General features: G+C 45.9%; 3 protein-coding genes and 1 pseudogene across 3 annotated transcripts; all 4 read right to left on the reverse strand.

Annotated features, from left to right (window-relative positions):
- Window positions 1–20,650: 20,650 nt before the first annotated feature.
- LOC117851254 (peroxidase P7) lies at window positions 20,651–22,207 on the reverse strand. Its single transcript, XM_034733037.2, has 3 exons — window positions 21,867–22,207; window positions 21,552–21,743; window positions 20,651–21,466 (listed from the first exon to the last, which is right to left on the reverse strand). The coding sequence occupies exons 1-3, from the start codon at window positions 22,086–22,088 to the stop codon at window positions 20,906–20,908; spliced, it is 975 nt and encodes a 324-aa protein (XP_034588928.1). The 5' UTR covers window positions 22,089–22,207; the 3' UTR covers window positions 20,651–20,905.
- An 8,281-nt stretch (window positions 22,208–30,488) lies between these two features.
- LOC117851255 (peroxidase P7) lies at window positions 30,489–32,024 on the reverse strand. The gene is made up of 3 exons (XM_034733038.2): window positions 31,748–32,024; window positions 31,423–31,614; window positions 30,489–31,322 (listed from the first exon to the last, which is right to left on the reverse strand). The coding sequence occupies exons 1-3, from the start codon at window positions 31,961–31,963 to the stop codon at window positions 30,771–30,773; spliced, it is 960 nt and encodes a 319-aa protein (XP_034588929.1). The 5' UTR covers window positions 31,964–32,024; the 3' UTR covers window positions 30,489–30,770.
- Window positions 32,025–32,772: 748 nt separating this feature from the next.
- On the reverse strand, window positions 32,773–56,606 carry LOC140222632 (uncharacterized; annotated as a pseudogene).
- Window positions 56,607–62,450: 5,844 nt separating this feature from the next.
- On the reverse strand, window positions 62,451–64,080 carry LOC117851253 (peroxidase P7). Its single transcript, XM_034733035.2, has 3 exons — window positions 63,758–64,080; window positions 63,390–63,581; window positions 62,451–63,244 (listed from the first exon to the last, which is right to left on the reverse strand). The coding sequence occupies exons 1-3, from the start codon at window positions 63,989–63,991 to the stop codon at window positions 62,693–62,695; spliced, it is 978 nt and encodes a 325-aa protein (XP_034588926.1). The 5' UTR covers window positions 63,992–64,080; the 3' UTR covers window positions 62,451–62,692.
- Between the last annotated feature and the right edge of the window lie 7,523 nt (window positions 64,081–71,603).

Raw genomic sequence — 71,603 nt, forward strand, 5'->3', positions numbered from 1 at the left:
ACGCACAAGTGGGGTTTTAAATTAAAATTTTGTTGGGTGACCATGGACATCATGACTTTTGTTTCAAAATACATTTAGAAGTTTCATCATTGTCTATTACTAGATGTCCTAGCCTATCAAAATAATGATAAAAGAGTCATAATGTATATTTTAATCTAAGTTATGATACCGCTACCATCCTGCAAAGTTTAACATAAACTCCACTTGTACTTGGAGAAGAAAAAAGAAAAAAAAGATTAAGGGGTAAGTTGGACCAATTGACTTAGGTGTGTGTTGTACATACATCTATGGGCCCACCAGAAAGTTTGGACAGTCTTAAATACAGGGCTGGACAATGAGACGTATCTGACATGGAGACTATGGTGCAGGACGGCGTAGTCTAGTGGCAAGACAGAAAACTAGTCGAGGATTAGGAAAAGTACTCTTAGCAATAGGAGTAGAACTCATCTAGTCGAATCCGACTAGTATTCTTATAAACAACCGACCTGTAATTGTCCCCGGCAATATAAGGCGAGGTAGGGACCCCCTCCAAAGCAATTCAATCTAACCAACACACAGGACATAGGGTATTACGCTATTGAGTGGCCGAACCTATCTAAATTGTGTGTCTGTATTCATCTTCGAGTTCCTGATCTCGAAAAGCTCCACTAACCAAAACACTACCTTGGGCACCCCTCTCGATAGGTTGCCGGGTCTAAACACCAACAGCTGGCGCGCCAGGTAGGGGCTCTCGTCGAAAATTCACTGCTGAACTCAATGACCCAAATCATCATCAAGCCAATCATCGCGTTTGAAGCAGGCGCGATGTTCATCTTTGGCTCCTGGGTTTGCATCGCAGACGACGCTGGAAATTTCCACCGCCACTTGCGTCAACCCCAGGGAATAATCAGCAATGAGTCGATTCTTGTTCAGACTCCACAACGCGGCTACTATTTATCAGGCTGCCCTATCCATATCACAATCTGATACGGACATGATTAAGGACCTTGACTACTACTCGGACCTGGACGAGGAGACTCTTTTATTAGGTCCGCAACAGGGCTTGGTGATCACATCAACTCCTCAAGGCAGATTCATCTATTGGACCAACATGAAACCACCTGCTCTCGCCAAGGGCAATGATTCACGCCTCATCACCTACCTTGACACCCTCCCGTACTAGGAGGGAACTCCTTTATCGCCCAACTACGAAGAAGGTGGCACCATGGAGGTCATCACCTCAAGTTTTGGAAGTTACTCTCTAGAACGAGAACTCTTCGCTCTCATTACTGGACAAGAGAACGAAGAAGAAGAGCAACAGGATAGAAACCCGTGACACGAATGTCATCCGTATGATGTTTTGCAGGATGAGCTCACCGCCAACGTTGTTGGAGAAGAGACTAAAGCTCAAAGAACTCGATGACGAGCAAAAAATGCCCAAGAGCAAAGTGCCGCCTTGCAGCAGACTTACCAATCCAGAACCTGGATAATGCCTTTGAAGCAGTCCAAACGCGTCATCATCTTACTCTTCTTGCTACCCGCGCGATGCCTTAGAACAAGTACACAAGACAGTTGGCTCAACTGGTGGAACTCGCTTACGAACAACTCGATCAGCAGAATCCGATACAGTCCGTCCAACATTCCCCATCCTAGCGTAGCCAACATGGCAATAGCCATAGAGGCCCTCCGCCCAGACCAAGCCAACTTGGAGGCGCCAGACCAAACCAAGCTGGAGCAGAGGGTAGTCGGGTGGGACCCTCGGGAGGCCGTGGCCACCATGGAGCTAACCCAGAGCCTGAACACCCAGTAGAAGATCTCTGCAACAAGATTAACGCCAGCCGCGACGCCCGTACCATCATCGATGGACGGCGCCACGAGCGCGAGCAAGAAGTCGAATACCCAGGAGATGATTCTGACGGGTTCCCCACCTTCTCAAGACGTGTGAGGAGGACAATTCTAACCAAAAAATTCAAACCTCCGGGTATCACTAAGTATGACAGCAAGTAGGACCCAGTCCAATGGCTACGGTGCTACTCAATATCGGTACAAGCAGCTGGGGAAATGGCGACACCAAAGTCATCTACTTCCCTATCTGCATGGAGGCAGCGCCACTCACATGGCTTGAATCATTGGATAAAAACTCCATCGAATCATGGAAGGACCTCAAGGTAGCATTCACCAATAACTACGCATGGGCAATGCAACGACCTAGCAACCGGATCGACTTGTCTTAAGTTAAACAACAAGAAGGCGAGACCCTGCGGAGCTACTTACGCGCTTCTTCGACAAGAAGGCCACAATCGTGGACATCACGGAGCGCGACATTATAGATTGCTTCCAGAACGGCCTCTACGACCGCCGGATGTTTTAGGACTTCGGCAAAAGATGTCCACTGATGTCAAATCTCTCAAGATCATGGTACAGGCATGGGCAGATGAAGAAGACAGGGAGATCGAGAGGTTCAAATCTAATCGCAACAAGGGTCAGAACAACAACAATCAGAACAATGGCCAATGCAATGACAAGAACTGCAACGATCCCCATAACAATGATAACCGAAATAACTACTCGAGAGGTCACAACCACAAGCAAAAGCCAGACAATACTATCGCGACAATGTCACAGCCGTCCAAGAAAGGTTGTGGCAAGAACCAAGATAGACCCTCATTCAACGAGCTCTTGAAGAAATAGTGTCCATGACACCCATACCACAAGCATTCTGCGATAGATTGTTTCAGTCTACAAAAAGTAATGAAGGATCTCCCAGAACCATCTGGCACCAAAGATAAGGGCAAGGCTAAGGAAGACGAAGATGATGGTGACAATGGCAAGTTCCAGAACCCATCCAATACCATCAACTTCATCTTCGGCATCACACCGGGTACTGCTACTAAGCGGTCCCAGAAGCTTGCCCTTCGAGAGATAATGTCCATTGAACCTGCAACACCAACGTTCCTCAAATAGTCTGAGGTGCCAATCACCTTCTCCAAGATGGACCAATGGATTAATTTCTTAGACCTAGGATGGTATCTCCTTGTCTTGGATCCAGTTGTCGCTGGCTCTAGACTCACTAAAGTACTCATCGATAGCGGTAGGGGTCTCAATGTACTATTCGCCAAGACACTAAAGAAGATGGGCCTCAACATCATCGATATGCTTACCCCAACAAACTCTCCGTTCTATGGGATCGTCCCAGGCAACGCGGCTGTACCCCTCGGACAGGTGGTTTTGCCAGTTACCTTTGGAATCAAAGACTTTGAAACATCGTACCATGCTATGCTCGAAAGACCAACGTTAGCCAAATTCATGGCTATCCCATACTACGTGTACTTGGTACTCAAGATGCCGGGATCCAAGGGAGTACTCTCCCTGCGCGGAGACTTGAAGAGGTCGTATGACTGCGATATAGAAGCCCTTGAGCTAGCAGCAACTACCCAAGTACCCAACTCGATGATGGAAGTTTTCACCGCATCCAAGAAGTTGTCCCCATCAAAACTAGATATCCTAGAAAAGAAGTCGGGGGCAACCAAGGTCAAGCTGGCAAGTGAAGTAGACGTCAAAGCCATTGACCTTGAGATTGGTGATAGCTCAAAAACAGCCCTAATTGGCATAAGGCTGGATCCTAAATAGGAAAGCACGCTCGTCAGCTACCTCCGGGCCAACCGAGACATCTTCGCATGGAAACCAGCGGACATGCTAGGGGTGCCCAAGGAGTTGATCGAGCACTCACTCAACGTAAATCCAAAAGCTACACCTAAAAGGCAACATCTTCGATGATTCACCCAAGATAGAAGGGAATCCATCAAGAAAGAGCTGGCCAAACTACTCATGGCAGGCTTCATAAAAGAAGTCTATCATCTAGAGTGGCTCGTAATCCCATCCTGGTGTAAAAGAAAAATAACAATGAGTGGAGGATGTGCGTCAACTACACAAGCCTCAATAAACACTGTCCAAAAGACCCCTTTAGGCTCTCCAGAATTGATCAAGTCATCGACTCCGTAGCTGGATGCGCCCTACTCTGTTTCCTTGATTGCTACTCGGGGTATCACCAGATAGCTCTCAAGGAAGAAGATCAGATCAAGATCGAGTTTATCACCCCATACGGAGCTTTCTGCTGCACAACAATGTCTTTCGGGTTGAAGAACGTAGGCGCTACTTACCAACGGGCAATCCAGGAGTTCTTCAAGAAGTAGTTACACCGCAATGTAGAGGCATACGTGAACGACGTGGTCGTAAATACCAGAAATCCTGATGACCTGATAACGGATTTAGAAGAAACTTTCGCAAGTTTGCGAGAGTTCCGATGGAAGCTCGACTTGACAAAGTGCGTCTTCGGCGTACCTTCTGAGAAACTACTCGGGTTCATCATCAGTCACCGAGGAATTAAAGCTAACCCCGAGAAGATCTCCACCATCACTGACATGCACGCCCCATCATGCATCAAGGATATCTAGAAGCTAACTGGATGCAAGGCGACCCTCAACAGATTCATCTCAAGGCTTGGAGAATGGGGCCTACCCTTCTTCAAACTACTCAAGTGGCAAGACAAGTTTCAGTGGACCGAGGAGGCAGATCAAGCCTTACAACAATTAAGATTTCCTATCAAAGCCACCGGTCCTTACTGTGCCAAACCCCAATGAAGACTTGTTGCTTTACATCACCGCAACTACTAACATCGTCAGCACGACGATCGTGGTTGAAAGACCATAACTGGGCCATGTATACAAAGTACAGAGGCCCGTTTACTTCATCAGCGAGGTGTTGTTAGATTCCAAGGCTAGATACGCGCTAGTACAGAAATTGCTATACGCAATACTACTCACTTCGCGGAAGCTACGACACTACTTCCAGGAGCACAACATCTTCGTCATCCCCCGGGGAGAAATTCTTCACAATCGAGATGCAACGGGAAGAATATCTAAATGGGCAGTAGAACTCTGATCATTATCCCTGGAATTCAAGTCGAGAACTATGATCAAGTACCAGGCACTAGTCGATTTCATGTCAGAGTGGTGGGAAAATCAACTACCAACACCAGCAGAGCGTCCAGAGCATTGGGTCATGTATTTCGACGGATCGCTCAAGCTCAAGGGCACTGGCGCAGGGGTACTCTTGATATCTCCCAAAGGCGAACAACTCAAATACGTCTTGCAAATCTTCTGGAGGTATCCAACAACGAAGCTGAATATGAAGCGTTGCTACACGGGCTCCGCCTAGCAGTCTCATTAGGAATCAGACGATTGTTGGTCTACAGTGACTCACTGGTGGTGATCAATCAAGTCAATAACGAATGGGATCACCACAAGGAGAACATGGATGCATACTGTCTAGAAGTATGCAAGCTAGAAAATAAATTCTCCAGTTTGGAGTTCCACCATGTAGTTTGCGGCAACGTTAACGTCCTATCCAAGTTCGGATCTACTCGAGCTCAAGTTTCAGCATGGGTTTTTGTCCATGAGCTACACAAGCCATCCACAATGGAGCCCGTACCATCAACAACCACTAATCGAGGTCCTAGCGCACTAGATCGGGAGGTCATGATGATCAACGTGGACTAGAGAGAACCCTTCATCGACTACATCAAAGAACACAAGTTACCTCCAGACAAGACATAAACAGAGCAAGTCTCATGACATAGCAAGAACTATGTTCTAGTCGGAAACAAGCTTTACAGAAGAGGTGCATCATCAGGAGTACTCATGAAGTGCATCTCACAGCAATACAGCAAGGATATACTGGAGAAAATTCACAAAGGCATTTGCGGTAACCACGTATCCTCACAAACGATCGTGGGCAAAGCTTTCAGAGCAGGGTTCTATTGGCCTACAACTCTCGCTGACGTTGAGGAACTAGTCCGCCGATGCCAAGGATGCCAATTCTTCGCCAAACAATAGCACGTCCCTACCTACAAGCTGATCATCATACCACCCTCTTGGCCCTTCGCATGTTGGGAGCTCGATATGATTGGCCCACTGCCCACGTCGCCTGGAGGATTCAACCGAGTACTGGTGGCAATTAACAAGTTTACCAAGTGGATCTAGGTGAAGCTAGTAATCTGCCCCAAGGCAGATAGAGTACTCAACTTCCTCGACGAAATTGTTCACTGCTACGGCTTCCCCAATCTCATTATCACGGACCTAGGCTCCAACTTCAAAAATCACAAGTTTTGGGAATACTGCGAGAGCAGTGGGATCGATGTTTGGTATGTCTTTGTCGCTCATCTGCAGGCCAATGGCCAGGTTGAGCATGCCAATGGGATGATACTAGAAGCTCTCAAGAAAAGGTTGCATGACATCGGAAACACAAAATGGGGCAAGTGGTTCAAAGAACTACCCAATGTCCTCTGGGGGCTCCCTACCCAGCCATGCAAGCCTACAGGGCAATCGCCCTACTTCCTGGTATATGGATCCAAAGCTATCCTTCCTGCGGACATCATGTGGAAATCTCCAACAATTGAGTAGTACGAGGAGGGCGTAGCAGAAGAAACAAGGTGTCTAGACTTAGACAGCCTCGAAAAAGCTCACTTTGCAGCACTCGTCCTGTCTGCAAGGTACCTTGATGGAATCCACCGCTATCATGATCACAACGTCAAAGAACGTTCATTCAATATAGCCAATATGGCCCTCAAGTGTATCCAAGACACCAAGGGGCAACACAAGCTAAAATCACCACGGGAGGGACTGTTCATCGTCTCCAGGGTCACTGGACCTGGGTCGTATAGGCTCCAACATTTCTCTGGTGAAGGCGTCAACAACTCATGGAACATAGAGCAACTCTGTCGATTTTACCCCTAAATTTTGATTTACATATTCATGTACATCGGCCATCGGCCCTAGTCGTAGAATTACAATTCAATAAAGCAGTCATATTTTTTGTCATAAATTTGACTACTTATTTCTGCCTAATTACGGCTTGCAGAAGCAAGTTCGCAGAGCTATTCATCTCCCTGGGCAAAATCACCCAAACTGCAGCTTGTAATGACAAGTCTGCACAACTACAGCAAGCTATTCAGCTCCCTGGGCAAAATCACCCAAATGCGGCTTGTAATGACAATTCTGCGAAATTTTAAAGAGTTATTCAACTCACTAGACAACATCATCCAATCGCCTGCTGTAAACATCACGAGTTAGTCAACTCATTGGACAAAATTTGACCCTTAGCGGCTTGCAGAAAAGAAGCCATCAGTACTTCAGGGTTTAACTTGAGATACCATCTACTAGACAAGTCTATCTAGTTGTGGCTTATAATAACAAGTTTGCAGTTCCAAAGTTTTTAGGAGCGCAACATCAATACAACCCAGAGAGGTTGTAAAGATAGGCTCTAGTCGAAGAAACCCTGAAGAGACTACTCGCCCAAGAGGTCCAGCTACCTAGATACCTTGAGTACCAGTACTCCGCAGAGAGGAGTTGCATCCTAAAGTACTCCACATCATGTATCTGAAGAGGCTCCTCAAAGAAGCCTTGTGCGTAGACACTTACATCTACCATACGAGCAGATATCAGGGAAGATTGTAAGATGAACTAGAACAACAAGTCTAAAGTAGCAGAGATTGCAACAAGACTTAGAATTATTTACATTTCAAAGCATTCATTTTTACAGCGCAAGAACTAATGTTTATTTTTTATACAAGACTACTCAAGGACTAGTTGATTTGCTACTTCTTCTGCGATGGGGTCCATCTCTTGCAAGTACTGCTGAAAATGTTCATCCGAGCAATCCTTCGCTATTCCCTTCGCAACAGGAGCCAGATCAGCTTGAGGATAGAAATACTTGATGAAGCTCAGCAGCTGCTTGAAGATAGACTTTGCCATCTTCTTAATGTAATTGGTGAATTTTGCTAGCACGTCCTTGAGTACTTCGAACAGAAGGTGGGGCTCTACACCCTCAACTGGGGCTCCACCGTGTCCGCTATTGGCTGGGCTGCTTCAAAACTTTCCTTCAGAGCAAGTTTCGCAGCTTTCAGCTCGACTTCGCGCTCCTAAATGGTCTTCATGGTATTGACCAAGTCGACCTCACCATCTTCGCGCATCTTTTCCTCTTTCTTTTGGTGATGATCAGGTTCTCATATAATGATACCAGCTTATTATGTTGATCTGTCACCCGGGAGTAATAGTTCTTCCAATTGCTAACTTGACCCTGGAGATCTTCTTTCGACTTCTCGAGCGCTGCACAAATAATACACAAGAGGGTTAGTATTACAAACAGAATCAGTACTCAAAATCCAAGGGAGAAGAGAAATTACCTTTCATCTGCTGGCTCAATGACCTTTTGTGTCCCTTGAGATGATCTTTTTCCTCCTCTAGCTGCTGGATGCGGTTCCAATATTCAGCGGCTTGTTTGTCATACTTCATCAGTAGTCTGGAGGATTACTCACTCTCCTTGACAAGTTCTTTTGCAATGGCCTCAACTTGGAGTACTGTGTCCCCATAGCTTTGAAGCATCTGAGACTTTCGGCGGGGGCGTTTAATGACATCCTGCAACAAAGAGTAAGTACTCGTATCAGGGCACGGGCACTAATCACTAATTACAAGTTATGGAAGAAGCCGAATGAAGCATACCTTCGCATAAGCACCAATACAACGGTGCATCTCCATCATCCTGGCTGCCATATCCACGTTCAGTAATGGGTCGTTGATCAATTGGATATCTTGAAGAGTAATTTCTCTAGCCACCAGTGGATCCGCATGAGTTTCCAAATCAGTTGCACCAAGTGGAACCATGGCAAGACTTGTCGACGAACCAGGTTTGGGAGATGGGTTGGCAGCCATGACTTCGAGCACTTCCGCTACTTCAATTTCTACCTCTAGCTTGGGGACTACGAGAGTAAACATGGCGCCAGAGGTAGATGCCACCATGTCTTCAGGCGCTTGTCACTCAGGGACTGGCACTACAACATCAGCCAATGACAATATAACATCCTGCATCAACGCTGCTACAAGAGACACAACACTTGGATGGCTTGTCATCATAGGGTGTTCCTCTGACTGCAAACTTGCCTAGACTAGGGAGACGTCCTGGACCGAGTGGCTACTGACATCAGTCATAAGCTTCAGGCTAGGCCCTCCAAGTTCCACATTAGAGGATTTTCTGCATACGGCAAAGTTTTCAGAGACATAAACAAGTCAATCATGAGCTACAAGTACTCAAAGGAGTAGCAAGGTGTTGACATCGTTTTTTGACGTACATCAAAGATGGCATCAAAAGGGAGCAGAGATGCCAGCGCATAGTGGAAGGACAACATCTAGTGGAATCGGTAGGTGAGGTTGCAGAGGGTTTAGCCGATAGAGCAAGGCAGAAGCCTAGCCGATGGGATCACAGGGGCGTAGCCGATAGAAGATGATGGAGGCGTAGCCGATGGAGTCAGCTGATGCGAGCAGGATGGTTCTAACTGATTGGAAATGTTGGAGGTGATGCAAGATCAGTTCGGGCTAAAATCTAAAGTGCAGACCTACACGTACAGAACGCCGTACCCACCGGCCTACGACATGTTGCCGTTCCCTCACCGATACAAGGTGCCCAATTTCATCGAGTTCTCGGGACAAGATGACACATCTACGGTGGAGCACATCAATAGGTTCATCATTCAGTGTGGAGAGGCAGCTGCGCAAGATGCTCTGAGGGTTCGGCTGTTCTCGTCATCCCTGTTCGGGTCAGCCTTCCAGTGGTTCACAACGCTTCTACCTAACTCCATTATCTCCTAGACCGATCTGGAGAAACAGTTCCACAAATACTTCTTTGCTAGGGTTCACGAGATGAAGCTGACAGATTTAACCAATCTCAGGCAGAGGAGTGATGAATCAGTGCTAGCTTCATCCAACGGTTTAGAGAAATCAGTAACAAGTGCTACAGTTTGGTCTTGAGCGATAGCCAACTAGCCGATGCGGCTTTTTTGGGGCTCCTACCGCACATCAATGAAAAATATGCTTCATAGGAGTTCGAGAGTTTGAGTCAAATTGTACACCGGCTCTCGAACCAAGATGTGCGTCCGTTTGATCAGAGAAAGAATTTCCAGAAGAAGGTGGCATACGTAGGGTGTTCGGACTCAGAAGGAGAAGCATAGGTCGGCTTGGCAGAGTGGGTTAAGACCAAAAAGCCGATCTCATGCCCGCACTGCAAGAAGGAGCCTAAAAAATTCGGGTTCGATATCTCCAAGGCTGATAAGATCTTCGACTTGTTGCTGCAAGATGGCCAAATCAAGCTCTCACTGTACCACACGATCCCGTCGGCCGAAGAACTTAAGAAGATCAAGTACTGCAAGTGGCACAATACCACATCTCACGACACCAATGAGTGCAAAGTCTTCCGCCAGCAGATCCAATCGGCTATTGAGCAAGGAAGGCTCAAGTTTGAAGCTCCTTCGAAACCGGCAAAGCCGATGAAGATTGACCAACATCCGTTCGCAACCAATATGGTAGAGGTTGGTTGCAAAAGCACACCTCACACAAAGGTGTTGACATCAGAATCAACAGGAAGAGTGGAGCTGTGGATCCTAGAGTACAGGTGTCGGCCAACGACATCAAGGGAAAGGGTCAGTTGCAAGAAGAGGAAAGCTTAGCAAGGCCTCGACGGCCGATCACCTCCCAAAAGTTGGTCAACAAGTTCCATATATAGCAAGACCAGGCAAGGCACCGGGAAGCGATGACACGTTGCCATGAAGACAAATGGAGATGCCCATTCTTCATATACTGCTGGGAGGAAGGAATCAAGCTACCATCGATCGACAACTGCCCCAAATGCAACGGATCATACCAAGGTAGCTGATCATCCAAAAGACCGTGCTTTGATGATAGGAATCAAAAGCCGATTAGCAGGGATAGACCTTACCATGATGACAGGTGCATCCCAATGCGTGATCGGCTGGGGGGCAGGATCAGTATACACGATCTGCTGGGGGCAGGCTAAATGTACCCAACAGACTAGGGGAAAGAGCCAATGCAAGGGTCCTCGACAAAGAGCCTTTGTGTCGCGAGCCGGAGCGGCGGCGTGTGTCATGAGACAAAGCTATAGAACACCCTAGATGGTGCCCAGCGGGTTTGACTAAGTCCCAAAAGAGAAGGGTTCAACGCCTGCGACAATGGGAGAAGCAGGAAGAGGAACAAAGGCATTCTTCGGAAAGGAAAGGGGGCAAATCCCAGGTGTGGCGCATCAAAGACAAAGCCGATGATGAAGATAACAATCTCGGATCAGCTGCCGATGTCAACATGGTTTTTGTCTTACTGGTGGAATTCATGGCTCCAATCGATCACGAGGCAACAAAAGCAGAACAGGGGATGGTGCAGTTAACCTTGGAGCCGATGCCAGCCACCTTTGAAAAACCTGAAGATGAAAAATATCGGCACCTGAAAGCCCTCTTCCTCAAGGGGCAAGTCGACGGGAGGCTGATTACCAAGCTTCTGGTGGACGGTGGTGCAGTTATGAACATCATGCCGTATGCCATGTTCTGCAAGCTCATCAAGGGCGAAGAAGACTTGATCAAAACAGACATGATGTTGAAGGACTTTGAAGGAAATGTCTCTCTGACCCACGGGGCACTCTGCGTCGACCTCACCATCAGCAAGTAGACCCTACCTACTACTTTCTTTGTCATTAATGGTAAAGGGTCCCACATCATGCTTCTGGGTCGAGATTGGATTCACGCCAACTGCTGCATCCCATCTACAATGCATCAATGTGTCGTCCAATGGATTGGCGACTCAGTTGAAGTGGTCATCGCCGATTCTTCTTTCAGCGTCACTGCAGTCGACGTACAATAGTGGAATTACGAACAAGTCAGCTGCATATCTGGCAGAGCCTGGGACACAGACTTTCTGAAGATGTCCGATTTTGGGCTACAGCCGATCCAAGCAGTCAACTCTGAAGAATCATCCTGATGGATGAGTTCACCCAAGAAGATGGGAAGCTGGGGCACGGGTTTACGTCAGCCGACGAGTTAGAGATGGTAGATCTTGGAGATGGGAGCAAGCCAAGGCCGACGTATATTAGTGCTAAGTTAGATCCTGAGTATAAGCGTGAACTAATTAAGTTGTTAAAAGAATTCAAAGATTGTTTTGCTTGGAAGTATCATGAAATGCCTGGTTTAGATCGATCTATTGTCGAACATCAGTTGCCAATAAAACCAGGATATCGGCCATATCAGCAACCTGCATGACATTGTAATCTGAAGGTTTTACCTGATATTAAGGCCGAGATTACAAGATTAATTAAAACAGGGTTTATTCGGCAATGTCGGTATGCTAAGTGGATTTCTAATGTGGTTCCCGTGTACAAGAAGAATGGAAAACTATGCGTTTGTATTGATTTCAGGTACCTCAATCAAGCCACACCAATGGATGGTTATCCAATGCCGACAACTGATGTGTTGATAGATGCTGCTTCAGGACACAAAGTCATTAGTTTCATGGATGGCAACGCTGGATATAACCAAGTATTGATTGCCGAAGAAGATATTTCCAAGACGGCCTTCAGGTGTCCTGGACACATCAGTTTATTTGAATGGGTGGTCATGATCTTCGGATTGAAAAACGCTGGGGCTACATATCAGCGAGCCATGAATTACATCTTCCATAAACTTATCGGCATCCTAGTGGAAATTTATATCGATGATGTCGTAGTCAAATCAAAAGGGTACCGAGAGCACTTAGCCGATTTGCGTGAAGTCCAGGAATGCAAAAGGAAACATGCGTTGAAAATGAACCCGAATAAATGTGTTTTTGGCATGTCGGCTGGATAGTTCTTAGGGTTCATGGTTCACGAGCGAGGCATCGAAATTAATCAGAAGATGCTATTAACAAAGTTGTGGCTCCGCAAAATAAGACTGAGTTGCAGTCGTTCATCAGTAAGATCAATTTCATCCAAAGGTTCATATCAATCTGTCTTGAAGGATTCAACCTTTCAGCTCGTTGCTTAAACTAAAAGCCGATCAAGAGTTTGTTTGGGGGGCAAAGGAGCAAAAAGTGTTGGATGATATCAAACAATACCTGGTGTCACCTCCTATATTGGTTCCTCCACAAGCTAACAAGCCGTTTAGGTTGTACCTCTCAGCTGATGAGAGTGCTATCAGGTTGGCTCTTATCCAAGAATTTGAAGGGAAGGAACGAGTAATTTATTATGTGAGAAAAAGACTCTTGGACGCAGAGACCAGGTATTCCCTAGTCGAGAGGTTGTGTCTGTGCCTATATTCCTCCTGCACTAAGCTTAAACACTATTTATTATCCGCCGAGTGCGTTGTGGTATGCAATGATGATGTGGTCAAATACATGTTGTCATTGCCGATTCTAAATTGAAGGATTGGGAAATGGATTCTAGCTTTGTTGGAGTTTGATCTAAAGTACGAATCAACTAAAGCTGTCAAAGGGCAAGTCATGGCCAATTTTGTTACTCAGCATTGTGGGCCAGAGGTTGCTATTGTTGAGGTAGCCCCATGGACTTTATTCTTTGATGGATCTTCATGTGGGACTAGATCAGGAATTGGCATAATCCTTATATCACCTCGCGAGGAAAACTACGAGTTCTCGCTGCCGATTGAGGCTTCTGCTACCAACAACCAGGCCGAGTATCGAGCCGTTTTGAAGGGGGATCCAATTGCTGAGAGAAATCAAAGCTGATGCCGTTGAGATTTTTGGGGATTCTATGCTTATTGTCAACCATCTAACTGGAGGATGTTAATGCAGAGATAATATTTTGAGAATTTACTACGAGCAGTGCCTTTAGTTACTTAAAGAATTCAAGAGTGTGATTATTGAGCATATTTCCAGAGATTACAATGAGGATGCTAACAAACTCGCTCAGCATGCTTCTGGTTATCGGCCGATCTATGGTGCTATGGCCTTGGAGTTAATGGTTGATGATTGGAGGAAAGAAATAGCACATTATTTAAAAGATCCCTCCAAGAAAGTCGATAGGCGAGTTCGATTTCAGGATTTGAAATATGTGTTTCTTGAAGATGACCTTTATTATGGGATGGTTGATGGGGTCCTACTTAAATGCCTCGGGGCTGAAGAAGCCAAGAATCTGATGGGCGAAATTCATGAAGGGGTTTGCAGAGCTCATTAATCGGCTTTCAAGATGAAGTGGATGATTAGAAGCAATGGGTATTATTGGCTGACTATACTTGAAGGCTGCTTTAAATACTATAAGGGTTGTCAAGATTGTCAGAAGTTTGGCAATGTGCAAAGAGCCCCGGCGTCAGCTATGAATCATATAATAAAGTCGTGGCCATTCAGGGGCTGGGGTATCGATTTGATCGACCAAATTTATCCACCTTCAAGCAAGGGCCATAAGGTCATACTAATAGCAACGGATTATTTCACTAAGTGGGTTGAAGCAATTCCTTTGAAAAATGCGACGTCGGCAAGCATGGTTGATTTTGTCAAAGAACACATCATTTATCGATTTGGTATCCCTCAAACTATTATGACCGATCAAGGGACAATGTTCACTTCAAGAGAGTTCAAGGAATTTTCTACTGGTATGGGAATTAAATTTTTGAATTCTTCTCCGTATTATGCCCAGGCAAATGGTCAAGCTGAATCATCCAACAAGGGGATCATTAAATTAATTAAGAGGAAGGTCGAAGAGCAGCCAAGGCGCTGGCACACTACGTTGAGCGAATCCTTATGGGTGCATCGAATGGCTTGTCACGGAGCCACAAAAGTATCCCCTTATCAGTTGGTTTGTGGACATGAAGCAATTCTACCTTGGGAGTTAAAAACTAGATCTAGGCGTGCGTCATTGCAAGATCAGTTAACAGTCAAAGAATACTCTACTTTGATGAAAGGAGAGTTGGAAGCCCTAGCGGGTCATCGGTTAAGGGCTTTGATCAGCATCGAAGAAAATTAGAAGAGAGTGGCTAGATGGTATGATAAAAAGGTCAAGGTCAAGGAGTTTTCCCAAGGAGATTTAGTCTGGAAGCTAATATTGCCGATTGGATCTAAAGATCCCAAATTTGGGAAATGGTTGCCTACATGGGAGGGACCGTATCAGATAAACCAGTGTGCTCCTGGTAACGCGTATATTTTGGAGACACTTGAAGGAGAGGAGTTCACAAGGGTTCTAAATGGAAAATACTTAAAGAAGTACTACCCAAGTATATGGGTAGATGCATAGCCGATGGTGTGATGCCTCGGACTGACATAGCCAATATCGAGGGTATCGCCTTTAGTTTAAAAGAAAAGAAGAAAAAAGGCAGACACATGGATAGCCGATAAAATTGGCTGTGATATGGCTGACACGATACAGTTAGGGTCAGCAATTTTAAACTGCCCAACAGAAGACTTGAAATTTATCATGTGGGCAAAACTGACTGGCTAGAAGAGAGAGTATTATTCCTAGCAAAGAAAGACAAAAGAGGGCGAAGAATTAACAAAGGCTCATCCTCGCAACTCCAAAAGTACCAACACCACCACCCAGCTCAAGCTACTGGCAGACGGAGTTCAAACGCACCAAACTACAAGGGAGTTTTTGAAGGATGACAGCAGAAGCAATGGCTGGAGGCACCGGCAGAAGCATGGGCGCAAGGCCCATATGCACCACCCTCTCAGCAGCCGGTGTATCAACCACGTCTAGAATTTCAACAACCGACGCAGCCACCACCGCCACCTCCCTATGTTTTCATGGTTACATGCCACCTTCTTTTCAGTGACCCCCACCATATGCTCCATTGTCTACTTAGTTCGGCCACCTGCCGCAACCACAGAGAAGTGCACGCATTATAGGCACATATATACAAACAAATTTACAAGATGCAGATGCTGTAAGGCAAGCCGCCGACAGGATTGAGGATGGAAATGTTACTATTGCCTATCAGTTCGGCATGATGGGAATTGTGCCTCCATATCAGTATCAAGGTGGAGCGCAGGAGCACTACGAGTAGGGGTATCACGAGTACCAACAGCTGGGAGACACGCAGCAGGGAGAACCGCACTATGACTTGCCACAAGATGACTTGGATTAAAGACCAAAGGGATCAAATAAATATGCACATGTGTGGTTTGAGTTTTCTTTTCTTTTCTTTATTTATTTCAGCATGTGTGTTGGGTGTGCGCAGTATTTTCTATTTTCTTTTTATTTTCAGTTGGTGTGTCAATTTCACCATGTCATGCGTAAATAAAAGATGCATCACCTGAACCTAATGATATGTGATTAACTGTGATGGTTTAAGTTCTTGTCATGTTGAAAGATCATGATTGTTGCCACTTTGTTTAATTTTCATACTTAGTTCTTATACTATTGAACTAATGCTCCCTCTAATGCGAACTGAAATTGACATAATCACAAGCTTATGTTTTTGTGGAGGTTATGATAATTTGAACCCATATATTTATTTATTGCTCTCTCTTTTAAATGGATAAAAGGCTCTTTTATTTTTGGTTACAACTCATACTGACCTTGTCAATAATACTTTGTGCAATTGCTCTACCCATCCAAAGCTAAATATATGAACCATAGATTGCAAAATTTATTTTTGAGTGAGTTGATTCAGAATTTTCTTATGTGGTATGAGACTTAGAAGCTGGTCATTCCTTTCTGTGTAACCACTTATTGCTAGCCTTTCTATCCATGCATTGTGAATTTCTACACTGGAAATCTCGCAAGCCTCGCTGGGCATCCAAACGTAAACCCAAATATATCATTTTTGTAACTACCTCCTTGATCACAACCCAATATGAGTATGGAAAATATTTCGACAGAGATTCGGAGGATTAATCAGTGCCCTTTCAAGAAAATCAATACAAGGAGGCATCTATCAGTTTGTTAGATAAAAGTCGGAGCAAACAAAGGCGGCCAAACAGCCTGGGGTGTTCCCCCCTGTTGCCTCTGAAATTTGGCATGGACGTCCCTCCAGAGGATTTAATTAATTTTTTCTAGAAGATCGAATAATTTGGGATATATATCAGCAGTTTATCTTTCTTCCTTTTCATGCTCGAGGACGAGCATCGTCTAATCATGGGGGGAGAATCATTGCATTATCTCTAACTACTGCTGAGTAAGTAATATGTTGCAAAGAGTTCTGAGGAGGAAAAAGAAAAAATGAAGAAAATAAAGAAAGAAAAATAAAAAGGAGAAAAAGAAAAGTAAGGAAAAGAAGAAATAGAGAAATAAAGTACTCCTCAATTCATTGAGCTTCATAGAAATTCCCAGAGATTTCAGGAATAAGGATTATTCCATACTCATTTTTGTAACCATGTGCAATCCGATTACGAGAACTGCATTTGTTTCTCGTGATCACACTTTACCCTTGCACATGTCCACTATCTAAATGTGTGTGTTCATTCTCTCCCTCTCCATAAGCAATTATTTTTCATGACCTTTTTGACAAGTCTCAGTAAGATTCATCAGAAGTCTTTCCTATTTTGATAATATCCTTATTATAATATTTTTGCTAGGACTAACCTTCCCAAAGATCCAGATAAAGCCTTACACATATTTTATGAGTAATGACGGGTTGGAGATGTTCTAGCATAGGTTTGAGAGACTTGATGAGCTGAGAGAACATGAGCAATTGCAAGGAAGTTTAATTGTTGATCTCGATTCAGATTCTTTTTGAAGAACTTTTATTTAAAATCTTCTAAGGTTTGTTTAAAGTTGAGAGCAAAAGAATAAATTTATTGTGGGATGTGCTTAAATAATATCTACCCTCCAAATTAGAGAAGGCTAGTTGTAACTTGAATATTAATTGAAAAATCCTATAAGAGCATTATGTTTTCTTGGGTGTGATCAAGTGCAGGATTGAACACCGAAAGGCAATGCTAATTTCTATTGAAGACTTACTTGAGGACGAGCAAGGTTTAAGCATGGGGGTATTGTTGATGCATGTTATTGATACACTTTTACCCCTGTTTATCTTTAATAATGACATGAATTTAATACCTAAACTATTGATCACACCTAATAAACCAATCATTTTCACAAATGCAACATATTTTGGAGGATATTCTGTTCTCACAGGAAATTGAACTTAAAAGCATATTTTTGGATAAATCACTAAACGAACAATGAACCAGTCGAAGACGAAGACCAATGGGCCCAGGAAGGGCCTAGGCCGATCATCCCAGAAGAGCCCAGGACGATCGGCCTAAGGTCTTCTAACGCCCTCTAGTGCCCTTTTTGGCAAGCACTCCTCCGAGATGACTTAAGGGATATGTTTGTGAAGATATGTCAAGGATCACTTCGGGATTAATGAGGAATCAAAGAAGATCAAGTGGAGATTTGGAAAGTTATTGAAGATCAATCTCATCCCGAAGTAACCGACGTGCTAGGCCCACATGCAAATAAAAATAAGACTCCTGAGCATTGAGGGAGACTTGGAGACGAAGCAGGATGCGAGGGGCCAAAAGGAAGCCTAGGTCGATCGGCCAGGACCCTCCTAGGCCGATCAGCCTAGGGGATTCCTTTCTCCCCTTGCCCTCCAATTTTTGCCACGCACCCTCTGGACTATAAGTACCCCCAAAATCCACCAAAACATATAATCCAAGATGACGTACTTGATGTGAAGCAGTAGAGAAGCAGAAGGAGCTTGAGTGACACCTCTTTAGAGAGCCGAGGGCTGTGCAGTTGTCGGGGATTAGCGTAGGCAAACCTCTACCAGTGTGATCACCCTACGAAAAAGATCACGCTAGAGTTCTAGAGCTAGGAGTCATCAAGAACAAGGTAGGATTCCGGTGGTAATTTTTTCATTTACAATCATTCATGGTGGAGTAGTAGATATGTTCATATTCTTAGCGATCTAAGTATCTCCTTTGATGGTTTTATGCTTTATCGGGTTTGCACGCTTTTCAATCTATGAATCGATGATAGATTGCTTAGGGTGTTCTTGTGGTCATAGTGACCATATTTGCATGCCTGATCTACCGATGAGTATGACATGTTCTCTTGATTGTGCCCTTAACCTGCTTGCGCTGATAGAGGGGATCATAACAGAATCTTTCTTGTGTAAGGTGGGGTGTTTCAGGATCCGGATCAGAGATGTAGATTTAAAGATGCTTTTTACTAGAATCATATCTGTGTTGCTTTGCTATCTATGCTGAGAATTCCAACATATGCATAGTCTAGGTTATTCTAAATTGGTTATCTCTGCTAAACTGTTATCTCTCTATACATGTTCAGTACATTAGATCTGAATCATCCATCAACACTAAGCCCATACTATCAATGCTAGTTAAAATAGATCTTGTGCTATAAGTTCCACGGATTGATAAATTTTAGGAGAGTACTATGAGGGAAGAGGTATAACTGATCTATACGCTTGCAGTTCAAGATTTGGCGTGCTAACAGCTGGAGCTTCGACGAGGGCACGAGGCGGATCACAATGTTTGTACAAGAGGTGGAGGTGGTTTGGGGTGACGGATCATGCCAAGCGATAATATTGCCTCACGAAAAGACTCAATGAGGTTGTAGGAGGCCAACAAAAATATAGGTACCTTTTCATAATAATATTTGTTAGAGGGAATGTTTAGTAGGTTTTCAAAAAGCTATACAGAGATTTTAAAAAATGAATTTAGATAATTTATTTGAAAAAAAATGGAAAATTTCGTTGACAAACTTTTTCAGAGAGGTTATTAAAAGCTTTGTTGCAAAAGTTTTTGAAGGCTTTTCCAAAACATTTTTTATTCCTAATTGTTTTTTTACTAAAAAATTGTAGGTAGGAAAAGTTTCTTTTTATATTTTTTTGAGTTTTTGATAAAGAGAAACATGTGGTGGAGACATTTGGACCATCCTTTTTTGTTGGAAGAAGCTATCAAGACAGTTGAAGATACTTCTCGCGCGCACATGCATGCGCTAATTAAAAAATTCATGATATATCACATTGCAATTTGAGGATCGTCAGCATACGTGCCATAATATTAGATTCGGAATTGCGAAAATGGTAGAAAATTTGAGGACAATCTCAAATAGAGTAATCTTCACAATGGAAATTAAGGACCTGGTTGGTAAAGCTCCTTAAGGAGCTCCAAGACTGATTTAAGGTGGAGCTTGTCAAATGATATTTTAAGGGGCTACATCATCTACTCCTTAATATTTAAGGTAAAGAGAGAACCAATGTCAGTTAACGTAGAGATTAGAGAGTTATTTTCAGTCAAATGAGTAGTTCTTTTGGAAATCACTCCCCATGTAGAAAGCAGAGGAGCAATACTAAAATAGCGCAAAGATGACCATTCTGAAGCCACCAATTGCAAAAAGAGGAGACGTGCGTGCACGCAGGTGCATGAATGCAACAAAAAGTCGAGATCACTGGCCGCAAGCAACGCTTTCACAGGCCTACACACGCCTCTATGGGCAGCTTCGATCGGCCAACGGTTTTTGCATGTGGGCGTCGTGGCGGGCGGCACCCGGCAGCGCACAGCAGATGCGGCTCACTGGCCCTGGACGTGGACCAGGCAGATGAGGACACGCACGGGACAGATCCACGGCGACGATGAGGCGGCAGGCATCTCCCAACAGGCATTCCTTGCAAGTGGACTCGTGCTCTGCTCACAAACCTAGGAGGCAGGTATGTCTCGCCTACAAGCTACGAGACCCTCCATGCTCCATGCAGCAACTTGCACGAATTTTTTTTTTGTGCGTCTTGGCCCCTGACATTTTGTTCAAGGTTCAGTCAGACCTAACCTGTTAATTTTGGCACCATCCACTATTCGTGCACTGTTCAGAGTTTTGCTTCAGATTTGGCACGATCTTGCAACAAAAGGATTCTTGATTCCTAGATTACTCCACATGCAGAAATTACAATTGCCAACAATAAAGAACAGAAGGATTATTCCTGCCACGTAGGATAATCAGAAACAATGGATCAAGCAAGCTACCATACCGACAGCCATTTTGGCTGTTCATCACTACTATTCAGAACCCGGCCAATCGACCGAGTTCCTCCAACTTGGTACTGCAAGTCTGCAACACACAATGGATATCGTCGGTCCTCCAGCAGTTGACGTTAGTTGACCTTCCTGCAGTTGAGCCTGACCTCGCCCTGCGCCCCCGTGAGCGGGCTGATGGCGCCCATCCTCATCATGGCCTTGGCGAAGTCGGCCGCGAACATCCCGGCGTTGCCGCTGTACTTCTTCACCAGCGCGTCCTGGGACCCGCCGTTGAAGAGCTCCTGGTCGGAGTGGAACAGCCCCCTCTTGCCCATCAGGTTCGTGTAGTAGGCGTTGTCGAACGCCTCGGGGGTCTGCGCGTCGATGGGCGCCAGCGCGGCGTCGCTGGCGCCGCCGGCGGCCTGCGGGCACGTCTGCTGCCGGAGCGACGCGAACGTGGCGTTGATGTTGGCGTCGTTGTAGATGCGGTCCCGGAACGTGGCGCACCGGGCCTGCCCGACGGTGTGCGCGCCGGAGAGCGCCGTCATGTCGCGCGGCGAGAGGCCCTTGTTCCCGAACATGGCGACGAGCGTCGCGAGGCTGGAGCCCGGACCGGGGAGGTTGGCGTTGGCGTCGCTCTGGCTCGCCGTCAGCGCGTCGCGGCGGCCGAGGTAGACCGTCCACGTCGGCCCGCCGAGCTGTGCATTAATTATGGATGTAACTTGCATTGCATATTGCCAGCAAGATCGATGATCGATGCGGTTGATGTGAACGGAGACGTACGAGGTTGACGGCGTCCCGGGCGGCGAGGGCGAGGATGTCGGCGCAGGAGACGGTGGCGTTGCAGGCAGCCTCGACCTGGGCCTTGATGGCGTCGATGACCTCGAAGCCGCGCACCGAGTTGGCGTTGGGCCCGGCGTTCTTCTCGCCGGTGAAGGTCGACGTGTCGTCCAGCAGGATCGAGCCGTCGCAGCCCTGCGCCCATGCTCTTTCAGATCAGCACAGTACTCTGGTAAGGCAGCAGATGCAATATGCATGCATCGGAATTTAAACCGATGACGACAGACCCAACGCAATAAATACATTGCTAGCTCTTACATTGACGAAGCAGTCGTGGAAGAACATGCGGAGGATGGACGCGCCCATGCGCCTCTCCGCCGCCACGGCGGACGCCACCCCCGCCCGCACGATGCCCTGCACGTTCGGGCACTTCTTGCTGTAGAAGCTCGTCGACAGCGGCCCGCCCGCGGTGGCGCCGGCGAGGAAGGGAGCCAGCACCACGGCGATCGTCAGCAAGCACCTCACCGTTGCAGCCGCCATGTCTTGCAACTTACTGGTGCTATACGACGCAATAAGCTTGCTACGTACTGAGGACACTGATGCAACCAGAAGATTGTACCAGTGGGCAGTGGCTGATGAGAAGGGAGTACGGTGTGGCCGCGTATATATAGTGTTTGTGATGGGGGTGGGGGTGTCGGTCTGGGCTCTGGCTAGATGCTCCGGGCGGAAGTTTTTCGTGGGCGAGCGCCTGAACTCGCGCTGGATTGGTTGACTAATGCGCGCGGCGTAGCCTGGCGAGAAGGTGGCGGTGGGCAGATTAGGGTTGGACGCTAGCGCTGGTCCGGAGCGAAAACAAAAGCAAAAATTTGCAGGATCGGATCAGTGTAGAGGACGATGGGGGTTTGGCGCGCGCATGTGTTCGTTCAATTCAATCACGTTTGTGTATTGCAAGTTGCTCTGTGCGCAGAGTTTATCGGAGTGGTTTGTCTGGCTCCGGGTAGTATGTGAATATGAATGCCGATGATGTCCAGTTGACTCTTGGAGATGCAATCATGTATTGGACTCATATGTCATGTTCGGCAGTTCGAGAGTTGTGCAGGAGAACATTTTGCTGAATGTATATCACATAGCAATGATAGCATTGAGGTTTTAGGTTATATTAGTGTAACCCCATGTTTACTTCACTCCCAACTCCCAACTTTGGCACTATGCAAAAAAAAGATTCCCCATCACATCAAACTTGCGGTACATGTATGGAGTACTAAATGTAGATGAAATTAAAAACTAATTGCACAGTTTTGTTGTACTTTGCGAGACGAATCTTTTAAGCCTAATTAGTCAATGTTTGGACAATAATTCACAAATACAAACGAAACGCTACAGTGTTGCTACAGTAATTTGGCACCTCCCAATTTGACCAAGTAAACAAGGGCTAAATTTAGGTGGTGTGGCGACGGAGCGATGAGAATTTTATAAAAAAAATTAGATTTTTGTTGAGATAAAAGTCAACTGAAAATTAGCAAAACCACGTAAGGGGTGTTTGGTTCCCGTCCTCGCAACATCGAATGTTTAGATACTAATTAGGAGGACTAAACATGAGCTAATTATAAAACCAATTGCACAGATGGAGACTAATTCGCGAGACGAATCTATTAAGCCTAACTAATTAGGCTAATTCGTGAGACGAATCTATTAAACCTAATTAGTCTATGGTTTGATAATGTGATGCTACAATAAATATGTGATAATCATGAATTAATTAGGCTTAATAGATTCGTCTCGCGAATTAGCCTCCATCTGTGCAATTAGTTTTATAATTAATCTATATTTAATTCTATCTAAATGATAGTTTAGTCGGTGGAACCAAAACCGATATGATTCGTCAATTACTTTATGTCGAGCGAGAAGAATTATAAATACGGTTATCTTCCCGAGTTAGGCACGAAACGTGAGCGGGCCGGGGAAAAACAACATGCAGGAGTGTACAGGCTGAGCGAGCCAAACTTTGCACTTGTTCCGAGACAAACGCTGCTCTGCAACTCTGCAAGCCCAGCTCCAGGCTATCAAAGGCTTTGCATCTGATTTGCTTGCAACCCCATTCACGACTATGCTCCCTCACCTGATAATGTTAGTAGTACATTTTAATTTGTTCCAGCTGAGGTGTTAGTTTGAAACAGGTAGTAGGATTCGAAACTTAGATTCTGTTTGGTATAATTTCAACTCCATCATTTTCTGCTCCAACTTCAAACTTCAACTAGAGCTAGCTCTGCGTATTGGTGTTTAGAGCTAGCCAGGGGTACCCAAGGTAGTGTTTGGTTTCTGGGACTAGCCGAGATCAGGAACTCGAAGGTGAATACGATCACATGATTTAGACAGGTTCGGACCGCTAGATTGCGTAATACCCTACGTCCTATGTATTGGTTGGATTGAATTGCTTTGGAGGGGGTCCTTGCCTCGCCTTATATTGCCGGAGGCAGGGTTACAGGTCGGTTGATTTACAAGAATACTAGTCGGATTCGACTAGGTGAGTCCTACTCTAATTGCTACAAGTAGTTTCCAATCCTCGACTAGTTCCCGTCTCGCCATGTAGACTACGCCGTCCTGCACCGTAGCCTCTATGTCAGACACGTCTCGGTGTCCAGCCCTATATCTAGGACTGCCAAACCTTCTGGTGAGTCCATAGATGTATGTACGATAGCGTGGAGTTGGAGCTGACTAAATGGGGGTATTTGTTTAGAAGGGTGTTTCAGATGTGGAGAACTCCAAACTCCAACTAGAGCTAGCTCTGCGTGGAGTTCGAGCTAACTAGATAGGGTTGTATGTCTAGAAGGGTGTTTCAGCTCTGGAGAAGAGGATTTTCAAGGTGAATTGCCATTGTTGCCCACCAACTCATGGCCCACTTATCATTCTCTCTATCTCTATTTTTTTCCTTTTTTTTCACTAGTTATCTTCTTCCTTGGGAGGAAGGAGAAGCTCACGCCGGCCTCTGCTCGCCCAGTGGCACCCGGTGGCAGCACGGGTGCATGTGCCGGTGGCGGAGCGTGGGACGGCACGGCCACGCAGGGGCGGGGCAGGCGGCATGCGCGATGAGCCTTGCGGCGGCCGGGCAGGCGCGGCGACGTTCACGATGGCCCCGCTGTGGTCGGGCTGGCAGTGCCCTCATATTGCGGATTGAAGCTGGGGCGGGTGGGGACAATGGTGGCAGCGTGGGACGAGGCCGGCGGGCACGCAGGACGGCGGCGGCGGCGCACGAGACAGGGGGCCGGCGTTGCTCTGCCGGCGGGTCTCCACCAGCGGGATTTGGGCCGGCATCAGGGGTGGCCGGGGAGACGAGGAGGCGGGGGTCGAGCGGGGATTGGGTCCGAAGCTGGGCGGCGGCGTACGAAGGCGCAGCTTGGGGGGGTGGCCTGGATGGCCGGCGTCGTGGCCAGGCCGCGGGCGGCGGCGGCGGCGCCCCTTCGAGGCGAGATGGGAGAGAGGGAGAGGGGTAGCGGACGGGTGAGAATGGGAGAGGCAGGCGTCGGAAGATGGGAAAAATTAGAACGAAGGGGTACGAGTGTGTAACAAGTGGCAAAGGTGGGTAATTAGCCCCGAGCACCACGTCTAGGTTCATATTGGAGGGTTCTCGAGTTGCAAATGAGGTGCTTCACCAAAATGAACTAGAGCTCCACAAATTTCATGGAGTTCGGCTGCTCCAAAAATTGGTGGAGTTAGGGTGTTTGGCTGGCTCCACTCAACTCTAGCTTGAAGTTTGGAGTTGGAGTTGTGCCAAACAGGACCTTACTCGTACGAATTTAGTGGAGTATTTACTTTTGACAGGGATCTCGGAGGAGTCATCTTGGCTTCATCCCGAAATATTGCGAGAGATCGATAAAAAAGTTCCTGAGAGACAGATTATGCACATGGTTTTATACGAGGCTCAAGTAGAAGGATATTTTTGTGCAAATATAGCTTAATTGGTCATCATCTTGCACAAAATTATTGCATTGCTAAACACAAATTTATAAGTAAATGATTGTATATATACGAGACAAATTCTTGCCTTATGATTTTGTGCCTAGTAGGCTCGCGCTCGTATATGTTTTACTTTTGTTCAAGTACGGAAATACCTCTGATTTCTCCCTTTATCTATTCCAAATCGGCAGTAGAGGCATAATATAATAACAACAAAAATTGAGCCATATGATCTATTGCTTTATTTTAAAATTTTAATTTCCACCAACCATAGAAAAGATCTTAACTTCAACACATAGGGACAAAATTAAGATTTTTTTTGTGGCTGGTGGAAATTTCTGCTGTCCTAACAAAACAGAACATGTTAAAAGGAAACTAGCGGGAGGACTTATCCTGTTCCTTTAATCTCCAAGGCACGAGTATTAATCATCTATTTTTTGTTGTCCTATGATGAAAGTGTTTTAGTGCCAATACCAGACCTAGTATCTATCAGCAATTTTGGAATTGGATTAGAGTTATCTTCTCATGTGCTGGACAAGTGTTTGGGCTTTCAAAAGGGAGTTTTATTATATGGTTTCCAAAAGCACCATATCATCTATAGAAGTTTAATTTGATGAATGAAATAACCATTCACAATGCACAGTTTCATTTCACGATTTCATAAGTATCCATGCTGCTTAATTATTGCATGGTGTCGATCCAATGTGCCATATGAATTATGTAGCTACTTGCAACGGTATCTAAATTAAGTACTAGCATAATAGGTATGACTGCACTTGATCCACAAAAGGTCCATGTGGAGATGAAACTAATTGCTCTCAGTGGAGATTTTATTCTAGCTCCATAGTCTTGGGAACTGTGTACCCAAGAAGGATATGCCCTGACAACATGAAGGAGGTGACCCTCGCTAGAGTTGACTCGTGCTGAAGGCGGCCCTGAAGGTCTTGGGGGTAGGGAAAATGCACTTGTTCCAAATCCTGATGCGGAAGGCAATTCTGATGAGTAGCCGTATGAAGCTTGAGAAATGATCAAGATGCTTTGAAGGTATATATATACTGTGTTCTCTGAGGAAGTTGGCCAGGAGGCTAGCTGTGTTGCTCTTGCGCAGCTATGGATTATGCTTATGTAATGGAGTTGGTATTGCGTAGTTCTCGTCTAGCTTGGGCACATGGTAGCTAGCGTATACTAGTCCTTGAGTTTAGTTCTATTTCGCTGGCATGTAAATTTGTTTCATTTGTTCCTGTTTCTTTTGTTCTTACGGTCTGTTTTGCTGCTTCCTCCTGACTCCTTAAAACTCTAGGTGTGATAAGACATATTTCCTTCTTTTGCAAAATGGAAATTAATGGAACTCCTCATTTTGAAAATAAGCACGATTAGACACGGCATCAAGATGCATGTGAGAGTACAGCATTGATATATATGACTAAGATCATATGAGGTTAGATCATTTTTGTCCTTCTTAGGAAAATTAAAGAGATTCAGAAAATCAAGAACAAAATCAGAAAAAATACAAATGGTAAAATTGTCATAGATCTACATTAATACAAGGAAACAGGGAAGATGGAAAAGGGACATCAAATGTCAATGAAATTCAAATTACAGTTCTATCCATATATACACGTATATATTACAATAAAGTTCATTCTTATAAAATTTCAATTAAATACCATCTAACATCCAACAAGAATTTTTGCTCCGCGCTATATTTGACTTGTGCATGCGGATCAAAGTAGCTGAGATATAAATTTCCTGAAAATGATCAAATAAATCATAATATAAATGACTGAAGAAATTAAATACCTACTAACTGCCTTGTTGCACCTACACAACTACTTTATTATCGATTAAGTTCTGCAAATAGCTTGACTTAATTAAAGTAGTTCTAGCATGGAAGTGCATAACGCTAGTTATTATTTTTGACATTCAAATGACACATCCTTGAGATTGGCTAACCATACATTTTTTATGCTAATTATCCTCAGAAGATGTCTCTCAAATAGACAACTACCAAGGCTCCCAACTCCCAAGAACAAAAAAGGATAAAATAGAGTGGCATCTATAAGTTGTTCTAGGACCAATTATCTCTCCCCCAGTGGTCTACTGTAGTTCTGTATACATATTGATTCTTTTCCTTTACTATCACTTATTTGATTTGACATATATATTGAAGTTATTCATGTCCAGTGAAATCCTGACTAGTTACATGGCAAATGAATAACCAATAACTTCTGTATCCCTGAAATTACAACTATCTACTTCACCCTCTAAACAGAAAAAGCCTGTTCGGATGGTGGATGCTGCTGCTGCCCGCTGCCTGCTGCTGCTGCCGCTGCATCTGCGCCGCTCTCTGCCGAGCAGCAGCAGGTAGCTGCAAAGCAGCGCTCCGAACAGGCTTAAAAACTTCTTCTTGAAAAGATGAATTGTGAAACAATGTGAAAAGTGATACTCTCATATGCTTGTGTGACTGTGTCACAGACCCACAGCTCCTTGGCAGCTCAACTCATGCAGTTGTAACTAACATGTAACTTATATTCGGTTAGTCACCAGATCAGATCATGGAATGATGGGTGATGCAATTGTCACAGCAATTCAATACAATCAATAACTTTTTCACTGAAAACAAACTTAAATTCTTCTTGGAGCCAATTGTATGCAACATTTTCCATTGAACTACATCTGCTAAAACTGTAGGCATTGTAATTTGTAAACACAACTGACCAAGAAATTAAAGTGCGTGCAAAGAGATAAAAGAATAGTAGTGACATATACTAAACAACTCAATTTCCTCTCTTTCCTCCTTTGGCATGTATTCCCTAACTTGCTCCTCCCAAAAATCCATGAGGTAGTACAGGAAAATCATATTATGAATTGGAATACTGATATATAACTAAAAGTGATACCCACACTACAGTACACAAGAATTTATGGCCTGTACGGTACAGATTGAAGTAAAATGATGAAAAAATTAATAAAAGTTTGATACCGCACAGGGGAAAGGAGCTTTAAGTAGACCTGGTAAAGCAGAGGTTTCCCATTTTTGTTTGGCAGGGGAATATGATTTCTAGAACTGCAATTTACAAGACAATATGCCCAAAAGAAGGCAAGAGGATTGCATAGATTACTGTGTACTGATTTGATCCGGCCATTGCCACTGCTTAGGTACACAGTAAAACTAATTGCATACTATGAGGTAAGAACTTGTGTCACAAATATTAAGTATTAGCCTTCTTCAGGCTACTGAATTGGTAGTAGTAGCTTGAAGTATGAACTCCAAGAATTTGGTCCCCAATTAGATACCAGACTCATGGATCAAAAAACAATATTACGGAAATAGATCTTCACATTTTTCTTCTGATCTGGCAGTAGCATTGGTGGTGTCCATGAGCAAGCAAATCAAGCATCTCTTCCTTGAAAAAAGTAAAAAAAAAACATCAAAATCATGAGCACATCTGAAGGCATCAAATACACAAGAGCAGAGCACCCGAGGCTGCAAGCTCAAGGATTATATCACACATTATCAAATCATATTCAATAAAGATTAGTTGGCATCATGAACCCACATGAAGAGCCATGACCATTAAGAGTATATGCATGTGGAACGAGTTTATTGAAAGAACATGTTTTGCATGAGAGATTAGCTGGCACCAAAACCCGTATGAAGGGCCTATGCCCCCCATTATCAAATCATATTCAACAAAGATTAGTTGGCATCATGAACCCAAATGAAGAGCCACAACCGTTAAGAGTATACGCTTGTGGAACGAGTTTATTAAAAGATGTTTTGCATGAGAGATTAGCTGGCACCAAAAACCCGTATGAAGGGCCTATGCCCCCCCCCCTCTCATGAACAAAACAACTATAATATTATTTTTGGCAGGGGCAGCTTCTCTTTGTTGAGCAATGTGGCTCACAAGGAATGATACTGTTTAACAAATGCAAACCAAAAATATTTTTGCAGGTTCTATTCATAGGGATGCATTTTTATACGGACTGGCTCCGATTTTGCTTTGTTGCAGCATACTGATGATAGGAAGGAGAAATTTATCACAATATGTCAATTTTTAGAGTCAAGAAGCATGGATTTCTTCGGGTCCCATGGATGGACATTTATTCTACGCATAAGTCAATAATGTTGCACCGATATGTGTCTTCAATTCTATAAACGGTTGTAATAACTGTGGACTAATGCTCCTTCTACGAGGGAGACTGAAGCCAAAACTTTTCTATTATCTAAAAAGAATTATTTTGACATTACGAATTTCATAAAAAATTCCCAAGGTAGCACCATAAATCATAAAATTCTGGAGCAATATCCGTCTTTCCTTGAAGAAATGTAATTCGGCATGGAACTTTTACTTCCTTGTGCGCTACACAATGCAGGAGCACACAATATGAACATCATTGCACAAGGCTGTGCTGCCTCGACCGTGCATTATGCTTTGTCATTCTTCGAGAAGTACGGATTTCACCACTCAGCGACCTACCTTAGCTGACCGCAGAAGAACCACTCACTTTAGTGCTAAACCACTTGCACGTGAATGCCTTCTCTTTTTTCCCCTTTTCTAAGACAAGGTATGTGAAATGCTTTAAACAATTACAAATTATAAATCCATCATCAATGCACAAACTTGGCAGATGGGTGCACTTAGGTGTATCTCTCTAATTGCTCATTTGATTACAATAACATGGCAGACGGGTGCATGTCTGCTCTCAAATGTGACGCGGGTAAACTTTTATATGCAAGCAGCTGTTCTAGCATGCAGGAGGCTTTTGGCGAGGACTGAAAAGGCAGGCGGGTGACGGCGACGAGCCGCGAATCGTTCTGTACCAATCTGTTTTCCTTACCACATCGGATGATACATGGCTCCTCTGTGACGAACACCAGTACGGTGGACAACCGGATGGCGCCGTAGGGAGTGTAGATGAAGCCCTGTGCTTTCCGATGTCCCAGTCGATCGAGAAGCCACCGACGAACAGCTATGGGTGTGTGGTAAATTTACTCATACAATTAAGGAATTATATTCCTTTCAAAGTTTCTGCATCCTTATGGCCTGCTCTATAAGATTGTGCCGAGCACCTGAGCAAGCACCAAACTTCAGCAGCCTGCTGCTCTTCATATCACTATGCTTATGCTATCACCATATATCAGGTGGTAACATACACAGGTAAGCACCAAACTGGCAAAGTGGAAGAGTTCTCTCGGTTCCACGATATTTTGGCCCTCTGCTTATATCGACAAAAGAAAATTGGCAAACGAAGCCATTAATTCTAGTTCACTTTCCGGCAGTTCAACCTGACCTCCGTCGGCGTCCCAGACGCCGGCATAAGGCCGCCCATCTTCACCATCGCCTTGGCGAAGTCGTTGGCGAACATGCCGGCATTGCCGCTGTACTTCCTCACCAGCGCGTCCGCCGGCCCGCCGTTGAAGAGCTCCTGGTCGGAGTGCAGCAGGCCGCGCTGCGCCACCAGGTTCGTGTAGTAGGCGTTGTCGAAGGCATCCGGCGTCTGGTCGTCGAACGGCGCGAGGTTGCCGTCGCCGCCGCTCTGCGGGCACGTCTGCTGCCGTGCCGCCGCGAAGGTGGCGTTGATGTTGGGCTCACCGTAGATGCGGCCGCGGAAGAAGAGGCACCGCGCCCGCCCCACGGTGTGCGCGCCGGAGAGCGCCGTCATGTCGCGCGCCGAGAGGCCTTTGGCGGCGAACGCCGAGACGAGGGACGCGGCGCTGGAGCCCGGACCGGGCAGGTTGGCGTTGGCGGCACTCGGGCTCGCCGTGCGCGAGTCCTTACGGCCGAGCTGCACGTTCCACGTCGGGCCTCCGAGCTGCAGCGCATGTGGATCAGAGTTAGGCGTGCAGAGACTTGCAGTAGTGCTGGGTATTGGATCGTTGTACGTGTTCTCTGTTAGCACTAGACGTACTGACCAAATTTACGGCGTCACGAGATGCCAAGGCGACGATGTCAGCGCACGACACGGTGCCATTGCAGGCCGCTTCTACCTGCGTCTTGATGGCGTCGATCACCTCGTACCCGCGGACGGAGTTGGCGTTGGCGCCGGCATTCTTCTCGCCGGTGAACGTGGCCGTGTCGTCCAGAAGGATGGACGCGTCACACCCCTGTGCACACACGCACCAACATATCAGTGACTCAGTGCACACTAAAGCCCGATGAGCTGATCAGTGATCACCGAGAAGCAAGCCAAGGCCACCTATAACAAGATGACAATAGGATAGTAAATGTGTGACCGACATTGACGAAGCAGTCGTGGAAGAAGAGCCGGATGATGGACGCGCCCATCCGGGGCTCCTTGGCGACGGCCTGCGCCATCACGGACCGCACGATGGTGGCCACGCCAGAGCACGACTTGGCGTAGAACTTGGTCGAGAGCTTCCCCTTGCCATGGCACGGGAGAAGCAGGCAGAGAAGAGCAAGGAGAGCGAAGCTCCTAGCGAACGAGGTGCCCATTTCTGACCCAGCCACTGCCGAAAGAGAGCACGTCGCCGCAACAAGTGACACTGGCCATATTTGGGGGTTTTATAGCGCTCGACAGCTCGTGATGGTCACCGTGCCCCCAGTCCGATCTGCGCGTAACAAATGTAGGGCGCACTTGCCGCCGGTGATTGGTCGACGCGAGTGGTGGCCTCGGTTGCGGTTGTGCGCGGCGCACCAGCGTGCCTGGCATCCAACACGGGATCACCGGCGAACGAAAGAGCAGCGCATCGAGCTGGGTCCGGTCCAGGCTTTTGGGGAACAAAGAGGGAGGGTGATCGGGGCATCATGGCTGCTTTTGCTCTTTTTCTTGCCGTCTTTGCGTGGCGTGGGAAGGTTCGGAACATGATAGAAAGGTACCTAAAACCGTGCATTTTAGCTGCCTTTTGTTTTGAACAGTACGTCAGTGGCATAGTGCGTGAGTGCCTAGGTTCGGTTGATCGCTCAATCTGGTCTCTGGGCGTTTACCTACAGTGATGTACCTGATGGAGTGATGAGACATAGCTAAGCTCAATGTTTTTTTAAGGAACTAGGCGGTTTCTACGCGGAGACCCATCGTCTAGCGTCTAGGTGTGCCTAGGCGTTTTCTAGACGTTTTATCTTTTTTTTTATTTCAGCGTATATAGCTGAATAATATATATAAATATAGTACTTTAGCATATATATAGCTGAATAATATATATAAATATAGTATTTCAGCATAAGTTGAAGACAAATTAAAAGATAAAGTGATAAACATGACATGATAATTGATAAAGCCCCACTGCCATATCTTCTTGACTTCTTCAATAGGGTTCCATATATTCATCCTCATCATCATCAAACTCTTCTTCTTTGGACTCAAATTCTTCTCCTTCATAAAGTTGTCTCACTCTTGCACTTCTACGCAGCTCAAGTTGTTGATCTGCTCCCACTGCATCTCCAATAACAGACCAAGGTATCCCTGTACCATCCATTTCCTCATCTTCCTCATCTCTATAGACAACTGTTGCACAATTATCTCCATCTTCATACAGAAAACCTTGAGCTTCAGTTGCCTCACTAGACAAGAGAACATCAGTGATCTTCTTTGACATTATCCTTTCTTTCTTATTAATCAACTTGGAGTTGAATTGAATAAAGACCAATTTGTTGAGTCGGGTTGTAGTAAGCCTATTTCTCTTCTTAGTGTGTATCTACAAATTAAACATGAGAGCATATAACTATCTTAATTCCTGTAAGTTTACTGTTGAAATCTAGTCACTAGATAGGGAGTTAGGGACTAACCATTTCAAATGTACTCCAATTTCTTTCACAACCAGAAGAGCTTGATGTCAGAGAAAGGATCCTTGTTGCCAAATTTTGTAAAGCTGGTGTTTCAGTTCCATACAGCCACCACCAAGATGCTGAAATAAACAACAACTCTTTAATATTAGTTACAAACATACAATAGATGATAACCAGCCGTGTAACATAAGTTACCTCTACCTCGATTGTAATCAATTTTTTCACAACTCCTTGCAAGCTTCTTGTTAAAGTATCCTTATCTATTCTGAAACTTCTTTAGTTCAGTGTTGACAGCCTGATCTTGCATCTCCTCATCATGATGATAAAAGGTCTTTACACAGCTGATAAATCCTTCTGTTATTGTGGCATCATCAAAGATTGATGGGTTACCATAGCTGTAGTATGGATTCAACAGATAGGCAGTCAAATGCAATGGAGAATCTAGTCTTCCTTTCATCTTCTTGTCAATAATAGCAATAACTTCGTTGTAGCGGGACTGAACATTGCCATAGGCTTCCTTGATCTCTCTTTGCCTTTAGTAGTTCTCCATATAGGAAACCCATTGATGGCTTCACATCCCCATCAACCAAACGAAGAACTTTAACCAATGGCTCAAAAACACTCAAATGGAGCTTCACATCCTTCCAAAAGGTTGGACTCAATATTGTTGCTGTTGCATCTTTTCCCTTTTTTGACTTCACATCCTTCAATGTGTCCCACCTATTATGAACTACCATATTTCTTAGTTGGTCCTTCTTCTCTAGTATGATGTTCAAAGTGAGAAAAGCTGAAGCAAACCTAGTCACTCATGGCCTTATTATCTCTCTCCCCTCTGTGAAGTGTCTCAAGCACTCCAATGTTCTTGTATGCCCATAGACAAATCTGGTGAATGCCTTTACTTGGTCAATCACCTTCTTGAACCGTGGCATGTTGCCAATTCCTTGGAGCATCAAATTGATTGTGTGAGTTGCACAAGAGCTCCAAAAGATGTTTGGTCTCTTCTCCAAAAGTAGCTTCTTTGCTCCCATGTTGTTAGAAGCATTGTATGTTACTACTTGCACCACATCATCCGGACCAATGTCTTCAATTACCTTGTCCACTAGTTCAAATATGACTTCACTTGTGTGTGACACATCTGGCATCTCTTTTGAGCTGACAAAACTGGATCCATCAGCAGAGTTAGTGCACAGGTTCATTATGCTTCTCCTCTTCCTATCTGACCAAGCATCAGTCATAATAGAGCACCCATTCTTCACCTTCTCAGCCTCATGTTCTTGCAGCAAACTCTTGGTTCTTGCATATTCTTCTTCTAGCAAACTCTCTCGCAGATCACGCAGAGGTGGAGGTTGAAGTCCAGGACCAAACTGTCCAATTGCTTCACACATTTGCTTGAACTCATCATTGTCACAAGCATTGAATGGTATGGCTGCACATGATACAAAAAAGTGAGTAGTTCAGGCATGTATTCAAATTTGAAATGAAAAAGTGAGTAGTAGATTATCATGTGTATAAACCCATCTTGCAATATATTTATGCACCTCATGTGTTCTTTTTTTCCAAAGTTCCTTGTTCAGTTTCTGTTGCTGCAAAGATTCAGATTTTGTTGCTTTAGGATGAATAGCATGTGTCCACTTATCCATGGATCCTAATTTGTGAGGCTCTAAACTTCCAACACAAGTTACTTCTTCATCCTCTCCTCCAACTCGAGAAACATTCACTTCTTCTCTAAGCTCTAGTTCACGAGCAACCGCCTTCTTCCTCTTCCTTTTTGAATCTTCCAGTGATTTCTTGCACTTGTCTTTAGCCTCCTGTGTACTCTTCTTGCATTTCTTCACATTTGTTCCAACATTGCCCACATGTTCCTTCAACCGATGCACCCCTCCTTGGCTCCGATGACCATAAAACTTGCACTCCACTTTGTCCTTGTTGTTTGGATCCACCAGAAACCCATACTCCCATCCCACATCATCTAAATTTCTTTTCAGGACATTCACCTCCTCCCGAGCACATCAGTGGTAAAACCAGAGCACCAGTACCAGTTTGAGGAGCACATCCATTAGCAGCACTACCTCCTAACATTCTACATGAACATTGAAGAGCAACAGAGGCATCATATATGAATTGCAGAGATACAGAGCATACAGGCACACAGCAACATACAAAGTAGTACAAGGTATATGAATTGTAGAGATACAGAGCATATAGACACAAAAAAAATCATGAATTGCAGAGATGACTGATGAGCAACCAAGAAGAGTACAGAGGAGCAGGGGGCGGCGGGAGGAAGGACAAGGACCTCACCTTGGGGTTCCCGAGCGGTGGGCCGAGGGGCAGCAAGGAGGTCCAGGGGTAGCGGCGGGCTAGCGGATGGGGCGCAGGGGACCTCTTAGGAGTGGCGGTGGGCCGGTGGATGGGGGCGCAAGGGACCTCCAGGGGCGGCTGCGGTTGGCGGACAGGTGCGTAGGCGACCTTCAGGTGCAGGGCCGGGCGGCAGACGGGGGTGCAGGGACCTCCAGATGTGGCGGCGGGCTGGCGGCCGAGGGCGCAGGGAGCTCCAGATGCGGCGGCGGGAGGCTTACAAAGGGAAATCGAGTCCTTTTATTGTGCGGGCGTTTCCTTTCCCGTGCGCGCGCTTCACCGGCTAAACCTCATGCGCTCTCACCTAGGCACCGCCTCCTCCACCTACTCACCGCCCAGGCGCCGCGGAGGCGCCGCAGAACGCCGCGGAGGCACCGCAGAACGCCGCGGAGGCACGGCCAGTGCCTAGGACGCGCCTACACCCCTAGGCCAGGCGGAACCCCTCCGCCTAGCACCTAGTCGCGCCTAGGCAAGCGCCTAGGCTCGCCTTGTTTTTCATTGGCTAAGCTAGGGTCGGGCGGGTCATCATATTAATTCTGGCCGTAGCTATTGTTAGTATCTTTTTCCGTTTGTCATTTTCACAACTATAGAAATATTATCACCACCGATTCGGAACCCCTCTTCACCACCGGTTTTTGAAACCACTAGATGAATAGTGACAATGACAATGATGATTAAGTACTCAGAAGCGGCGGTGACAAAGGCTGATCACTCCATACCACTGCGCCAGTCACTTGTGACTAGTGTAGGGTTGCTGTTCGTTTACATTAACTTCTCGAAATCTTATATTAAATATTTGAACACCAAAACGATCTCAACTAAAAAGGTTGTGAATGTAAATTTTTTTATCTCGTTGGGCACTATAACTTTAGTATACAACATGTCTCCGTATAAGGTTGTTTAAAAATACAAAGGAATACATTTATAAAGTATGAAGAATAATAATGGAATATTTGGACCCCTAAATAATTTCAACTAAAAATTTATCAAACATAAATTTTTAGATCTAATTGAGCATTACAACTTTGGTATATAATGTGTCTCCATCGGAGGTTATTTGAAAAGAAATTCAAAAGTTCAAATTTATAAAAGATGTGACATAATAATGAAATATTTGGGTCCATAAATGAACTCAATTGAATTTGTAGATCTCAATTTTAACATAGAAAATTGTCTTCATCTGACTTCATATAAAAAAATTTATGAGTTTATTACTGCTAGATCTATAAGTTGTTGTCCGACTCACACATGACCTCTAGGTCAAAACTCGAACTAACACTGGCAACCTTTCACTACCGGATTGTGATTTCAAATAAACAGTGAAAATACTACATGTTTCTCTATCGGTTCATAGATGGAAATTGCAGTAATATGTGTGTTTACACAACCGGTTCCTGCATCCACTACATCCACTTACTTAAACCGCCAATGAAATCATATCACTATCAGTTTTGTTTGAATCGGAAGCGATAAGCCGTGTAGTGATGTTTATTGATTTTTCTAAGTGCTTACTTGTTCCTAGATCGAAAACATATTTTATATAACTTCTCTTTTCCTAAAAGAAAGTTATTAGCAAAAGTATGAAATGATCATGCTTACCCCTATTTATTAGTCATATTTGTCTTTTTCTAGTGTAGAGATTCTTGGTATTGTGTCATTGATGACCCAGTTAACTTTGGTGCCTAGAACCATACGTTGCATATCTTCAGACAAATTAGTATTTAACCTACAGTGCATACAACTATGATTAATGGATAAAATTTCTATTTTTTTATAATGCACAGCTTATCATAGTGACAAAAATATATTATAAACATATTGATAAACTAACAAAATAATAAACTTAATCGAATAAAAGCCTGATAACCATGCAATTTGCCTGGATAAGATGATAGACCAATGTCTTTGCAACAGTGACAACAAACACATACAATGTCATATATTATTTAGCTAGGCTCGCGCTGTATAGCTTGCAATAATTGCAGTAGTGAGTGCTCGAGGGCAAAGTTCAAGTGTGTTGTTAGATAGGATGTGGCACTATATGGGTTGAGTTGTTTACTTGTGTGCAGCTTGTAATCAACAACAATAGGTAGATAATTTAATGTTTCTATGTGTTTGAAGATTGTATGGGCATGTATATGAAAACTAGATATTAAAACTTGTTTTTACAATTTTATACCTTCTAAACATTTTTATTTATTTATAACATAGTAAAGTCTCGCCGACTTGGCACGCTAGTTTATTGAGAAGCTAAGGTCTCTTACTAATTTGATTCATCTATATTTTGTTTACTACATTTTATTGTTAATTGAAAATAGTCCAAAGTAATCATAACTTGCCTCCAGGTATGCAAAATGAGTGTTTATAAACCTATATTATTTTGTTTGTATTGTTACACGATAATGTGATTGATTCTTCTGACGATATTCTTATGAAATCATGGAATTTTTCACATTTAAATTTTTATATTAGATTATTGTAGGTGTGTACTACACAGTAAGTCTAATATTATCCTCATACCAACGCATAATACAGATAATGTCGATAGAAACCAACATGCTTTAGAAAAAGATATATCCTAAATTATTTTATGAGCAAGGGTGTGTGTCATACAAAAAAGTTTGATTGTTGCATTTTCATAGTTGCAAATAGCATCCTCATACACCAACGCGGAATACTAGCAAATAATTTTGATCAAAATGGAGGAGATGGAGATCAGTATGGGCCCCTCATATTCCGCTTTAGTAAGTGCTAGATCTCTTGAATCTTAGACCATGCAATATGTTTGACCTCGATTTTCTTCTTAACATTAGTAGTGATTTGTAGATGGGCACATACATTTTTCTTTCTGGATGAATTTATTGATCTTTGTAACAAATTGCACCGTTCTTCATGATGTGACTTTTTGATGTGTTGCTATGAAGGAATATGGGATTGTGGACTCGGGTAATATTCCGCTTTAGATTGTAAATCCAGTGGAAGCTATGCGTTTCCTTCTCTCATTCTCCAATAGGAACTTACTAAATAGATAGGATTAGGACAGGAGCTATAATCTCTCCATCATTTAATCCACCTATTGCAAACTTACACTTGGGGTGTTGTGAACAGTCGCATCTTTCACGAATGCAATAGATCAAGAGGGACGAGTTTTAGACATTGTTATATAAGATTTATTCAATATGTAGAGATTTAAAGTGATCCAGCACAAATCAAGCCAACTATACTAGCCACTAGGTCTGACATATATTCATCATATTCCACATGAATGCCAAAATTAGCACTAAAACTCCTCCCTCACCCTTCTAGTGAACTTTATCATTTGACTTTCAATGATAACTTCAAGGTAAACTTTATTTAGAATATCTAAATTTCAGTTCCCTTAATTTAAGTATATAAAAAACACCCATAAAACTGAAGGAAGGAGAACAAACCTTGTTTTATATTCATCAATGTAGGTGACCTAGCTGGTGTGAACTGAGCGTACATGAGCATACAATTATTTAGGTTCACTGTGATATAAATATGTCCACCGGGTTCCGGCGACTCATGAGTGTGCTTGTATTTTTCTAAATTTATTCTATGAGTAAAAGTGCTTTCTTTTACTAGTACATGACATACCCATCCACAGTATGTTGACTTTTTTAATCTTAAGATCTGTTGACCAAGTATCTTATTGCGGTTCGTTTCATTTTTGTTTGCCTGAACTTAAAAGGATAAATATCTGACTGCTGTTGCCGCGCAGCTTTTGAGACGAGGAAGAACGGCAACCCGGCCGGCCAATCCGCCAAAAAGCTGTGGCGCAGATCGATGCCGCCGCACGGGCGCACCGAGTGATAGACGCCACTCCGGCTGTTTGGCGCACGTCGCGCCGTGGACGGGGGATATGTCGTGTGACTGTGCGAGTATGCATGGGACGCAGACGCGCACCTCAGCGACTGCGAGTCCGCGTGCGTCGCTGGCCAGCACCCGCCACCCGCGACTACACGCATTGATAGAGAAATGCGCAATTTGACCCATCATGCCGGTTCCATGCAGAAATGCGCAAACAGGTGCAGCCCAGTATACGCTTTCGTTCTTTCAGGGTAGCCGTCGAAGCTCTGTGGCCTATGCGTAATGGGTTGACCTTGGCGTGAGCTTGACAACGACACGAATTGGCATCTAGCAAGAGTACAGAAGCCATGGACCATGGTTGTCCTAGTGGCGAGCTAAGTGCGGCTACATATGGTCAGCAATTCGGGATCAATTAATATAAACCTATGAAAAATGTAGACCGATAATCAGGTATTCCACGCCTAAAATCTCGTTTTCATTTTTCGCAGCCTAAATCTTTGCATGTGCGGTTTTGTGTGGTCAAGTAGTGACTTGCAAAATATCTGATGTGCAGTTTGCGTTTGTGTGAGCCGTTTGGAATGTTTGACGCAGTGGGCGCTCGGTGGCTCCGACTGATTGCCGCTGTACATCTTTGGGAGACGATGCTGCTGATGACTTGATGAGTGGCTGACTGATTGCCGCTATAGAGCTTTGGCCTTAGCTTTCATTATATTCCATTTCCTTTCTTTTGTTTTGTTTTCTTTTTGTCTTCAAAAACAACATAGGTATGACTACTTAAAGAAAATGTTTCGCTCTGTTTATGTGGAACAGAAACGTGCACTCTTTTTGCACTAGGCGTGATACAAATCATTCAAAGTCAACTCGAGGCCCATGATATAAACCACCCGTATCTTACCTGAAAAATCGCTTGTACTGGAATTCAGTGTGACCTGTGACACCATTTTCCATCCTAACACTTCGAGGTGAGCCCCCTCGCTCCTTTAAGGCTTGGCTGGTAAAAAACCTGCTTTGATAACGAGCCAATTTGGCTTGGTTCGTTAAAACTAACAGGCTAATTAAAAACAACGGTGTTAGAGTATATTAGACAACTTCGGATATGGTTAGTTTATGATTGATTGTAATTCCGAAATAATCTTCCTTATCTCTAGGAGAGGCTACTTGCCCTCCAAGCCATGTACTCCTATATAATCAGCCCAAGGGGCTCAAGCAATATCATCTCATGCATTATATGCAATCCCTATTGCTTTCATGGTATCACGAGAATAGGTTACAAATCCTAGGCCTCCGGCTTCCGCTGCCCTCGCACCGCCCCCGAGGAGATCAATCTCCGCCGAGAGCAGCGCCCTCATAGGATGCGCAGCCGATCCCTCTGATCCGCCGTGCCGATCGTGGTCAAGCAGCAAGCAGATCACCCCTCCACTCCTCCAGGCTGCGGCGGCCCCCGGCGGCGGCGAGCGGCCCTCCACTCCTCCAGGCCGTGGCGGCCCCCGGCGGTGGCGGTGGGTGGCCCTCCACTCCTCCAGGCCGCAGTGGCACCTAGCGGTGGCGGGCGCCCCTCCAGGCGCATCCTTGCGCTGCCCCGACCGCTCCATTGGCACCTCCGATCGATGCATCCGACCGCTCCGACCAGCGCGGTCGGAGACTCCGGTCCGACTGGTCCTCCGCCGGTCAGACTGGTTCTCCGTGGGCCTCTTCTTGCTGCTACTGTTTTTCTATTTCCCGATCAGAGATCGGATTGTGTCGCCCTGCTGTCCCGTTGTCTCTTCATCGTCGACACTCCCGAAGATGAGGTTGTCATTGCGCCCTTCAGGATGTTGCGGCAATGCTCGTGAGAAAGCCATCCTCGTCGACGACGCCACCCTTTCAGGCAGTGGCGCCACCCATGCTGCTGGTCTGAGTCCGCACCTATTGCCACACACTCGCGGACACCGCCGCCGACGCTGCTGAAGGTAGATGCAATTGCGCTCTTTAGCTGCACCATCTACCATCGCGCTCGGCTCATCATCCTACTGATCCTGTCAACAAGAAGTTGCTGCTTTTGTGTATTCAGGTGCCTTCGCTGATGCGTTCTCCAAGCCTTGAGATGAATTGATTGAGGGCTGCCATGCAGCCTGTAAGCTTCTGCACATCCTTGATGCCAGGTGGAGCTTGCATATTTGTGATGGTAGAGATTTTCTCCGGGTTATCCTCAATGCCACGGTGACTAATGCCGAGTAATTTTCCTGAGGGTACACCGAAAACGCATTTCGTAGGGTTGAGTTTCCACTGGAATGCTCGTAGGCTTGCAAAGGTTTCTTCTAAGTCTACAACTAGATCATCTGGATTTCTTATTTTGACGACTACGTCATCTACATAAGCTTCTACCTTACGGTGTAGTTGCTTCTCGAAACACATCTGGATGGCACGTTGATAGGTCGCACCTACATTTTTTTAGCCCGAAAGATATTGTTTTGTAGCAAAATGCTCCAAACAGGGTGGATAAAGCTATTTTGGCTTGATCTTCTTCTTTGAGGGCTATTTGATGATAGCCTGAGTAGCAGTCGACAAAGTAGAGCAATGCACACCCAGCTGTGGAGTCGACTACTTGGTCGATCCTGGGTAGTCCAAAGGGGTCCTTTGGGCAATGCTTGTTGAGGTCTGTATAGTCGACGCACATCCTCCACTCATTGTTCTTCTTGCAAACGAGTACAGGGTTGGCTAGCAAATCAAGGTGGAAAACCTCCTTGATAATCCCTGTTGCGAGTAGTTTGGCTAGCTCTTTTTGATTGCATCTCTTCTGTCTTCGGCGAACCTTCATAGTCGTTGTCTTTTTGGGGTAGCTTTGGGGTCAACATTTAACGAATGCTCGATCAGCTCCTTGGGCACACCAGGCATGTTAGCTGGCTTCCAAGCAAAGATATCATGGTCAGCCCGAAGGAAACTAACGAGCGCACTTTCCTATTTAGGGTCTAGCCCTGTTTCAATCAGGGCTATCTTGGATGAGTCACCAGTCTAGAGATCGACAGGTTTGAAGTCCTTCTTGCTTGCTGGTTTCACCTTAGTCGATCCCGACTTGTTTTCTGGGATCTTGAGTTCTGTGGGGCTGAGTTTCTTTGATGTTGTGAAGACTTGTTGCATGTGATTGGGTGCTTGAGAAGTCGCTACGATTTTGACAGCTTCCGTGTCGCACTCGTAAGATCGCCTCAAGTCTCTAGGTAGTGTCAACTCACCCTTAGGTCCTGGCATCTTGAGTACCAGGTATACGTAGTGTAGTATGGTATAGCCATAAACTTGGCCAGGGCTAGTCTTCCGAGTATGGCATGGTAAGAAGTTTCAAAGTCAGCAATCTCAAACCTAATGTACTCGGTTCGGTAATGTTCCTTGGTGCCAAAAGTGACTGATAGGACAACTTGTCCTAAAGGTATGGCAGCATTGCCTGGGACAATTCTGTAAAATGGTGAGTCTGTTGGAGTAAGCATGTCTGTGATGTCGAGGCACATTTTCGTTAGTGTCTTTGCGAAAATGACGTTGAGTCCGCTTCCGCCATCGATGAGTACTTTGGTAAGTCTTGAGCCTGCGACGACAGGATCGAGTACCAGAGGGAATCGGCCTGGTTCTGAGAAACTTGTCCATTGGTCCTTTCTGCTAAAAGTTATGGGTACCTCAGACCATTTGAGTGGTGTAGGAGCTGCTGGCTCCATAGCCATAATCTCTCTAAGTACTAGCTTATTGGACCGCTTAGACGCGGTACCTGGGATTCCACCAAAAATGACGTTGACTGTCTTAGAGGCAATTTGGAACTTGCCTTCACCTTCGTCAGCTTCATTGACCTTGCCTTTACCCTTCTCCTTCTTCTGACCAATGTCTTCGGGAAGGGGTGGTGCGGGTAATTCCTGCATTACTCGGCGCATGCTGTAGCAATCAATCGCTGAGTTTTTGCTGTTTGGATGCCATGGGCATTACTTCTTGAGTAACTCGGTAAAGGAGGGCCCGTCATTGCGTTTGTGTGACCCTTTATTGCCTGAGTTGGACATAGCCGCGACAATGTTGTCAGGTTTGCGCTTGCGGTTCTAATTACCTGAGTAGTTGTTTCGAGGGTCATTGTTGCGGTTTCTGTCTTGTTCATGATTGTTGTTATTGTTGTCGCGGCCGCGGTTGCGATGAGAGTCGAATCTCTCACGCTCTTTGTCTTCTTCATTTGCCCATTGTTGCACCATGATTTTGAGATCTTTGACAGTGGCTGGACGACGTCTGCCAAAGTATTGGTATGTTCGATGATCGTAGAGGCCATTTTGAAAGCACTCGATGACGTCCCCTTCTGAAATGTCGACTACTTTAGCCTTCTTTTCAAAGAAATGATGTAGGTAGTCGCGAAGTGTCTCGCTTTCTTTCTGTTTGACTTGGCTCAGGTCAATTTTGTTGCCTGAGCGAGACATGGAGCCCGCATAATTATTAGTGAAAGCCTTCGTCAAGTCTTCCCAGGAATAGATTGACTTAGGCTTGAGTGACTCGAGCCATGTTAACGGCACGGGTTCCATGCATATGGGGAAGTGAATAACCTTTGTATCATCATTACCCCCCAGCTGCTTGAACTGCTAGTGAGTAGCAACGTAGCCATTGGACTGGATCTTGCTTGCCATTGTACTTAGTGATCCCCGTCGGCTTGAACTTCTCGGGTAGTTTAGCCTTCATTACTCGTGTGGTGAAGGTGGGGAAGTGATCATAGTCATTGGCGTCGCGTTCATGTTTGCTGCGATGGTTGTTATTGTGTACCTCTCTTGGGTCGCTGAAGATTGAGGCTTCGCGATCAGCTCTGCGGTGGCAAGGGCTCTTTACTGAATTGGTGCAGCTAGCCTCTCCTGCATCCCTGTTTCGCCTTGGGGCCTCATGTTCATCTCTGCTTTGCCTTCGGCTGTGTTATCTTGGCTGGTTGACTACTTCGTGACTGTTTCTTGGAGCCTTGTGATTGCTACCGTGGACTGCAATGTCTGTGCTGCCATCTTGGTGGGCCGAATTGTGAGGAATAGATGGGATCAGTGATTCCTTGTCAAGTGGTTTGTAAGCTTGTTCTGCGAGTTGTGCTATTAACTCATTGCCCCTTTCCATGAGTTGTGCTGTTAACTCATTATCTCTGTCATGAGGTATGAGAGTTGATATGATATTGATTGAGGTAATTGCTGCGAATGGAGTGTTGTGCTCTCGAGCTTGCACTACATCGAATGCTATTTCGAGGTTCACAATAGGAATGTTCGTAGCTATAAGTCGGTGACGATCTACTCGTGCAACATTGCATGCCCTTCTTTGATTTCTCTGTTCAGAGGTTTCACCTCGTGGGGCGTTAGCTGACAACTCATCTTGTGAGACGTCATTGAGTTGTCCAACCCGTCCAGAAGTTTTTTGGTGGCTGGCACCTGCGTTGTTGTTTGGTGATGTAATGATGAAAATTTCTCTGTCCGGGTAGTAGATTCCAGAGCTTGATATTGCAATCTCCGTAGTGCTTCCTTCTTCGCAGGTTGAAGTAAGCGGGATACCCTCTTGATACGGGAGGTTGTCCATGTGAGCGACAAGCCATGACTCGTAATTTTGGGCAAGGAACAGTGGCTTCATCCCAGGCCAATAAATGAATCTACCTTGCGGAGTCGAAGTAATTACCAAGCCTTGAGCTGGGCTTGATAAAGGGATCTCTTGGATGGAGTCCGAGTCGTAGTCACAGTCCTTGACTGACTCGAGTTCGGTTTGGACTCGAGTGAGGAGTTCTTGGTGGACCGTGGCTGCGTTGCGGAGTCTGAGCGGAAATCGACTTCGGCTTGGAGTCAGTTTGCGTGATGACTTAGACGCCAGCTGGTGTTTGCTTGTCTGAGTCGGGGTTGAGTCCGAGGCGTAGTCGAACTTGATGTCGTTGATGTTGAAATTTTTGATTTTCCCGATGAAATCCACTGCTTCTTGACGATCAGAGTTTTTGTGAGGACGCTTCTTCTCCTGGTTGTTGATGATGTAGCGTTGAAAAGATCCAGCACCATCAGCGATGCAGAGCTAGGAACCAAAGACAAAAGTTGCATCCGCCTCGAAGGCGAACACTGGCTTGATGACGACTGGTGCCATCAATCTCACGTGAAGAAACTCGGCGACTCCCCCTACCTGGCGCGCTATCGGTGTTTTAGACCAGCAACCCGCCTAGGAAGTACCCAAGGTGGTCTTTTGTGTGGTGGGTGTCGTCGAGAATCAAGGAGTCGATGGTGACGCAAGGAACACAATTTAGACAGGTTCGGGCCGCTAGATCGCATAATACCCTACGTCCTGTGTGTTGGTTGTATTGAACTTGTGTCAAGTTGCACTTGTTGTTTGGTGGGGGTCCCTACTCTCCCTTATATAGTCGGGGGAGCAGGGTTACAAGGCAGGAGTCCTAGTTGAGTACATTACAGAGTCCTACTCTAACTCAGTAGAGTAGTTTCCTTTGGACCCGACAAGTCTTCAGGGGGTCCATGAAGCCTACGCGCCCTGCAGAGTAGTCTTCATGTCCGAGCAAGTTTCGGGTACGTTCCCTTGAGTGGGATCGTACAAGTCTTCTGATGGGCCCGAGGTTGCCCAGCCGACAGGACCCGCGCCCTCCTCCACGGCTTCGATCACGTCCACGTCGACCTCGGCTACTTTGGCACTAAGGGGCTACCATCTGCTTGACAAGCCTCTTCGGCTCCCATGCCAGCCACAACATCTGCGACGCATTAACGGTTGCGACTGCGGGAGATGTCATCTCTTCGGCTTATTCTCTAGTCTCATCGTCTGCGCACTCCTATTGTGACTGCGGGGGGATGTTAGAGTACATTAGGCAACTCCGGATATGGTTAGTTTAGGATTGATCATAATCCCGAGATAACCTTCATTATCTATAGGAGAGGCTACGTGCTTGCGCATTTTGTGGAAAGGGGATTGGCGGTGCCCACCTCCGACTTCTTTAGAGGTATTCTCGAGTACTACAAACTTCAGCTCGTCCACTTGAATCCCAATGGTGTACTACACATGTCTATATTCGTACACCCGTGCGAAGTTTATCTGGGAGTACCTCCAAGTCTCGAGTTGTTTAGGAAGCTGTTCCGTTGTAAGCCTCAGCCGAGTGCTCAGCGGACGGAAGTCTTTGGAGGCGCCGGGTTCCAGCTTAGGAACTCGGGCGCGTATATTGAGTATAATCTGACCGACTCCCATGGGGAGTGGAAGAAAAGGTGGTTCTACATCGGGAGCCTGAACTGCATTGAAAGCCCTTTCAAGATTCGTAATGGGGATATTTGTAGCCATCAACTGTCGCCGCTCGGCTCGAGTAGCATTGCGCGTCCTTCGTTGGTTGCGCTGCTCGGAAGTTTCACCGTGAGGGGCGTTAATAGAAGATTCATTTTCGGAGATGTTGTCGATTTGTGCTAATCGCCTGGGGGTTCTGTCCTGGCTAGTACCCGGGTTGTTATTTTGAGTAATAACAAGTATTTCCCTGTCCGGGTAGTAGCTTTCAGAGCTTGATGTTGCAATTTCTGTGTAACTCTCATCACGGTTGAGTGGAACGCCTTCTTGATATGGTAAGTTGTCTATATGGGCGACTAGGCGCGAGTCGTAGTCACGGTCGAGAAGAGGTGGTCGCAATCCCGGCCAGTGGACGAATCTGCCTTGTGATGTCGAAGTTATTACCAACCCTTGGGCTGGACCAGATAATGGTATCTCTGGTGAGTAGGATGAGTCGGAGTCAACATCTTCGTCATGCCCGAGGTCGACTCGGGTTCAAGCAAGAAACCCTTGGTGGACTTTAGTCGCGTTGCGGAGTCCGTGCGGGAACCGCTTTGAAGTCGAAACCAATTTGGATGCTGACTGGGGCCGTCGAATCCAAAGCGAGTCCGACCCTGAGTCCAGGGGTCGGCTGAGCCCGACCCTTTGGAGGAGTAGCTCCGCCTCGCCCGACCCTGAGTCCTGGGGTCGGGAGTGCCCGACCCCTGAGCGGAAGGATGGAGTAGTCCGAGGCGAAGTCGAATCCGACGCGTAGTCGAACTCGAACTCGTTGACTTTGAAATCTTTTTCTGGTCAGATTTTCTGGTTTCTTCTGCTGAGTGTCGACGATTTGGCGCCGGAACGATCCCGAGCCTTCGGCGACGCAAAGCCAGGATCCAAAAACGAAGGTGGCGCCAGCTTTGATGAAGAAAACGGGTCTGATGATGACCTTTGCCATTGAGTTCGCGCTGAGAAACTCGACGAGTCCCCCTACCTGGCGCGCCAGCTGTCGGTGTTTTAGACCGGCAACCCGCCTAGGGAGTACCTGTGGCGGAACCGTCCAACTTAAACTGGTTTAAATGCACCTAATCGCTGCCGATACAGCAATTATCCGAAACGCACTTAAAACAGTATAAGTCCGGTCGTCCGTCGAGTGTCCCTAGGACTCCTCGAATGATCCACGTCACGTCTCATAGCCATACACCAGGATTGTTTCCGCGATGGGAAAGCATCAACAAATATTACATTTTTACATACATACATAAGGTACGAGTTATTACAAGACGTAGTTTGAAATAAACTTAACAGTGCAGGTCAAACCGAGGTTCTAGGAATTAAACATAAACGGGTTCAGGTAGGAGCTGAGCATTCAAGATTTCTTCTAAGGGTATTGCGAGACTCGTAACAATACCCTAGTTTTTCGGGGCTTCCTCCTCGGTGGATTCCTGCGGTGCTTCTGAAAACAGCCACAAGGGATAACCCTGAGTACGGGGTACTCAGCAAGGCTTACCCGACTAACCAATATAATAGCTTTTCTTGGAACTACATAATAGCTTTTTGGTGTACTGGCTGACATACTTTTTGCTAAAAGAGCTTACTATAAAAGCGTCCTTAACTTTATCTTTTATTTCAATTAAGTTATTACCTAACCATTCTAGATGATGATAAAAAGATTACTTGTAAACAACAAGGTATTAAGTCATACACCAAAATTTTAGTGGAAAGATATAGCATTCATGAATTCATACTACGATGCTCAACAGTGATCAAGTGCATTCATAACCGAGAATTTTTCCTAGGGTATAAAAATTTTAATGCATAAAGGAAAATAAAATAAGCCTAACAAAATTGGTTTCACTAATTTTGGACACCCCTAGAAATTTCTATGATTTAAATAGTGATAACCGGATTTAATCTATTATTCTACAAAAGAAAATCTAAATTTTCCCGAAAAACCCCGGGCCTACTTTTCTCACGCGCCCTTACTCTACCCCCTCTCTCTTACGCTGGGCCCGCAGCTCGGACCCACCTCCTTCTCCTATTCATTCTACCCGCTGGCCTACCTCCTCCTCTGCTAGGCTCACTGGGCCAATTTCCTTTTTCTCTTTCTCTTTCTAAACCCGGCACCTGCCCCAACAGCCCACTACTCCCCCTCCTATTCTTTCCGCGAAACCGGCCTGCTGGACCACCCGGGCGCCCGCCCTCTTTCTTCCCTACCGGCCCTTCCCCGCACCGGAGCCTGGGCCAACCAGACCACGGCCCACCAGACTCCTCCGCCCGGCCAGCCTCTTTCTTTTCCCTGCTTCTTCTGACACGCGGGCCCGGCGATGCCAGACCCTTCTTCCTCCTCCCGCCAAAACTTGAGCACGACAGGGGGCGGTGCGGCTCGCCGGCCGGCACCCTACCGGCGACGGGGCTAGGCCGGGGAAGCATCCCCATGCCCTAGCGCACCCGTGCGCGGCGATAGCTCCCCGGGAGGTGGCCAGAGCCATTCCCTCCACGACGGCGGGCAGCGGCGCTTACGGCCGGCCGTGACTACGCACGACAACGGCTCGGCCTACCGTGACGACTACTCCTACGGCTTCCTAGTACCCCAAGGACTCATCTACGATTACCCAAAAGGAAGAAGAACGACAGCAAGGAGGTGCTCACCGTGAGCAGGAGGTGCGGCGGTGGCAGACGGAAACGGCGGCGATGTAGGGTACGCCGGCGGAGGGGCTGGGCAACAAGTTGCTAGGGTTGCTGGTGGGGTGTGAGTGGAGGTGTGGACGGAAGGAATCGACGGGAGCTGCGGTGTGGTGGGAGTATTTGCTCGGCGGTGGCGGCTTGACAGAGAGGACGGCGGCGGTAAAAAGAACCAACGGTGAAAGCGGCGGCGGGAGCGGTAGATATATGAAATTTTACCGTGCGCATGGTCGACACCGTGACCTAGCTAGGGACTTGCGTGGCGCGGAGGTGGCCTAGCTATTGAGCTGGACAGCGGGCAGAAGCACCGGCGGCGACACGTCGTGCTCGGCTCTGTCGCCTCCCCCCTTCTTGTTTTTCTGATGCCCGAAATTCAAATCCAAATCACGGTCGATTTTGAATCCGACGGCTCCACGGTCCTTTAAGCAATGTTGTAGATAAACTCGAACTCTCCAAGTTTTATTTTTGCTCTGACCCGAGATAAACATCCTAACATAGTCGAATTTTGAATTCTTTTCTCAGTTTAACTGAATTCCTTTGAATACCCTATCAGTTCGACAGTCACTGAATCAGAGTCATTTACCCATCTTTGAAAATACTTTCAGTGGCCTAATTCCCTTCTTTTTAATCCAACTACTGACCAATCATACTCTACAATCATCAGGGATTCCATTTTGCCCATAATCACCTATGCTTCTTGTACCACATTCTCCTGAATTCGGCTCCAAACATAGGCACTTATCACTGTTTTCAGACTTAGAAAAATGACAGCTTCAGTGACTTAGCCAAAAATGGCAGAGTGCCAACTTTAGGCCTCAAATTGAATTTGTTCCCTTTGGGGTTCTTGATCAACAACACCCTGGTGTTCTTGCCCAAAGTCCATACTTCAGTATTGTATAGTTGTCTTGATCCCTTTATTTGAAAATTTTGGCAGAAATCAAATTCCAAAATGGACACTTGTGCTGTTTTTCTGAAATTCCTATTGTCGGGTAATGAACAGTACACTTCGGTTTTAATTTCTTTCTTTGGTTTTCTTGAGATATTTAGGACCAGATTTTGTCCCCAATCTTGATCTCCAAGTTCTAAACACTCTTATCCTTTCATTCCATATTTTTGCCAAATTTTTCTGAATTTCGAATTCAAAATTCAAATTTCGGTCAAATTTGACTCGAATTTGATTTTTAGCCAATTTCTTCTCCCTTTCTCCATAATTTGGCTTTTGGCTTTTCTTAGTTACCTTTGATGACTTAAAACACTAGGTGTTACAGCCTCTCCCCCTTAACAAAATCTCGTCCCGAGATTCCAGGGGTTAAATTCTTGGTTTTAAGAATGGAAAGGAAACTGCATCAGGTCAAACATCTTTCTCTTTTCTGTACAAGGAAAGTGGGGTGGTGGCTTTTGTTCATATGATCTTGACAGTTCCAAATAGTTTAGGATATTTAGACTCTAGGTCTTCAGCCTGTTCCCAAGTAGCTTCATCTGGAGTATGATTCTTCCATTGTACCTTGTAAAACGTAATACTCCGAGTTCGGGTATCTCTTGTCTTTTGATCCAAAATTTTAATAGGCCTTTCTTCGTAGGTTAGGTCTGGCTCAAGCTCAATTTCTAGATCTTCTAGAATCTCTTCTGGACTCTTAAGCACTTCTTAAGCTGGGACACATGAAATACATCATGTATAGAAGTAAGTTGGTCTGGTAACGATAGCTTGTATGCTACTGGACCCTTTCGTTCCAGAATCTCATAAGGACCAATATACCTTGGGGCTAGTTTACCCTTTAGTCCAAAACGTTGTACTCCCTTCATCGGGGATACCTTTAGGTACATAAAATCTCCGTCATGAAATTCCAAAGACCGTCTCCTTTTATCTGAATAACTCTTTTGTCGAGACTGGGCTATTTCTAAATGTTTACAAATCTTCCGGACCTTTGCTTCTGTTTCCATAACCAAATCTGATCCCAAATATGTCCTTTCTCCTACTTCCGACCAATTCAAGGGGGTTCGGCATCTTCGACCATACAAGGCTTCGAAAGGTGCCATTTTAATACTATCTTGATAGCTATTATTATAGGAGAACTCGGCTAGGGGCAAACAGTCGTCCCATAACTTAGAGAAGGTAAGGACACAAGCCCGCAACATGTCTTCCAAGATTTGGTTGACTCTCTCTGTTTGTCCCCCTGTTTGAGGATGATAGGGCAAGCTTCTGATTAGAGTAGTTCCCATGTCTTTCTGTAGTTGTTCCCAAAATCAGGAAACAAACTGGGAGCCTCGATCGGAGATAATTGTCTTTGGTACTCCGTGCAGAGATACAATCCGGGCTATATAGATCTTTGCATATGTCGACACTGGGTATGTAGTCTTGACGGGGATGAAATGGGCTGACTTAGTAAGTCGGTCGACAATAACCCATATGGAATCATATCCTTTTGAAGTAGTAGGCAACCCAACTATGAACTCCATGGAAATATCCTCCCATTTCCAGGTAGGGATTTCCGAAGGTTGAAGCAAACCCGCCGACTTTTGTAGGATTGGTTTAACTCTCCGGCAGGTATTGCACTCGGCTATATATTTTGCAATTTCAGGTTTCATCTTGGCCCACCAGAATCTTTGCTTTAAATCTTGGTACATTTTGTTGCTTCCAGGATGAATAGTGAACTTAGATAAATGTGCTTCGTCCAAGATCAACTTTCTTAGGCTTTCATTCTTAGGAATTACTATCCTTTTCTTGAAATATAGTCCCCCATCTTCTTCTTGAGTGAGTTCGGGAATCTTTCCTTCTGTCTTCTGTTGATAAAGTACCTTGATCCAAGGATCTTCTTTTTGGGCTGTTATAATTTTTCCTTTTAGGGTGTCTTGTACAATAATGTTCTGGAGGGCACCTTGTTTTGCTATTTCCAAGCTTAAATCTTCTAATTCTTCACACAAGGTCTTAAAGTTAGACTGAACAGTAGTACAGTGGCATTGGGCTTTTTTGCTCAAAGCATCAGCCACCACATTGGCCTTACCAGGATGATAGTGGATTTCTAACTTATGATCTTTAATTAGCTCCAGCCATCGTCTCTGCCTCATATTCAAGTCCACTTGAGTGAATATGTACTTTAAGCTCTTGTGGTCAGTAAAGATACGACATTCACTACCTAAAAGATAGTGCCGCCATATCTTTAATGCATGGACTATAGCAGCGAGCTCCAAATCATGGGTAGGGTAATGTTCTTCATGATGCTTCAGTTGACGAGAAGCATAAGCAATGACTCTGCCTCCTTGCATAAGAACACACCCTATCCCTGTCCCTGAGGCGTCACAGTACACGTCAAAGGGCTTCTCTAAATCAGGTTGAGCTAGCACTGGAGCTATAGTCAGTAGCTTCTTTAGGGTTTGAAACGATTCTTCACATTCGGGGTTCCACCCAAATTTTACTTATTTCTTTAACAACTCCGTGATTGGCTTGGAAATTTTTGAGAAGTTATGAATGAACCTACGGTAATACCCGGTCATTCCCAAGAAACTCCTCACTTCATGAACAGAGGTTGGTGGTTTCCAATCCAATATGTCCTTGACTTTTCCGGGGTCTACTTCGATCCCTTTTTCGGACAGTATGTGCCCAAGGAATGGAACTTTCTTTAGCCAGAATTCACATTTGCTGAACTTGGCATATAACTGGTGTTCCCGGAGTCTATTTAGAACAATACGCAGGTGTTGCGCATGTTCCTCTTCATCTTTGGAAAAGACTAGGATATCATCTATGAAGACAACCACAAATTTATATAATTCTGGCATGAATACCGAATTCATGAGATACATAAAATGCGCTGGGGCATTTGTCAGTCCAAAAGACATAACCAGGTACTCATATAATCCATATCGGGTTGAGAAGGCTGTTTTAGGTATGTCTTCGGATTTTATCTTAATCTGATGATATCCTGACCGAAGGTCGATTTTTGAAAAGACCTTGGCTCCAGCTAGTTGGTCGAATAACAAGTCAATTCGTGGCAACGGATACTTGTTCTTAATGGTTACCGCATTCAAGGGGCGGTAATCCACACACAACCTCAATGTGCCATCTTTCTTTTTAACAAATAGTGCAGGGCAGCCCCATGGTGAAGTGCTAGGTCGGACAAAACCTTTATCTAGCAATTCTTGGAGTTGGACTTTTAATTCTGCTAACTCCTTAGGTGGCATTCGATATGGCCTTCTTGAGATAGGAGCAGTACCAGGTTCTAACTCAATAGTAAATTCTACCGCTCTATCAGGCGGTAGTCTAGGTAGATCTTCTGGAAACACATCGACAAACTCATTAACCACGGGAATAGATTCTAGAGTCATTGCTCTAGTCTTTTTGACCATCTGGTCCAGACAAGGATGAGCGGGTAATTGGAGCTCAAAAGGATGACCTTGGTCATCTTTCATACTAACGACCCGGTTATCCATATCGATTTGAACTTTATGTTCCTTCATCCAATTTACCCCCAAAATAATATCTATTCCTTGATCTTCCAAAATTAAAGGATAAGCACCCACCTTATTTCCTTCTAAATTCAAAATCACATTGCGAGCTACCCAATTTGTATTTTGAGTAGCTCCAGTAGCTTGAATAGCATATTTGACACTTAAGGTGTGCACTTCTAGTTGGTGTTGCTTAACAAACTTCCTACTTATAAAAGTATGCGATGCACCCGAATCAAATAGAATCATGGCAGGATAATCATTGACAAGGTACATACCTACCAGAATAGGTTCACCTTCTGGAATCTCCTCCACATTCATATAGTGAGCTTGCCCCGTCTTGGTATTTAGAAATTTGCGGCGAACAAACTTTTGTTCGGCGCCCTGACCAGAGGTTTGAGCCCTTAAATTCGCGTTTCCCCCAGCTTTGGGAAAATGAAAGTCCCAGGCAAAGTGTCCCGGCCTTCCACAGTTAAAACAAACCTGTGGATTTCCCTGAGGAGTAGGGCTGCGAAACCCAAGAGGTGGCGCATTTCCAGGATGAGGAGTATTTGTAGGATTTTTGACATTCCAGGACTGAAATGGCCTCTGCTGAAAAGAAGGCCGATACGCGGGTCGAGGAGGACCTTGGTATACTACCTTCATCCTGTGCGGGGCATTCCCGAAGGTTCCAAAAGAAATATTCTTCCTCTTCAAAGATTCTTCTTTTTTTAAAGTTTCATCTAAGATTCTCATTTTCTCTTCTGCAGTAATAGCTGTGCTTCCCGTAGAACTATAGTCAGCAAAGGTGCAGGTAGACAACTTCTCCTGCATCCGTGCATTAAGCCTGCGAAGGTAACAGTCCCTCTTTCTGGACTCCGTATTAACATGTTCCGGTGCATACTGGGCCAAGTGATCAAACTCATTGGTGTAATCCAGAATGCTACGAGTCCCTTGCTGCAGCCCTAGAAAGTGCTCCAACTTCATTCGCATAATACCTTCTGGCACAAACTGTGTTCGGAAGGATTCCTTGAAGTTTTCCCATGTAACCTCCCTCTCGACAGGTTGCCTTGCCAAATAGCTGGTCCACCAGGTCCCAGCGGGACCCTGGAGTTGGAGTCCGGCAAACTCCGCCTTCTGGGTGGTGGTGCACTAGGGAATCACCTGAAATTTCTGCTTCATCGTCTGAAGCCATTCATTAGCCTCTAGTGGGTGCTCGGCTTTCAAGAATATCGGAGGACGAGTTTCCAGAAATTGGGTGTAAGATACACCACATTCTGGGTCCCGTCGGTTTCCACCATTGCCAGTGTTTTGCACAATCATCTGAAGCAGTTGAGCCTGTTCGGCTCCTGAATTCATGAGGCTGGCTATGGCATCAGCCAGCATTGGGGCTCTGGGTAAGTTTTCCTCGTGGCCCCCTGACCCCAAAGCTCGAGGACCTCTCGGATCCGTCATCTGTCAAAATCAAATAGAGTATTAATATATAAGTCACAGTTTGCCAACAGTTCCATGAGCATGCTAGTATTTCACACATCACAACATGCCTATTGTAATTACACACAAACCACACTTATATACATGATTATTTATATTACATGACCCGGAGTTGCCTTTTTACAAAACCACCACACTACTTTATCCCACTGCGTTTATCTTACATAAATACACCATAACACTTCTTGGTCAAGATCTTGCTTCAGCTGTCATAGGGGTAGATGCCTAACTCTTCAGCATTTAGTCCTAGCCGGGCCATCGCAGCCTGTAGAACATCCTAGTCCACCGTCATCAATGTCTGTCCCGGAGGAGCGACAGGTGGGGGCTGATTTACGGAATTCTCACTTTCCGACTCTAGCCCGGGGTCACTGGAAGTATAGGAGGTATATGATGCAGAGGTGCTAACTCCAGAATTCCCCTCCATTTCTTCTGGGTCTTCTTCTTCTTTCCCGCCTTCCTGCTCAGCTTCACCCCACTGTTGCATAGGTCCATAGCCTTGTGGATCTAATCCGTCTACATTTGCATCGGCCCAGGCAAAGTGATGGTTTTCCATTGGAGCTTCACCCATATCATCTTCCATATCGACATCAAAACGTTCTAAATTTTCATGAGCATATAAGTCGATCTCAGGAGCTGCAGGTGGAACCATATCACCCTCCACACCTACAACGTCCACCAACTGATTTGCTTCTTCTGGGTTCAGCGGCTGTGGCTCTTCTGGTGGTGGAGACTGTGGAACGTTTACTATGTTCTTGGCAGGTACTTGAGCTTGCATTTCCTCTAAGGCCAGACGAAGAGATAAGATTTCATCCAGCTGCTGAAATCTTTCCGCCTCAAGCCTGTTAACATTGGATTCAGCCTCTTCTCTTGCCCTGTCCGCCATATTCCTACTGGCATCCATGAATTCCTTCATTGCCCTGAGCTTCTCTTCATATTCATCTATCCTTCTGGATTGTTCCCTCATGATCTTCTCCATGTCATGTTCCCTTGCCAGTGCTGCTTTCTTGTACAATTCTTTATCGTGTCTAGCACCCATTACCTCAATCTTGGCATCCTCATTTTTCTTCCTCTGATTATAATATTCCCTGATGCAAGACTGATGCAGGTTATACATGGCAGTCATATAATCGGAGGCAGCAGCAACCAAAACATCATGTTCCACGCGAGAAGAATTCTTCAGGGCTTTAATCCTCCTCTTCCAAATTCCATCATCTTGATGCTTTATAGGATAGAACCGAGCAGAGCTCGACCCTATTTCTACTTTATGTTTCTCGCATAGATCCGTGAGAGCGGTCATAGCTGCCCTTTCAATTGTATCATTAAACTCAAAGCCCGACTCCATCACTTCATCAAGACGCCAATTGGGGTTTGTGTCTTCATCTGGGATATGGACATAAACAGTACAATACTGCTTATGACAGGTATCCTCCTTTCTCCAATAATACTCCGGAGGGTTATGAAAGCCTAACTCCTGCAGCGTTTTCCATAACAGCTGCACAAACCCTGGCTTGTCCAGGTAATGTCCTCGGGTCCATTCGTCCTGATTTGTGTAGCCTTCTTGGAACATCCTATAAAAGAAACGGGGTTAGGTCTAACGGCACTCACCAAACCCCAAAAGTTTTTAAAACATGCTTATGCAACATGATGCAACGTCTCTTGCGTACTCACAGACTCATATACACACTCGTAGAGAAATTGGTGGCATCGTAATCTCTCCTTAATAATATACTACCGAGTACTAGCGACACGCAGCAAACAGTTAGCATCTGCAAAACAAACAACCGGTTAACACTACTGCCACCTGTGACTCATGTTTTCTTTATTTAAAATAGAGTCTCAGTTTTTAAATGGTAATATCTGTTGATTATCCCAACCTATGGCTCTGATACCAGCTGTGGCGGAACCGTCCAACTTAAACTGGTTTAAATGCGCCTAATCGCTGCCGATACAGCAATTATCTGAAACGCACTTAAAACAGTATAAGTCCGGTCGTCCGTCGAGTGTCCCTAGGACTCCTCGAATGATCCACGTCACGTCTCATAGCCATACACCAGGATTGTTTCCGCGATGGGAAAGCATCAACAAATATTACATTTTTACATACATACATAAGGTACGAGTTATTACAAGACATAGTTTGAAATAAACTTAATAGTGCAGGTCAGACCGAGGTTCTAGGAATTAAACATAAACGGGTTCAGGTGGGAAATGAGCATTCAAGATTTCTTCTAAGGGTATTGCGAGACTCGTAACAATACCCTAGTTTTTCGGGGCTTCCTCCTCGGTGGATTCTTGCGGTGCTTCTGAAAATAGCCACAAGGGATAACCCTGAGTACGGGGTACTCAGCAAGGCTTACCCGACTAACCAATATAATAGCTTTTCTTGGAACTACATGATAGCTTTTTGGTGTACTGGATGACATACTTTTTTGCTAAAAGAGCTTACTATAAAAGCTTCCTTAACTTTATCTTTTATTTCAATTAAGTTATTACCTAACCATTCTAGATGATGATAAAAAGATTACTTGTAAACAACAAGGTATTAAGTCATACACCAAAATTTTAGTGGAAAGATATAGCATTCATGAATTCATACTACGATGCTCAACAGTGATCAAGTGCATTCATAACCGAGAATTGCGGCGATCCGGATCAAATTACATCCTGCAGGAGAGTACCCTGACCACCAGTTATATACAACTGTCCAGGTCGTACGTAACGACCTTTCGATTAGCAATTCCAATGATTGGGAATAAGACTACCCGGATCTAGGGACGCACCCCCACATGGGACCCCACGTCTGGCCTGATCACCATGTGAGTTTCAGGCTACGCCCCTGCCAATCTCGAGCACGTCAAGTGCGGGTACGAAGTATTCCCGATCAGAGGGTTTACTAACCTACTGGGCTTTACTGGTCCCATACCCAGTAAGTGATCAGATGTCTTTCACTTGATCAAAGGTTAAGACAACGAATCGGGCCTTAACCAAATTAATCTAGCAGACAGAACTACATCCTTAGCTTCTGTCCGCTTCTTAACTTTCAAGTTATCTTTCCATAAATAACATGTATGACCCAACATTTTACCTTAAGGTTCGGTAAACCAATTACTTAGGCAACTAAGCATTTCTAGACTTGGGTTACTTACTAACTGTTGAACAAGTGGCAAAGATGTCCTTAAAACAAGGTATGATAATGCACAAGAATGGGTTTCAAGCAACTCCTAGACTTAGTGCATTCATATAGCAAATAACTGATAAATGGACACATGAAATAATGACTCCAAAATAAATAGGTATAATGCACCGAGGCTTGCCTTGTTCTATAAAAAAGTTAGCACTGTCTGAAGGATTGGCCTCGCAGGGAACCAACTCAATGATCTCTTCAAACTCCGGAGATCCTTCTGAAAATTCCGAGAAATCCCCTTCCGGTGCTTCGGTGTCTATGATAAAGCATATGCAGGGGTTAGTGAAGCAACTTTTTGAATACAAGACTATACAACTTTCCTTCATGATAAAGTTGCAAGCCAACACACAAAAACCCGAAAAGATTAACCCACCATTTTTTTTATTTCCTTTACTAACCTTACCTAAGGCTCTTTCTTTTATTTTTAGAAAATGGTATACTTGTTTTCTAGCCCTAAAACCTAATTTCCTATGAGTTAACTATAATTTGTGATTATGAAAGGTTATTCCATATTTTATGCATTTACTATTTAAATACCTTAAAAGAAAGGCATTAAATAAATACCTAAATTTTTATTATTTTTCCTAGGGTATAAAAATTTTAATGCATAAAGGAAAATAAAATAAGCCTAATAAAATTGGTTTCACTAATTTTGAACACCCCTAGAAATTTCTGTGATTTAAATAGTGATAACCGGATTTAATCTATTATTCTACAAAAGAAAATCTAAATTTTCCCGAAAAACCCCCGGCCTACTTTTCTCACGCGCCCTTACTCTACCCCCTCTCTCTTACGCTGGGCCCGCAGCTCGGACCCACCTCCTTCTCCTATTCATTCTACCCGCCGGCCTACCTCCTCCTCTGCTGGGCTCACTGGGCCGATTTCCTTTTTCTCTTTCTCTTTCTAAACCCGGCACCTGCCCCAACAGCCCACTACTCCCCCTCCTATTCTTTCCGCGAAACCGGCGTGCTGGACCACCCGGGCGCCCGGCCTCTTTCTTCCCTACCGGCCCTTCCCCGCACCGGAGCCTGGGCCAACCAGACCGTGGCCCACCAGACTCCTCCGCCCGGCCGGCCTCTTTCTTTTCCCTGCTTCTTCTGACGCACGGGCCCGGTGACGCCAGACCCTTCTTCCTCCTCCTGCCAAAACCTGAGCACAACAGGGGGCGGTGCGGCTCGCCGGCCGGCACCCTACCGGCGACGGGGCTAGGCCGGGGAAGCATCCCCATGCCCTAGCGCACCCGTGCGCGGCGATAGCTCCCCGGGAGGTGGCCGGAGCCATTCCCTCCACGGCGGCGGGCGGCGGCGCTTACGGCCGGCCGTGACTACGCACGATAACGGCTCGGCCTACCGTGACGACTACTCCTACGGCTTCCTAGTACCCCAAGGACTCATCTATGATTACCCAAAAGGAAGAAGAACGATGGCAAGGAGGTGCTCACTGTGAGCAGGAGGTGCAGCGGTGGCGGACGGAAACGGCGGCGATGTAGGGTATGCCGGCGGAGGGGCTGGGCAACAAGTTGCTAGGGTTGCTGGTGGGGTGTGAGTGGAGGTCTGGACGGAAGGAATCGACGGGAGCTGCGGTGTGGTGGGAGTATTTGCTCGGCGGCGGCGGCTTGACAGAGAGGACGGCGGCGGTAAAAAGAACCGACGGTGAAAGCGACGGCGGGAGCGGTAGATATATGAAGTTTTACCGTGCGCATGGTCGACACCGTGACCTAGCTAGGGACTTGCGTGGCGTGGAGGTGGCCTAGCTATTGAGCTGGACATCGGGCAGAAGCACCGGCGGCGACACGTCGTGCTCGGCTCTGTCGCCTCCCCCCCCTCCTTCTTGTTTTTGTGATGCCCGAAATTCAGATCCAAATCACGGTCGATTTTGAATCCGACAGCTCCACGGTCCTTTAAGCAATGTTGTAGATAAACTCGAACTCTCTAAGTTTTATTTTTGCTCTGACCCGAGATAAACATCCTAACATAGTCGAATTTTGAATTCTTTTCTCAGTTTAACTGAATTCCTTTGAATACCCTATCAGTTCGACAGTCACTGAATCAGAGTCATTTACCCATTTTTGAAAATACTTTCAGTGGCTTAATTCCCTTCTTTTTAATCCAACTACTGACCAATCATACTCTACAATCATCAGAGATTCCATTTTGCCCATAATCACCTATGCTTCTTGTACCACATTCTCCTGAATTCGGCTCCAAACATAGGCACTTATCACTATTTTCAGACTTAGAAAAATGACAGCTTGAGTGACTTGGCCGAAAATGGCAGAGTGCCAACTTTAGGCCTCAAATTGAATTTGTTCCCTTTGGGGTTCTTGATCAACAACACCCTGGTGTTCTTGCCCAAAGTCCATGCTTCAGTATTGTATAGTTGTCTTGATCCCTTTATTTGAAAAATTTGGCAGAAATAAAATTCCAAAATGGACACTTGTGCTGTTTTTCTGAAATTCCTATTGTCGGGTAATGAACAGTACACCTCGGTTTTAATTTCTTTCTTTGGTTTTCTTGAGATATTTAGGACCAGATTTTGTCCCCAATCTTGATCTCCAAGTTCTAAACACTCTTATCCTTTCATTCCATATTTTTGCCAAATTTTTCTGAATTTCGAATTCAAAATTCAAATTTCGGTCAAATTTGACTCGAATTTGATTTTTAGCCAATTTCTTCTCCCTTTCTCCATAATTTGGCTTTTGGCTTTTCTTAGTTACCTTTGATGACTAAAAAACCAGGTGTTACAGTACCCTAGGTGGTCTTTTATGCGGTGAGGGTCGTCGAGAATCAAGGAATCAATGGTGACGCAAGGAACATGATTTAGACAGGTTCGGGCCGCTAGATCGCGTAATACCCTACGTCCTGTGTGTTGGTTTTGTATTGATGTATGTTCTGGTCTTGAGGGATCTGTTGAGTTGGGTCTCTGTCCGGCCTTATATACACGGGAGGGCAGGGTTACAAATCTAAGTCCTAGTCGAGTACTATTACAGAGTTCTACTCGGTATTGGCTCGAGTAGTTTTCCATAAACACACAAGATTAAACCGAGAAGGATACGCCCATCCTTGTTCTGATCTTGTCCGAGTACGTCCCTTGGTGGGCCGTCCAAAGCCTACTCGCGGACCTAAGGTGTATGCCCGACAGTGCCCTCCAAGCCATGTACTCCTATATAATCAGCCCAAGGGCTCAAACAATATCATCCCACGCATTATGCGCAATCCAGGGATTTTAGCTTAGTTTGTTACAAAGCTGGAGCTGGCTGGCTGAGCTTAGTAGCTAATAAGTGAACGTGTTAAGTGTAGTCTATTTTACCTTTTTGAGGGCTTAAGTGAGCTAAGATCTTTGATAATAGTTAACCCCCTTAATTACTAATATTATAAAAATGACAGTCCACGTTGATGTTATGAAAAATTCTAACATTGGTGAATAAACAAATACAGTGACATAGATATTTCTTCACTCATTAAGACTAGGCTAGACTTATGGTTGTCAATATATAGCAAGTTGATTTTAACAACATATAAATATGACATTAATGTACTTTTGAATTGCGAGTTTGAGATTTTACAATCAGTTTCATGCATCACCTTCTACTCTCGTTAATTGCCCATCCGTTCAACTTGTCATTTTTTATGTTATGTATGTATGGACGTGCCTAAAGGCTAAAGGTATTCTGATGGAAGTAAACTCTTCTCTTTTTTTCTTTCAAAAAATCTACAGCTTCTTCCAACACATACAACTATATCATATTTACTGAACCTAATAAGCTAATCGAGTGTCTCACGAGATGGATCGTTGAGAAAACAGGCCAGAAAGGATTTTGCTGTACTGTTTATTTAGAAAAATGAGCTGAGCTGAGCCGAGCCGAATCCATCCAGCCGCTGGTACAGAGTTCTTGCAATGAAGAACACCTATTGACAAGTTCATTTGCCGTGAACAGCCGGTATATATAGTGTAGAATCAAATTAGGGTGACTGCCAATAATTTGACAAGGAAGCAACCGTGTGATATATGACAGAGATTCCGTACTATTATGTAATCATTTAATTTGACATACATACCGATCATGTCTTATTACACTTTCGCGCTGTCACCCCGACAACTTAAGCAGACAAGTATCGTACATTTGCAGCCAGCAAATACATCTATCTGACCATGCATGACCTTGGTTCCCAAGGCTTCCTCGACGACCAGCAGAAGACAGTAACACCAAGCACACATGTCGTTGACCATGACGTCAACATCAGCTAGTTGACCTTCCTGCAGTTGAGCCTGACCTCCGTCCTGGTCCCTGCCGACGGCAGCAGGTTTCCCATCTTGATCATGGCCGTGACAAAGTCGCTGCTGAACAGCGCCGGGTTGTTGCTGTACTGCCTGACCAGCGCGTCCTGCGACCCGCCGTTGAAGAGCTCCTGGTCCGAGTGGAGGAGCCCCTTCTGCTGCAGCAGGTTCTGGTAGTAGGCGTTGTCGAACCCGTCGGGGGTCTGCACGTCGAACGGCGCGAGGTTGGCGTCGCCCCCCGAGCGCGGGCACGTCCGCTGCCGGAGCGCCGCGAAGGAGGCGTTGACGTTGGGTTCCGTGTAGATGCGGCTCCGGAAGAACTGGCACTGCGACCGCCCGATGGTGTGCGCCCCCGACAGCGCCGTCATGTCCCGCGCCGACAGGCCCTGGTTCCCGAACATGGAGATGAGCGTCGAGAGGCTGGACCCCGGGCCGGGGAGGTTGTCGTTGGCCGCGCTCTGGCTCGCCGTGCGCGAGTCCTTCCGGCCCAGCGGCACGCTCCACGTCGGGCCGCCCAGCTGCACACGCATCAGGAACCGAGTTGGCGGTTAGCCACGTGTGTACGACGTGTAAAGCGAGGAGTAAGCGGTTGGCACATACGACAGTCGACAGGTTGGTCGGTCGGCGTTGATGAATGATGATAAGGTGTGATAGTGAGCTTACCAGGTTGACGCCGTCGCGGGCGGCGAGGGCGAGGATGTCGGCGCAGGAGACGGTGGCCGTGCAGGAGGCCTCGACCTGGGCCTTGATGGCGTCGATGACCTCGAAGCCGCGCACCGAGTTGGCGTTGGGGCCGGCGCCCTTCTCGCCGGTGAAGGTCGACGTGTCGTCCAGCAGGATCGAGCCGTCGCATCCCTGCCGACAAAACAGGGCAATGATCGACGTCAGCACACCCACCCACGTTCTTGATCGGTGGCACGCAGTCCAGTACAGCTAGGCGGCTAGCTAGCACCTAGCAGACAGGCGGCAGCACGGGGCCAGGCACGCCACGGCACCGCCGCCTGGGAGGGTTGCTATCTAGTAGCTCTTACATTGACGAAGCAGTCGTGGAAGAACATGCGGAGGATGGAGGCGCCCATGCGCCTCTCCTTCTGCACGGCGGAGGCCATTCCCCGCCGCACGATCCTGGCCAGGTTGGGGCACGTCCGGGAGTAGAAGTTGGGCGACAGCTGCTGCGCCTCCACCGCGCCGCCGAGGACGGCGAGGACGACGGCGGCGAGAGCGAGGACGGCCGCCGTGGACGACGACCTCGTGAACGTGGCCATGGCTGACGACGTGCAGCTACTAGGACCTAGCTCGAATGAGCAGAGGGCAATGCAACTGCAAGAAGAGCTCGATCGATGAGACGAGACGCAGGAGTTGGCCTCCAATTTATAGTGCTCACTGCTCAGCAGCTCGTGTGCTCGTGTATAGCTAGGCTCGCCGCTCGCGCGCGTGCATGGCGGTTGCGACTGCAATGCATGCACCCAGTACAAAATTCTGTGCCAAACTCTGCACCTCGATACCAGCCGGATTTGGTTGACCGGTAGTCTGGTGCGGCCTCGCGCGGGCCAGGCTGGCTGGCGGGCACGTCGTCGCTAACGACGCATGGGCCCGGCGCTCCTGCATCTCTCAAATCATTTTACAAGTCTCTTTTTTGTTCGTTTTCTCGTCAGATATCATATTAAAAAAAGAGCCATGTGTGGCTGTTCATCACGTCACACGGTGACACGGAATTGTTTATGCGTGGACCGGTCCAGTCACGGGGGGATACTCCTCCGAGATGCCACAGCCCACTAGAGAGGAAGTTTCGCCGACCGAACACGTCACGCAATTACACAAAGCTGCTCGGTGTACGCTTGATTAAGCTGCAATGTGTAAGGATAGGGTCTACATCTATTAGCTCTAGCCACATCAAAATATACTTCGTCCCTCCTTATTTGCAGTTACCTTTAGCGTTTAAATTTTGTCCATGAATATTTCTGAGTTGTGATAGGGGTTACAAACTTACATTATCCCTCTCATGATCACTAGCACTTGGTTTTGTTTTATTTTTAATTCACATGCATGCATGCTAACAAATTTGGGCGGCCACTGTACAGATAAGCGTGGCAGGTGGTGAAGTCCTTGCCTTCTGTAGCTAGACATGTTAATCAAGAGAAAATTAATCTTTCAATATTTCTCTTGATCTTTCTAAAATAATCCAAATCGAGTTATATTCTGATACGGATGGAGTATATAGTTATTGTGTGAATAGAACAAAAGTACGGTTACGTTCATAACCTGAAAATTCGAATTTGTATGAAAGTAATTGGATCCAGTAGTTGCTCTGTAACCATATTTAAGTTGGGAGAGAGAGTATTTGTAACCTGAATCAATTGTATGACGGGACTGCTGGTGAACTTTTTAAGTGGATGATAGCATGCAAATTCTGTTATTTCCAGAACCAACTACCAATAGGCTATAGCCATTGATCTTTTGCGTATAGTACGTTTTGCAAGCCTCAGTGAGCATAATTGTGTTGCAATTAGGGTGCGTTTGGTTGCGAGGACGAAGTGGGACGGGACGGGACGATCCCACTTCGTCCCGCGTTTGGTTGGAGGACAGGTGGGACGGGGACATCCCAGGGAGGGAATATACCCTCCAGATGCGGGACGTCCCCGTCCCACCAAAAGTGGCGGACGGGGGCATCCCACTTCGCCCCCGTCACGCGCCGTTGGCGCGAGCGACCTCCGGCGCGGGCGGGCTCCGGCGCGGGCGGGCGCGCCCGGCGCGGGCGCGAGCTCCGCCGCGGCCGGCGCGGGCGGGCGCGCCCGGCGCGGGCGCGAGCTCCGCCGCGGCCGGCGCGGGCGGGCGCAGCCGGCGCGGGCGGGAGCTCCGCCGCGGGCCGGCGCGCCGCCGCGGGCGAGCGCGGCCCGGCGCGGGCGGGCGAGCGCGGCCGGCGCGCCGCCGCGGGCGAGCGCGGCCTGGCGCGGGCGCGAGCTCCGCCGCGGCCGGCGCGGGCGGGAGCTCCGCCGCGGGCCGGCGCGCCGCCGCGGGCGAGCGCGGCCCGGCGCGGGCGCGAGCTCCGCCGCGGGCGAGCGCGGCCGGCGCGGGCGGGCGCGCCTGGCGCGGGCGAGCGCGGCCGGCGCGCCGCCGCGGGCGGGAGCTCCGCCGCGGGCGAGCGCGGCCGGCGCGGGCGAGCGCGGCCGGCGCGCCGCCGCCGGCGAGCACGGCCAGCCCCTGAACGGTGGTTAGTATGACAGGTGGGCCCCACGAACGGTGTTAACGGAAGGAGAAAACGGTGCTCGTCCCGTCTGTCGCAATCTCTCCAACCAAACAAAAAATTGGGACGACCCCATCCCATTCAACCAAACAAGAAATGGGATCATCCCATCCCGAAAAACTGGGATGGGACCGTCCCGTTCTACATTGTCTCCCAACCAAACGCACCCTTATATGCATGCTGAGGACAAATAAATAATCACTTCAGGATAAGATTTGGATAAGATGACCAAATTTCGAACTATTTGGCCATACCAGTAGCAGAAAACAATCGCTTTCGTTCAACATGCAGTAGGGAACTGGAAGCTCGCGTCTCGCTATCACCACTTGATGGAAAATTTCAATCCTGTAATGACCGAGAGCAAACTGGGGTCAGCGCCGCTTTCTTGTCTGATAAGCGCACCTTAACCGAAAGCAATAGCAATTCATAACGGCAAGAATATCATTATTTATGTTAGGTAGCTAGCTTTCTCAGTGACGTATTTAGATGAGGATAAGGCATCATGGGCTCATCGTTCAATAGAAAAAACCATGATGGAGTTTTCAAAAAAAAAAACCATGATGGAAACCTATCGATGCACCATAATCGTACGTTTAAAAAGCGGAGGGAGTAGTAGTAATTTTCGAGCACCCATGAACAAATCGTTTGATTGATATCGTTTAATTTGATTCTCGCTCACTGGATATGCATTTTATCTTCCGTAAAACCACTGAGAATCACCTAGCAGTACGTACGCCCGTAAGTAACAAATTGATACCCGATTCTGATTGCAGACGCTAAAGAAATCATGCAAACTCACAAATTTTTTTACGAAAACGTTGGCAGGAGCGCTGCCTATTCATTTAAGAGGGGAAGAAGTTTGAACATAGTTTTACAAAGAAATTACATGAAAGTAAACGACCTTAAGCACAGGAAGTAACATTAAGAAATTGAAAAAACATCAAGAAAGAGTAATCTCCTCGCAGATGAACGGGTACTGCACGCCCTTCTTTGAATCATTACGTCATTCTAAATTAGTTGAAAAACCTGATCCGGTCGTATTGATTTGTAGTCAAAAACCCGATGATTTATTTTCTTCCTCATGTTCCACGTGGTGTACATAACTAGAGCTGCCACCGAACCTTTCTTGCTAAAGGCTTCAGGATTTCATTCCACCACTCCTGTATGTCATTAGCTGGAAACATAAAGAAGTCAGTAGGCCACCCCATCCAATTAAGTGGTAAGGAATACCCAGATTTCCTTTGCATATGGGCAATGCAAGCACAAGTGAACTGTAGTTTCCAAAGCCTGGTCACACAATGAGCATATCTCTGAGCATGGCCAATTCCTGATCAAGAGTTTATCTACTGTCAGAAGTTTGGACTGAGTCATGATCCAAGCAAAAAATTTCAGTTTCCCTTCAGCATAAACCTTCCAGCTGCTATCACCTTGCAATGGTGTATAGGTTTCAGGCAGGCAAACTCACAACTCAACTGGTAAAGCGATGTTTTTGAATTATAAATTGTCACTCTCCATCAGCATTTGTCCCTGCTAGGCCAAATTTAAAAGATGCTCATCATCCTGCATGGCTCACTGGACGTATTATTGCTTTCTGCAAAATTGTAAGAATATAGCCTGTGTACGAAATACAAAGCGATCCGGATGTGGATACTAAAGAATCAAGCTGACATGATGATTCGACTAGCAAAGAGGCGGCTCGTTTGGATTTAAAATTGTCACATCCAACAGCATTTGTCTCTGTTAGGCCACATTTCAACGGTGGATAAGCTCATAAGCTGGCTAGCTGTCACATGGTGGCCGTATTTAGCGACAGACAATGAGGGGGTGGTTGGAGTTAAACACCTGTCACATCGAATGTTTGGATGCTTTTAGATGAAACCGAACGTTTGGATGCTAATTAGAAATATTAAATATAGACTAATTACAAAATTAATTGCAGTAATTCACGAGAGGTAATTAGTCTATGATTTGACAATATGGTGCTACAGTAACCATTTGCTAATGATGGATTAATTAGGCTTAATAAATTCGTCTCACGAATTAGCACAGGGTTCTGCAATTTGTTTTATAATTAACTCATGTTTGCTAATTAGCATCCGAACATCCAATGTGACACTGTTAAAGTTTAACACCTCGTATCCAAACACCCCCTGACAGTGCTAAACTAGCATAAGAAACTGTTCCGATTGAAGATAGGGGCAACCAGCCCGTGTTTGCACACACATATCTTCTTTGCATTAGATTAAGCGTTCATTCATCGCTGAGGTAACGTGATGATTGATGTAAAATACCCACCGGAAGCCATTTGAACATACTCGTTTATAGATTGCTGCGGAAAACACCTTCCCTTTAGTACCGGTTGTGCAACCGGTATGGCTACTTCAGTACTAAAGGGGACCTTTAGTACCGGTTTCATTTATGTATACTAGTTCTAATACGCTATATATAAGTTGTATTTGATCTATAATATTACATTTGAGATAATATTATATATATAGACATCTTCTGCATACATATTTATGAGTAATATTACATTGCATCAACACTTGAAGTTCAACATTTGGATCAACTGTTATGAATCCGAGTCCTGATGGTGATGCATATTTGATCCATCATTATGGAACTCCCCCGCTGGATTTACTACCTCATCCAAAAGAAATCCACTAAGTTGTTCTTGAATTGCCGTGATTTTTTCCATCTCGAGGAGTGCTTCCTTCATATCTCTCATCTGTGTCATTGGCAAAGGTTATTATATAGTAGATCTATGGGTCTGCACAATTAGAACTAATTTATTATTAAAAAATCTGTATACGTACTCTGAATTCGTGGTCGGTTATACGCTTGGGACCGCCATGGATGAACTCACATATGTAGCATCCGCATAAATTATTCCTCGGATTCTATCTCAAACATTATATATAAAAGAAGTTATGAAATATTTGTTGTGTTCAAGGAAGTGTCACGAGATGTGAAAATTCAACACATACCGGGAATTCAAACTTGAAATCAAGTTCCTCCTTGAATTCACCTGCGTGATGTCGACAGAAGCGAGCCCATGCTTTGTTAAGAATGTCTATGAGGTTTTTTATTGATATCTTGATTTCCTCAAAGAGTCCATGATATAGACTGCTCTTCGATCAACCATGATAACATGGAGTATCCAATGGAAGTTGTACATATATGTATAGCCAAAGCTAGTTAGTCTTATATTTAACTGCTAGTTCAAAAAAGAAAAGAGATGGGAAACACGCTCACTCAAAGTTGTACAGTAGAAGTTTGTACTTCTTGTAATGTTGGTTGTTTAGAAACTTATATATTCTTCAAGGCCCGATTTGGTCTATCTCTTACAGTTGACTCGTTTATAATATCCGGGTCCATGAAGCCGATGTCATAGTATCCTTTCCTCCGGCAAGTTTGAATCTCCATCTTGCATGATACAAAAATCGAATAGGAGTTAAGACATCGCACAATGACTAGAGCGGGGATTTTGAAGTTAGAGCAAATTAAAGACTTACAGAACCCAAGAACTATTGAGTGATTTGTCAAGTGCGTCTTGATTGTAAAGGAAATGGAGTTCCTCCAGCGGCACATTTATAATATCTTCCCCACGGAAATAATGTTGATCTCCAATCCAAACTTCGAGCATGAGTAAACTGTTGGCTGAAGCCTCCATGTATCATTGGTGAAATTTGTACATCTTCGTTGGAAGACGGTCCACCAGCTGCAGCCACACAAGCGGTTTCTCTAACTCAAATTTCTATTTAGTAGCCCCAGGTTTAGTAGCCCCATGATGCTTTGGGACGTGATCCTCCCCTCAATGACGCGATGCTCACGGCCGGCCATGTGGTATGGGCGCGGGGGAGGTGGCGGTGGCATCGTCGGGGGAGAGGAGGCCGGCGGGCAGGCGGAGGTGGTACGTGAGGAGGACTGGGGGCGGAGTGGCCTTAGGTGGCGGTCGGCATCACCGTCAGGGGAGGATGAAAACGAGGGCCGGTGGTGTGACGGGTGGGGCCGGGGGCGGTGCGGCGTGTCGTCGGGGGAGGAGGCCAATGAGGAATGTTGACGGTGGAGTGGCTGTGGAGGTGGCTGGGCATTGTTGTCGAGGAGAGGCGGAGCCGATGCGGCGGCAGGAGTGCGTGGGGCGCGCAACACCGGTCAAGGGTGGCGCGACAGCGATGGAGCGCGTGGGGCGGCACCGGTCGGCGGTGGGCACGCGCGGAGTAGGTCGGGGAGGAAGCTGGTGGGGAAGAGGAGGAGGGCCAGCGGTGGAGAGTAGTGGGGTCGGTGGGCGGCAGCGACGGAGCACGTTGGGGCACCGGTCGGGGGCAGTGCAACATCGTCGGGGAGGGGCACGTCGATGGCGGCACGAGATGATGGTACGGGGACGGCAGCGAGAAGTGTCGGATTTAGTAGCCCGGTGGTCCACCAGGGGGTTACCCAAGTGGTTGATTTGTAGGTGAGGGCGATTGCGAAACCAAGAACTCGAAGGTGCTCATGAGAACACAAAGGGCACACGATGGTTTTAGACAGGTTCGGACCTCCGGAGAGTAATATCCTACGTCCTGTATACGTGGATTGTATTGCTCAATGTTTGAGTCGATGGAATGTTGGGATACCCTTGAGGGGTACCCTTGGCCTCCTTATATAGGCTAACGACCAGGAGTTAGAAGTCGATTTGAATCTAATCTACTCGGTAGTTATATGGAATGTAATCTAAGTCAGGCTACAATACGCATTCCACGATATCCAGAAAGATTTGAACTGTTTGGTTTCCTTGGCGTGTACTCCAAGTATCTTCATGTCCTCAGCCCGCACGCCCTAGTTGGGTGGGCCTACTTGTCAGGCCCGGCTAGTATCCTGGTCGGTAGGGACCCATGGGGTACCCATATCCCTCAATCCCCCGAGCGATGTGTAGGCGAACAGGAACTTGAGGTCATCACAGTGAAGCTTGAAATGAAGTCGGCTGAAGCTACGATGACATCATGGTGATAGAGAGGCTGCGCAGTGCTTAAAAGAAGAAGAAACTCCAAGCAAATGCAGAGCCAACACGCAGAGTGAAGTTGAGTGCCGAGTTGATGGATGTCGGGCATCCAACAAGTTGAAGCGAAGGATATGGAGAGCGTCGCAAGACGCACTCCATAAGAGTAGCTCCCGAGCATTGAAGCGATTAGGATAATCAGTCCAATGGTCAAAAAAGAAAAAATTGAACCCAGAAATAGATCCTGATGCCTGAACACAAGGATAGGCAAAGCCATGGAGGCATGCCGACTAGAAGTAGGCGTCCAACCCTGAGGACTAGGACTGGCGGAGCCGCGGAAGCACGCCAACTGAGGGCCTGTTTGGCAACCTGGTGTTAAAGTTTAACACCCGTCACATCGGATGTTTGGATGCTAATTAGGAGTATTAAACATAGGCTAATTACAAAACTAATTGCACAGATGGAGTGTAATTCGCGAGACGAATCTATTAAGCCTAATTAGTCCATGATTTGACAATGTGGTGCTACAGTACCCATTTGCTAATGATGGATTAATTAGGCTTAATAGATTCATCTCGCGAATTAGCACAGGTTTCTGCAATTAGTTTTATAATTAGCTCATATTTAGTTCTTCTAATTAGCATCCGAACATCCG

This window comes from Setaria viridis, chromosome 4 (assembly GCF_005286985.2).
Source record: "Setaria viridis chromosome 4, Setaria_viridis_v4.0, whole genome shotgun sequence".
Lineage (NCBI taxonomy): Eukaryota > Viridiplantae > Streptophyta > Magnoliopsida > Poales > Poaceae > Setaria > Setaria viridis.

Excerpts from the sequence above, each read along its gene's own strand:
- LOC117851254 (XM_034733037.2), bottom strand. The coding sequence starts at position 22,088 with ATGGCGGCTGCAACGGTGAGGTGCTTGCTGACGATCGCCGTGGTGCTG. Across the intron at positions 21,744-21,866 it reads TCCACGACTGCTTCGTCAAT|GGCTGCGACGGCTCGATCCT; the intron begins GTAAGAGCTAGC and ends GCATGGGCGCAG. Across the intron at positions 21,467-21,551 it reads CCCGGGACGCCGTCAACCTC|CTCGGCGGGCCGACGTGGAC; the intron begins GTACGTCTCCGT and ends ATTAATGCACAG.
- LOC117851255 (XM_034733038.2), bottom strand. The coding sequence starts at position 31,963 with ATGGGCACCTCGTTCGCTAGGAGCTTCGCTCTCCTTGCTCTTCTCTGC. Across the intron at positions 31,615-31,747 it reads TCCACGACTGCTTCGTCAAT|GGGTGTGACGCGTCCATCCT; the intron begins GTCGGTCACACA and ends GTGTGTGCACAG. Across the intron at positions 31,323-31,422 it reads CTCGTGACGCCGTAAATTTG|CTCGGAGGCCCGACGTGGAA; the intron begins GTCAGTACGTCT and ends CATGCGCTGCAG.
- LOC117851253 (XM_034733035.2), bottom strand. The coding sequence starts at position 63,991 with ATGGCCACGTTCACGAGGTCGTCGTCCACGGCGGCCGTCCTCGCTCTC. Across the intron at positions 63,582-63,757 it reads TCCACGACTGCTTCGTCAAT|GGATGCGACGGCTCGATCCT; the intron begins GTAAGAGCTACT and ends TTTTGTCGGCAG. Across the intron at positions 63,245-63,389 it reads CCCGCGACGGCGTCAACCTG|CTGGGCGGCCCGACGTGGAG; the intron begins GTAAGCTCACTA and ends ATGCGTGTGCAG.